We start from the raw sequence: 72,089 nt of genomic DNA, 5'->3' as shown, positions 1-72,089 counted from the left end.
CATCCAGATTGGCTAATCAGTATTCTTCATTTTTTGTCGGTAAGATAAGAAAGATGATATATGAAATAGATACTTGTAATGTACCTGTTGATACCCAGTTTAGTGACAATCTAAATGAAAACATTCCTCTTTTTGAAAATTTTCAGTTGCTTACACAATCAGATTTGTCCAGAATCATCATGTCATCGGCTACTAAATCCTGTCGACTTGATCCCATCTCAACATGGCTACTGAAAGAGAACTCTGATCATTTATTACCATTGCTTACAAACATAGTCAATAAATCCCTTTCCACAGGTACTTTCCCCAACGGAGCACACTCAGCAATAATTAGACCACTTTTGAAGAAACCAGGCTTGAACCAAAATGACCTTAGAAATTATAGACCAGTGTCAAACTTAACGTATTTAAGTAAACTCATCGAGAAAGCAGCATGTACACAATTAGTTCATCACATTGAATCTAATTATGTTTCTGATTCTTTTCAATCTGCTTATAGGTCATGTCACAGTACCGAGTCAGCTCTAATTAAAGTAAAAAACGACATAATGTTTGCTCTTGATTCAAACCAGGTAGTTCTAATGGCACTGTTAGATCTATCAGCCGCATTCGATACGGCGATCATCAAATATTTATATCCCGTTTATTCAAAAGAACAGGTGTTAGGTCAACAGTTTGTCCTGGTTTCAGTCATACCTCTCTGGATGGTCTTCCCAATTTGACATAGCCGGCAAATTGTCAAACCTCACAACCATAGAATTTGGACTCTCCCAGGGATCAATAGTAGGACCCATAGGATACTCAATTTATACTCTTCCTATTGGAGATATCGTCCGACATCATAGCATTAATTGTCATCTTTATGCTGATGACATACAGTTATATTTTTCCTTTAATCATAAGACTCCAGGAGCTCTTGATAGCGCACTTATCAAACTTCAAATTTGTATTTCAGATATTAGACAATGGATGGAAATAAATAAGTTAAAATTAAATGATTCAAAGACTGATTTTTTTTTTTGCTACTTCAGCTCACAATCTGCGCAGTCTTCCAGGTGTTCAGTTGGATGTTGGTGGCACACTCATTAGCCCTCCAATAAGAAACCTTGGCGTTGTATTTAATTCTTGCATGTCTATGTCTCACCATATTTCTCACATCTGTAGTATGGCTACGTTTTATTTAAGGAATATTGCTAGAATCAGTCTGCCTGTCATAATGCTGTGCGTTCTTTAGTTCTATTTCGTATTGATTATTGTAATGGACTTCTCTCTACCATTCCCTCGACTAAATTGATTCGTGTGCAACGGCTACAAAATTGGGCAGCCCGATTGATATTTCAGATTTCTAGGGACCATCCATCTCAGCCACTCATTACACTGGCTTCCTTTGAAACAAAGAATAATTTTTGAATTACTCTTGTTTGTCTACAAAATACTCAGTAATCAAGCTCCACAATATTTCCATACCTGTTTGAATTTATATACACCTGCCAGGGCATTGAGGTCAGCCAGTGATCCTCTCCGTCTCACATATTCAGTTACCCGCACATAAGCCGGTGATAGAACATTTACTGTATCTGCTTCAAAATGTTGGAATGATCTACCACTTACAATCAGGCAGTCTCCATAAGTTATTACCTTCAGAAAGGCCTTAAAAACTCTTTTTAGGTGATACGTACGAAGTCTACGTATCACCTATTGATTTCGTCAAGATTTTTATTTATTAGGTGATACGTATGAAATATACGTATAACCTTTTGATTTCGTCAAGATTTGTATTATTTATTTATTAGGTGATACGTACGAAGTCTACGTATCACCTATTGATTTCGTCAAGATTTTATTTTTTATTTTTTTAGGTGATACGTACGTAGACGTATCACTTTTTGATTTCGTCAAGATTTTTATTTATTATTCTGCCATGAATTTGTTCGCAAGAAATCTCAAGAATGGATAAACCCATTGTCATGAAACTTGCTATGTTGATGGATCCCAGTCTAACTTAGAACTGCGTGACTTTTCAGTGACTCAAGGTCATCATGACGTCATCAAGGTGCCATTTTGTGAAAATCAACTCATGACCATATCTTCATAACAGAAAGCCATTTCTCATTCAAAATTATCACGATCAAGGTCAATATTTGTCAATGGTCAATAAATGCGCGCAAAAATGCGCGTACGCTTACGTGCGCGCGTTAACGCGCGCGTAACATTTTAAATTGCTCAAAATCGTTTAAAAATTTGTTTGCATACGTTTCAGGCCATTATAAGCATTTCATTAAAAAAAATTACGCAAAACACGCATTTTTGCACGTTTTTGTTCGTTACGGCCGAACGAAAAATAATTCCTCCGCAAAAAACTTTTGACAAAATATTCCTCATATTTTTCCGAACAATTTGATACCATGTTTAGCTCTTTATCACTATTAATAACGGAATGAGCGTCCGTTCAAGATAACCGTCCGTACGCGCGATTTTTGCAATACATAGCATATATGGGCAAAAACATGCCTATAAAATGTCCAGTGGGATGAATGAGGACTGCCAATTTTTGTTTTATATAGTATAGAGATAGATTATTAGATAGAGTATGAGTCGGAGGTACGATTTCATATCTCATTTGGCCATTAGTACATCTTAACGTCATCATAATGGCCTTGGAAGTCAAAAAACAAAAATGCATATTATGACGTCATTATATTTATGGAAAAATGTGTGTATTTCTCTCAATATTCATCAATTTTCTTCTACAATTTAATATACTGTAGTTGAGGCATTTGTCTACAAGATCAATACACACTAAATTTCACTTTAATGACGTCATCATAGTACAAAATTCAATTAAAGGCCACATGTCAGAATTTTCTTAATTTGCGTGTTATGTCTACGGACGGTGAATTTCGTTCACATTATGAATCTACATGACATCCATCTTTCAGCACTATGTCACTCATTTGTGCTCTATTCTCTCCCAGATTCTGGTATGTCATAGATGAGACTATGGGCTATAAAAACGGTGTACTTTGTTTTTTAATCAGGTGTTGGGATCATGTCGAAATTTTCAATCGAATGAAACCCATTTACTTTGTAGATTTTACTGTCAGACACTCTTGAGTGACTGACTGACTTCTTCTTTTCTCTGGTAATAATATACATAAAATTAGCTGTATAAGGAGGATGAGCATTTGTCTACATTAATAACCCATTTTTTTGTAATGGCCCAAAATAAACTAATTGAATTTCTACGCAGCAACTTATAGTATTAGTAGAACATGACGGGTAAAGCATTTCAAGGAATAAGATGAAATTGTGAAAATGCATTCTTCATTAAGTCATTTAGATACTAAGGTGTAGCTGCTCATTGTACGTGGTTAATGGTCATATTATCTCAATATATCTTCTATAGATCCATAATTGTCAATATGCTACACAGTTCAGGCTTTGTATTTTGGTGTTATTGTATTTATTAACGTTTATTTCTTTCTCGACATTACAATATGATTCACAATGTATACAGTGCTTCCCCCCAATACGAAACCGAGAATTATCGATGTTTTATCATAACTTAATCACAATTATAATTGATAAATGATACATATTATTTTGTAAAGCTTAGATCCTCCTCTTTCATTTGACGCAACTCATATAATGCATATTTCACGCATGAGTGATTCAAATGAATTTGAAGAGAGGAAACCAAAAAGACATTTGGCGGACGGTATCTGAATTTCAAAGAGAAAATCACATTTCTCAAAAGTTGAGTTCCTGCTCTTTCATATGACACCTTAATCCAGGCGCGGATCCAGGATTTCTTAGGGGGGGGGGCAAATTTGAAATTGTGCGAGCCAAATATTGGTACGTAATGGTGACCAACAGTGACGTAATGCGGGGGGGGGGGAGTTTCCCCCTCCCAAGCTTTAACGTTTCATTATATTATTAGAGAAAGAAGACGATTCGTTGTACCGTTCTCGGAAATAATTCTCGTCTGAATTTAGTTTCCCCCCCCCCCCCCCCCCCCCGCGCGAAGCGCCGAAAATTTTACGATTTATTAAATTATTAGAGGAAGAAGACGAGTCGTTGTAGAGTTCTCAACTCTTAATCCTCGTCTGAATACAGGTTCCCCCCCCCCCCCTCCCGCGCGAAGCGCGGAAGCTTTTACGATTCATTAAATTATTAGATAAAGAAGACGATTCGTTGTACTGTTCTCGACTCTTAATCCTTGTCTAAATTCAGTCTCCCCCCCCCTCCCCTCCCCCACCTCCAGCGCGAAGCGCGGAAGCTTTTACGTTTCATTAAATCATTAGAGAAAGAAAACGATTCGTTGTACAGTTCTCGACTCTTAATCCTTGTCTAAATTCAGCCCCCCCCCCCCCCTCCTGCGCGAAGCGCGGAAGCTTTTACGTTTCATTTAATCATTAGAGGAAGAAAACGATTCGTTGTACAGTTCTCGACTCTTAATCCTCGTCTGAATTCAGGTTCCCCCCCCCCCCCTCCCGCGCGAAGCGCGGAAGCTTTTACGTTTCATTTAATCATTAGAGGAAGAAAACGATTCGTTGTACAGTTCTCGACTCTTAATCCTCGTCTGAATTCAGGTTCCCCCTCCCGCGCGAAGCGCGGAAGCTTTTACGTTTCATTAAATCATTAGAGAAAGAAAACGATTCGTTGTACAGTTCTCGACTCTTAATCCTTGTCTAAATTCAGCCCCCCCCCCTCCTGCGCAAAGCGCGGAAGCTTTTACGTTTCATTTAATCATTAGAGGAAGAAAACGATTCGTTGTACAGTTCTCGACTCTTAATCCTCGTCTGAATTCAGGTTCCCCCCCCCCCCCTCCCGCGCGAAGCGCGGAAGCTTTTACGTTTCATTTAATCATTAGAGGAAGAAAACGATTCGTTGTACAGTTCTCGACTCTTAATCCTCGTCTGAATTCAGGTTTCCCCCCCCCCCCTCCCGCGCGAAGCGCGGAAGCTTTTACGTTTCATTAAATCATTAGAGAAAGAAAACGATTCGTTGTACAGTTCTCGACTCTTAATCCTTGTCTAAATTCAGCCCCCCCCCCTCCTGCGCAAAGCGCGGAAGCTTTTACGTTTCATTTAATCATTAGAGGAAGAAAACGATTCGTTGTACAGTTCTCGACTCTTAATCCTCGTCTGAATTCAGGTTCCCCCTCCCCCCCCCCCCCCCCCCCTCCCGCGCGAAGCGCGGAAGCTTTTACGTTTCATTTAATCATTAGGGGAAGAAAACGATTCGTTGTACAGTTCTCGACTCTTAATCCTCGTCTGAATTCAGGTTCCCCCCCCCCTCCCGCGCGAAGCGCGGAAGCTTTTACGTTTCATTTAATCATTAGAGGAAGAAAACGATTCGTTGTACAGTTCTCGACTCTTAATCCTTGTCTAAATTCAGTTCCTCCCCCTCCCCCTCCTGCGCGAAGCGCGGAAGCTTTTACGTTTCATTAAATCATTAGAGAAAGAAAACGATGCGTTTCACAGTTCTCGACTCTTAATCCTCGTCTGAATTCAGATAAACACATCTCGATACCTTGTCCGACCCCGCGAGCTCACGGGGTTAAGGCAATAAATTACGGTCAGATAAGCATTCAGGGGCCCGCCTTAGGGCCCCTGGTGGGGTCGAGGCGGCGAAGCCGGCCCCGGAAGCTCAGGGGTTTTAGGCGTTTAATTAAGGTCAGATGAGCATATTTTTTTGTATACCTTATTATTTTGCGACACTGGCAGGTCACTATTTGGCGTGGGGTCCAGGTCCAAAAATCAGGGGTTTTAGGCATTAAATTACCGTCAGATGGTCATCTAAGGGCCCGCCGTAGGGCCCTAGATGGAATCCAGGGGGCAAGGGGGAAGCTTAAGGGTTTTAGGCATTTAATCACGGTCAGATGAGCATATTTTGATGCCTCATTATTTTGTTAACACTGGCAGTTAACTATTCTCACTTTCTTGCTCTCATTCTATTTTATTTCTCTTTAATATACTTTTTCAAGAAAAGTGGGGGGGGGGGGGGCTCGAGGCTCTCGATCCCCGCCGTACCTCGGGCCCTGACATGTTGGAATCTCAAGAATCATATTTTTGGCCTGGCTGTAAATTTAGAAATTTGTCATTTTCCAACAAACACATTAGCGCTCAAAATACACGGGGCGGTGGGCGATTCGCCCCCGTGAGCTACAAAATCGCCCCCGTCAGGTTGCTCACGGGGGCGATTGCAGAATTAAAAATCGCCCCGGTGGAATTATAAAACAAAGATAATCTTTTCTGTTATAACTTAACACAATATTGAGTTTCAATTTTCAAACCTTAAACCAATGAAATGGAACTAAGATTAGCGTGCAAGATTTCTCGTTTTATGAGTAGGCCTATTATTACCGATTCAGCTCGCAGTGCAGTGCCGCCGTCAGCAGTGGTTATAGGCCTACTGCGCCGTTAGTAGCGGTGCGTGTGCACGCTGCCGCGCCATGTCTGCTGGAGCTGGAGGCGATCGGGCAAGGGCAGAAACATGGTCATGGCCTGGAGAAGTTTTTCGTTGTCAGCAAATAATGAACCTCGACCAGTAAATCAATATTAGGGACTTTTAGATTTGCACGATGAGAACGTGGACTGCAACGTGTGACCTCCTTTTAAGGCACTGCCAGTGCTTAAAAGGACGTCACATGTGATTGCCAGTGCCTTAAAAGGACGTAACACGTCCACGTCCACGCAAATCTAAAAGTCCCTTTTGAGGAGAAGAGGAAGACCAAAATGTCGTGGAATGATATGGTAACATGGGCAGATCTACGGCAGGGGGGGGGGGGTAGGGGGTTTAACCCCCTCCTCCCACCCCCCGGCCCCCTTGGGCTGCCAAGTGAAAATGTGATATTAAAGCGGGGGGGGGGGAGGTGGATTCTGGAGAGGAGGACTACTAATCTATTTTATTTTTTTCAGGGGCGGTGGGAAGTGAAGCGCCGTTTTAGCATGACTTTCTTTTTAACTCTTACTTTCACCTTTCTCAGATAACCCTAAGTTTTTGGTTGCTGCTTTATATGTAGTTGATAATGCATAATTAAGATAAAGAAAGAGAGAGAGAGAGAGAGAACCACCATCATTTTGCAATGGTTCAGGGTTCGTGTAATGTACATTTGAAACCATTTCTTAGCGCCTCGACCCTAAAAAAATAGCAAAACTATTTTTGAGGAAAAGCATTATACTGAATTAAATAAAGAATAATAGCCTTATATTGGATCATACTAATACTGATACGGACTAAAGACAATGTGGTATTTGTATAGAGGTATTCCAAAATGACATTCTGATAATCAACATTTGTTCTGGTATCATAATATACGCATAATACAACTGATCTTTATGATTTCTTAACGTGACATAGCTTCTTCTCCCTCTGCAAACAAAACAGAAAACAAGGTTATTTAATAAAAGGACCATGCGACAAATAATCATTGTGATTCAAATTGATGCAAGGATTTTTTTTTGAATAAGCAATGCTTTTCACCATAATCTTCTTTGTAAAAACGACTTTTACAAATCTCAGCCATGCAATTCTGCCACTGTGCTGTAAGATCACTTTGAGATTAGGAGAAGTGTATTATGTAATGGTTATTTTAAATTGAATGGAACGTCAACTCAGTAAGCATGGCTGAGATTTGTAAAAGTTGTTTTTACAAAGAAGTTTCGGGTGAATAGCAGTGCTTATTCAAACGAATATTCGCATCAATTAGAATCACAATCATTATTTGTCGCTTAATCCCTTTTAATGACCATGTTTTTTTTTTCGTTTGCAAGGGGAGAAGAAGATATGTCACGTTAAAGACATCATGAAGATCAGTGTTGTATGCGTTTATTATATACACAGGCCAGTAACAGCTATGTAGCTTGTAAATTTGTAAGAGGGAAAATGCTGATTGAAATGATAATGATGAAATAGCAAATAATTGAAGAGTATCATAGGTACCAATTAAATGGATATTTGTATAAAAAAGAGCCCCCGTGAAAAGGCTCACGGTGGCTCTTTTTTCGGGGGAAGAGCCCCCGTGGACAAAAAATTAATTTGAGCCCTGAAACACATACAAACGTATAATTTACTAAAAAGTGAGGAAAAATTTCGGAAATTATGTCATTTCAGCATTATTTGTAATCCACCGTTGTGGAATTAGAAATAAATCACGTTTGAATTTGAATTCTCCCAAGCCCCCCCCCCCCCCCTATCAGTACGCCAGTATCTCCTCTTTTCCTTTTTTTTTTCTTTCCCTTTCCTTCTTTCTCTCTTATTTGTTTTGATTGGGGGGGGGGGTGTTAACAGCCTGGGAGGCAAGGCCCTTTCGGGCCCCCGATCTCCTTCTTCCCCCTTTTCTTTTCTTCTTCCTCTTCTTTCTTTCCCTTTTTCTCTTTTTCCCTTTCCCTTCTTTTCCTTTCTTCTCTTTTTTTTTTTGGCGGGGGGGGGGGGGGCCAAGGCACGCTCGGCCCCCCCCCCCCTGGATCCGCGCCTGCCTTAATCAGGAAAAATGAGCTAGGAATAACAAAGTTATGTTTGTTTTAAGTAGTGCTTGCATTTCATTATTTTACTAAACGATTTCGTTTTCACTGGCTGCCTGCCGTAGCAACAAGCAGAATTTACAAAATACTTAACTCCGTTTCGTTGACAATCAGCCATGCAGGAACTCTTTCATCTTCGGAAGCAGGCGAAAGCATAGCTTGAGTTGGGAATGCCCATAATAATTTAACACAGTTACTGAGAGAACATTATACATATTAATATGAAAATAACATATTATATGACTCAACGTTGATAGAAAATAACATCTAGTAAATGGAAGGCAAAAAATGAGAAGAGAATTAAGTATAGAAAAGAAAGTTAACTCAATAGGGCTGTACATGTGTCTGCGATTACATCATAAAAATGACTAAGTACTTCAATTCTTAAAAAAAGACAGCGGTTACATATCATTAAAAACGAGCAAAGTCAACAGACAAAAAGCAGCTTCATCCGACAACATTGTCCTGGGGAATATACATTAGATTTATTAAGTTCAAATTTGTCATGGAAATACTGGAATATTGCTTTGCGAATTTTGTGAGTAGGTTACGACAATTTTTGTAATCATGAGCATTTTGGTCTGATGGGTTACGTAAATACATTTTGTATAATGTATTCTTATGTCGGATCGACTGTAACAGTCCATTCGTCATCCAACATTTTAATTTTTTAAATTTTGTTTAAATAAAATTGGAAAATGCTAATCATACAATGCACGAAACTTATTTTGAAAAATATAATAGCTATCATTTGGATCTTCTGCAGCATAGACATCCCTCCAGTCGACTTCGTGCAAATTACTAATTAAGGCCTCAATATTTCTCTGATTTATAATTCTGTGACCGATGTTTACTTTCGATGATTTTACATTGGCAACATTTAGCTTTGAAATGGTAAAGACATGCAAGTGATCGGATACATCACCATACAATAGACCAGTATCATGAAAAGATAGTAGCTTATTTGAAAGTATATTATCTATTAAAGTGGTAGATTACTTCGTAATTAGTTTAGGTTTGTCGATTAAGGGGTATCATGAGTTACTGAATTTTATATCGATCACGTTTTTTTTACCGACTCGTGGACATTTTTTTTTTTTTTTTTTTATGGTCAGTTTTTATTCTTTTCTCTCTTGAAACAAATTATAATCATAGTACAAATTACAATCATCATATGTAACGCTCACTGCAAATGTGATGACATTATAAATCAGTATAAATTTTTGTCTTACAAACGGCTTCAAAAGAAACTTACATAGTTAGTTCCTATACATCATATTTGAAACAAAAATTCATATTTTCAAAGAAAACATATGAAGAGCTTGATTCCAAAAGGAGCTAAATCCACATTTTATCAAAACTGAGTTTTTTGTCTTAAAATAATGGTTTCCTACATGGGAACAAAATGCACTATATCACATTCTAAAATTTCACCTGGAAGTATGAAATTTTTTAGTTACAATATCATGTTTCATTCCAAAAGGAGCTAAATCCAAATTGGTTTCATTCCAAAAGGCGCTAAATCCACTTTGGGTAAATCAACTTTTTGTTTCTCCACTTTCCATTCAGCCATGTACCTTCATGTTGTTTTTTTATGTTAAAGGTGTCGCCCTGGACCAATACTATATGATAAGAAAAAAATCTACCAGTTATTTCTGATTTTTACTAAATTATTAAAATTCATGGATTTAGCTTCTTTTGGAATGAAACATGGATTTAGCTCCTTTTGGAATGAAACGGATTTAGCTCCTTTTGGAATGAAACTGTGATATGTTGTTTACTTTCTTTTCAAAAGTTATTTTTAGATGTGATTTCACTGTTATTATCTAAAAGGAAAGGTTTGCTAGTAAATTTAAATAAATTTCAGTGACTTTATTGAGAAAATATGCTAAAATTTCACAATTTTTAGGTACAATATCATGTTTCATTCCAAAAGGAGCTAAATCCACGAAAAATAAAAATCTAAAAATTAATACAAAATCAGAAATAACTTCTAGATTTTTTTAAATCATATATTATTGGTCCAGGTTGACACCTTTAACATATATAACAGCATGAAGGTACATGGCAGAAGGGAAAGTGGAGAAATAAAAAAGGCGATTTACACAGAAGTACCCAAAGTGGATTTAGCTCCTTTTGGAATGAAACTCTTCATATGCAGTTGTATAATCCAAACATTTTGTTTTAACAATGTAGCAACTTATACTTCTTTTATACTGTTGTCCTGAGAGAAAAGTTTTCTTTTTTTTGTTAACCCTACCCTACCCGACCTCTCCCTTATCCCCCTCCCCTCCCCCCCCCCCCCCCCCTCTTAACCGGTGGACGACTGGCTCTGGGTTCCAATTGTTTGTCTAATACTCAGGTTTTCCCATTTAGAAAAATGAATAGTGAGAGTTCCCCTCATTGCTGCCAATTTCCTTTCTTCTACTTTATCCCCTATTATACTATTCTTTATTTCGTTAAAAGAGGGCGGCCGGCTACTAAGAAGCCGGCCGCCCACCCACCGGCTGCCGAGATGGTTGCTACAGCAATCACCGAGTTGAAGGACCACAATGGCTTCTCGCTGGACATGTAATAAATCGATATTATAATCACCCATTACATAACACATTTTGTTGTCGCTAGATATTTTGTTGAACACAATCTCCAGTGCTTCAGAAAAAATTTCAGTCTGAATATTTAGGGGTTTGTATACCACACCAACTATAATATTCTTTCTCTTTTCTTAAACTATTTCTATAAATATGGAGTCACATATTTCTGAATCAAGCGTAAGGTCATCTCTTTGGAAATAATTATGTTAATCCGCTACATGCATTTCGACACCCCTCCACGACCATGGTTTCTGTTCTCACAGATAAAAGTATATTCATCAGTATTTGTTGAAAGACTATCGTCTGTTAACCAAGTCACACTCCCTGCCTGTCAGTCTTTCTCTTTCCTACATTATTTCCTGTTAATCCAACTCTGGTCTAATCCACATTCCTAAAACAGTGACAGTATATATCCATCCGATATTTAAAGATTTTATTATCAAGTAACTAGCAAATCTCACGTCCACAACTAAAAATGATCGCTAATGTATTCCCACATTTATTTTGACTTTTCATTTACGACGGGACATCGTGACGTCAAACACTATTCACTTGTTAATATTCAGGCATAAGCTCTAATAATCAATTACCTTTTCATTTCTTTGAATAAGATAAAATCGTCAAAATGCGTTCTTCATGATGTAAATTAGAGTCAAAGGTGTAATTGGTTACTGCACAGGGTCAATGGTCATATATCGTCTCAATCTATCTTTCCTAGATCCATGATGATCAAGGAGACACAATTTAATCTTGACATATGGATATACCATAATGGGAAAAGCATTTTATAAAATATTATATCGTGTAATGCATTATTCGTTATGCAAACCATTATCATACGTATCACCTAATTCGTCTAAGTGACGAATTAAAGTCTAGTTAGGTGATACGTAACGAAGTCGACGTATCACCTATTGATTTCGTCAAGATTTTTCTTTTTATTCTTCCTCGAATTTGTTCGCAGGATATCTCAAGACTGAATAAAGCCATTATCTTTAAACTTGCCATGATGATAGATATTACTCTAACTTAGAACTGTGTGACTTTTCAGAGAGTCAAGGTCATCGTGACGTCATCTAGGCGCCATTTTGTGAAAATCAACTTATGATCATATCTTCATAACGGAAAAAAAATTTTCATTCATATTTACCATGATTAAAATCATTATCCGTCCGGTCAATTTCAGGTCAACAAACGTGCGCAAATTTGCGCTTGCGCGTTCGTCCGCGCGTTTACGCGCGCGCAAAAATTTAAAATGCTCCAAATCATCCCAAATTTATTTTGCATACGATTCAGGCCATATGGAGCATTTGACAAAAAAATCATGCACACGCGCATGAGCGCGCGTTTTTTGCGCGTACTATCATTTTGCAACATAGAATCGCCGAATTTTCTCCGTCATCGTATTTGGCATATTTTTTCAAGCATTTTGATAATTTGTTCACCTTTTAATAACGCAATGAGCGTCTGTCAAAGTTGACAGCACGCGCGGATCTGCGTTATCTTTATCCACAATACATGGGCAAAAACATGCCTATACAAAATTCATTGTAATTCTTAAGAATAGATAGGAACTCACAATATTTTTTCATATGTGGATAGATTATGAAATGGAAATATGATTTCATGTCTCATTTGACCCTCAATTAACTCATGATGTCCGTAAAGTGCCCTACCCCCCTCCCCCCCCCCCCCCCGCCCTCCCCCACAAAAAAAAATGTCAGGATGTATGCATACACAAGAAGTGGTTACCCCTTCATAATTATTATTATCTTCATACGTGAGCAGTACAAACAAGTGGATCTGGATGTTGGTGCATTACCCCCCTCCCCAACAACAATACAAATATTTTTTTTTTAAATACGTAGAAAGGCTGAACTTACTGAGGAACTCACTCCAACTAAATCTTTCTTAAATATCTTGATTTTTTTTTCGAGATTGAAGATTCCGTTTTCTTCCACATCGATAATCGAACGATCCTTTTAAAACGCTAATTGAAGTGTATCATATGGGATATATTTCATAACTGTTTGCAGTCTGGGTCACCATTCCTTGGATAACGATGATAGTATTACAACTGTGTTATTATATATATAGAATCACGTTCAACGATAAGAATATTGTCTACAATTAACATGATAATGTTGATATTTATAATCTTATATATATCCATTAAAGATACCTCGTGGCTGTAAAGTTTTATCACTATGATTCGGTTTGATTATTATGTTTTGAAATGGAATACTCATCTGTAACTCAACATTATGTTAACATTTACATATGTCTCCCTAAATATAGAATCAAGTACAACAATAAGAATATTGTCTACAATTAACATGATAATGGTGATATGTCTTTATTGTATATGTAAGCTTACTACGTGAACTTATATATGCTTTCAAAGAGAGGTTTATTTCCAAGCGGTTGAAACGCCTTTATTTTTGTTATCTTACTGTTCGAAATTACTTTGATTTATAAACTAAAAGGTTACAATGTTTAGATAATTAGTTCTACTCTCCTCGTATATGTTTATTGGAGAATGTCGGTGTGATGTTTCAATTTGTGTATGTTTTTTTGTTTGTTTTATTGTTTAATCCAGTTGTTGTTATATTTTGTCTTTGATTCTTGTTTGTTAGTTTGCACTTTGCTTTTGTTGTTATGCTTTTGTGTGTTTTTTTTTTGCAATCTAAGAATGTTGTAAATATTATATGCATTATTGGTGTTTGATGTTGATTCATCATTTTTTCAATGAATTTACGAGTTTATGTTGATGTACCCTTTCTTGACCTAGCCTACATCTACAAACTATTTGGGGAGCGAAACAGCCCTCATAATCCGGGGCATCGTAAAGCTACGAAGTTACTATATTTGATTGTGACTAAATATCATTGATGAACATATTTCTTGGGGGCCTTCCCGAAAGAGTCACCACATCCTGCTCAATAGATGTAACAGCTTTAAGTTACTTAGACCATCTAAGATATTCACAAAAAGGTTGTTAGCTTAATCGTAGCTCATTGGTTGGGCCGTCAAGTTGCTCCCCCCCCCCTCCCCCGGAAGAAAAATAGTAATGACCAAAACTTGGTGGAAAGGAATCACAAAGACGCTATCTCGTCCAAACCCGACGGTGGTTATGTTGAGACTGAAAACCTTTTCATGTGATGGTCTAAGTTGGTCTCACATGTCAATCTTATAGGCTAAATGCGGTTACTATTTCGGAACAGGTTCTTAGACCAAAAACTGATTCTTGGCCCATTCCCATCATTCCTCAGTAGTCGTCCTGGTGACGTCATTCTATGACGTCAGTATGTAAGCGGCGTCTTATACACCCGTGTGTTAGCACAAGTGAGCATTGTGGGTAAACAATTTGGGAGATACTTGAAACAGCAAATATTTATCCTGTTTTTCATTATCAAAGATAACTGCGTCACACGACCAAAAGTAAATATCAAATCAGAATATATCTATAGAAACTGGGTTATGATATATATGCTAACAAAGATAAATGGTCACATAATTATGATTCATATATCTGCGAGTCAACGGGATGAATAATAGTTTTGTCGCGCTACTATTGACAGAGCTTAGGAAGTCTGATTTCCTGGTTCGGTCATGGCTCTCCATCTTTAAAAACTTGTAAATTCGTATTTTTTTTATGTTTCATGGAGACTTTTCAAAACTGCATCATTACAAATCTCCTATCCTAGATCCTTCGGCTATCGGTTAAATCTACCTCCACATAACAAGATTATTATTTTAGAGATATTTAAGATCCAGAATAAATCCACATACAAAAACAAGAATAAGTGTCAATGTAAAAGAACAGAAACGTACGCCCTATATTCAGATAATTAATCAAAGCATTTTGGGGTTTATTGAAGCAAAATACATAACAACCAAAATGAATAATCAGCAATACCGCATTTTTGGACGGTATGAAGTAACGAGGGCAATTTATCTTCTACTAAATATTATATACTGCACCTCGCATGTGTTTCTAAGTTAATTTCATTAGTTTATGGTAATTTGTATAGGGTAAACCATCATCCACAATCCTGCGTAGCGCAAAAGAATCTTATTGTGAGTGATAAATGACAGGTTATTGTTGCATGTTTCAAGTCTTGAAAAGCGAGCCCATAGGTGTTTAAACGGATTTAGGAGAAAAGCCAACACTTTAAGATGGAATATTTGCTCTTCTTTCCCACACACTGTTGTAAATAAAAAGTAGTTTGCTACAGGGAAAAAGATTAGTCGAAGTGTCGTAGATGATCGACACCCAAATCGTACGCCATTTCGTATAGAGTATTCCAATTTCATTAGGGGAGACACATTCACACGAAGGAGACTCATGACGACTTGTAACTACTAAAAAGGGGGCAATGATTACGACTTTATATCATGGATAGACATGTAGGCAAATAAGTGTATTGACGGTAGAAAATGATGAAAGTATAGTAGCGATCGATGAAATGTAAAGCGTCTGTTTCTTCTTATTCCTTCTTCTTCTTCTATCTTTCTATCTTTCTTTCTTTTTTGGTTATGTTGGATGAAGAAGAGGAAGAAACAAAGCGGGAAAAGGAGAATGGTAGAAGAAGAAAAAGAAAAAGAAGAGAAAGGAGAAGAAGAAAAAGTAGTAGTAGAAGTAGTAGTAGTAGTAGTTGTAGTAGTAGTAGTAGTAGATGTGTTCGTGGTGGTTGTTGTTGTTGTTGTAATAATAGTACATACAGTAGTCATAGCCGTCATCACACGTGCACAGATCGCATTTTTTATTCATGGTCTTTGAAACAAGTCGTATGACCAATCAAACACTAAACACGTACCATTTTACCATTTATGCAACAAAATCTGAATTGGAAAGTGACGTAAACAGACTTATTTCTGCATTCACCATCTGATTGTGAATAGAAATGAAATCTTTGATGGGGCTGAGTGCTCAAGGGTTTTATTTCTATTCTCTCGATGTTGCACGGAGAGTGTGTCTAAGGCCAAAGTACAATTGCGTCGTCACTTCAGTGAGATTATATAAGTCGCGTTCATAATTTCTACTGACAGACGACATAACGTGAGCATAAATATGACTGTGTGTATGAATTTATGTGGATAACTGATGAAAGTGAATACTCGATTGTTTCCTTCATCTATTTTAATTGATTTGTGTTCATTGAAGGATGACTGAAGGGAGAAGAACGACGGGCTATTAAACAGTATTTCTGTGGCTTCCTACAAACATTCAACCTCGGCAAAGGATAATTTATTATTTATTTATTATTATAAATTATTTACTGATGCAGCGGGCTGAGATTCGGGGCTGGTGAGTTCTTTTATGTTTCCACGATTTACCTGCCGACTCTTTTGTCCTAGGAAGACTAGCAAGTGTTTGATAAACCTACTTCGCTGGTGGCTGAAGATTGTTTAGTGTTTACCAAGCCCTCCAGTCTCCATGTCAACGCATACCTAACGGGAATGAAGAACTTACTGTTTTCATAGATTTAAGAATCCTTAGAAATGTATCCCAAACTGTGGAGTATATTGATATTCATGGAGATTCTTGAGGATTGTTAATCTTGGATGATTCTTTTGAAATCTGAAGTTCTGTTTGGTGGAATGGAGAGGGGTGTTAGCCCGGGGAGCTGGGCTCATCGAGTCTTTGTGCAGCCACCTCAAAAGGGCAGACGACAGGGAAATAAGTGGATGGAGCGGGAAAGAAGACAGCTTAGTAATTCTAATGCTTCTCCACCATCCGTCGCTACAACAAATACACATGACCGAACGACAGACCAAATCAGTTTTACTCCTGGACGGCACCAGAACAGTTGTATTAGAAATGACGGAAAATCACCACGTCTTCAACCAAAGCCACCACCATCGCCATCCTCATCATTGTCGTGTTCGACATCGATAACTCCTCGACCCACTGCTACACGCGACATCAGTTATGATAAAGGGTCAGACGACATAAGCCAACATAAATCATCACGTGACCCTTTAACTAGACTGAAGAGCCCTCACTCGACTGTCATCATAACGGCCTCCGAACTCAAAATTTAAATTTGCATATTATGACGTTTGCATATTTTTAGAAAATTGATTGGTTCTCTGTAAATATTGATTGTTTTTCTTTCAAATTTTGATATGTTCTAGCTGAGATAATTTTTTACAAATGCAGTGTACAATTTTCCAGTTTGACAAAGGTATCATGTCGTATTTTTGAAATTAAAGGAGGCATGTCCGTTGTTTTAGCTTTGTTTTTGCTGAGCTTCGAGTATGTTGTAGCTGAGACAATGAGCTATCTCCAATGTGCACTTTATTTTTCGATCATATGCCGGGATCATGCTCATATTTTACTTGCAAAGTGGGATTTTAGAATTCCATTTTCCGTTTACGTGTAATCGCTATGGGAAATGTTTTGGTATATCGGTAACGCAATTGACTTCCGACCTTGAGATCCCGGGTTCGAGTCCGGGTATTTCCCCCCCCAAAAAATTCTTAACTTTTTTTTTTCTTGTTGACCTTTCACTGTACCATCTCCTTTGATTATTCAAACACGTAGAATGGCAAATAATGTAATAAACAACCCTATTTACTTTATTGTTACCCTATTTACACTTAATCCATTACTTTTTGGGTGTAATCCCTATGGGAGATGATTTTTTTCTCAAATCTGGATTGTACATTTCTGTCTTTTTGAGCGATATCGCCGTTAAATGTTTTGGTATATCGGTAACGCACTTGACTTCCGACCTTGAGATCCCTGGTTCGAGTCCGGGCGTCTCCAACGATTTTTTTTCTTTCCTTTTTTTTTTGTTTTTGACCTTTCAATGTACCATCTCCTTTAATTATTAAAACACGTAGAGTCGCAAATAATGTAATAAACAACCCTATTTACTTTATTATTACCCTATTTACACTTAATCTATTACTTTTTGGGTGTAATCCCTATGGGAGATGAATTTTTCTCAAATCTGGATTCTACATTTCTGTCTTTTTGAGCGATATCGCCGTTATTTCTCCTTGGATTTTGTTGATGTTTGAGTATGTTGTAGCTGAGACAAGTTTCCACAAGATCTATGTAGACTATTTAACATTATCACTACGTTATCATAGTAAAAAATTCAATCATAGGTGACATGTCAGTTATCATATATAACAATCCTAAATCGAATACCTGAAGGGGGCGCTATACCACTTTGAATCATGGCATCTTCATCATCATCAATATCGTCATTATCGTATGCATAAACATTATCATTATATCATCATCGGCAGTTTCGGCACACTGTCATGATCGTAATTTAAGAGCCTAGCTATTTATGCTAGAAATATTGAAGGCATTTTTCTAAATTGCATCTCTCCCCTCTCTCTCTCTTTTCTCTCTTGCTCTGTCTCCCTTCACCTAGTCTTGTTCTGCCCCTCTCCTTCTCTTGGTCTCTCTCATCTGCATCTCTCTTGTCCTCTCCTTCTCTCTTACACTTTCACCCTCTCCCTCTCACTGTTTCCCTTCCCCTCTTCTTCTCTTGATCTGTCTCCTTCTGTCACTGCCTCTCTCTCTTTCTCTCCTCTCTCCCCTTTCACCCTGCATCATCTCAGCTTGTCTCATTTATATGTATAACAATTTAATCCAAGGAATTCGACGCAATTTCTATCGTTTGGCCATTCACTGCCATGCATACTAACAATCGTTTCTAGATTTAACATCATAGATGTTGGGTTATGGATGGATACAATATTAATATCTCATTCATATTTTATATCAAATCATGACTGAATAAATCACTATGTACATTTTGTAATAATTATTTTAAAAAGTGTTTTGAGCTTGTTTAGTTTAATAAACAGTTTAATCCTTTATCGAAAACCTGAAGGGGCGCTGTTCCACTTTCAATCATGGTCATCATTCTAATATCGTCATCATTGTATTCATGAACATAATCATGTTTTTTTTTAATATCGGCAACACTGTCATGATCAGTATTCACAAGAGCTTATTTATGCTAGAAATATGGAAGGCATTGTTCTCAATTGCATCTCTCTCTCTCTCTCTCCTCTCTCTTTTGCTGTTTTTTCCTTCTCCTCTCATGTTCTGCCCCTCTCCTTTTTTGGTCTATCTCTGCATCTATCTATCTCTTTCTCTCTACTCTTTCACCCTCTCCGTCTCTCTCGCTCTCTCTCTCTCTCTCTCTCTCTCTTGCCTTGCCTCCCTCTTATTATCTTGCTCTATCTCCCTCTGCCCTACACAGTTGAAACTTGACTCATGGATATACCATAATGGAAGTAGAAAACGAAAGATGAAATCATGAAAATACGTTCTTCATTATGTTACACATGAGCATACGTATCACCTAATTCGTTAACGTCTAGTTTGCAGTTTGTAGTTGTAAGAGTGTTTTGTCTAAATATATGTATTTATGTAATTTTTATTTTCATTCACTGTAAGCGCTTTGGGCCTTATGGGAAAAGCGCGGTATAAGTAATAATATGTTACCACCTAAACTACTTTTTACCATGTACAATACTTTTTATCCTACCTCATATTATGTATTGCAATGTAATATAGGCTTCATACTTCAAAAAAAGAGCACTTCGAATTTGTGCCAATGCTCATTATCTAGCCCCTTCTTTACCTTTATTCCGCCGTTTTTCAACGTTAGGGACTTTTAGATTTTTGCACGTCGACATAGTGGACTGCTACGTGTGACGTCCTTTTAAGGCACTGACAGTGCCCCCCCCCCCCCTCTACACCCACCACTGAAGTACAAGTTATTTCTTCTTATGTTTTACAGCATTCTTGACACGCCCTCTCCTGAAAAAGACGACGTGTAGAGTACTAACGATGATCGGTGGATGTGTGTCTGGTTTCGGCTTCTGTATCTGCTCGATCAGTGGCAATGCTGCTCTATTCACCAGTGGGATAGCGGTGGCAGGTATGTTGTAGTTCATAGGAAGGAAGGTCACCTGACTCTTCGATCGTTTTCCTCCAGGCGCCAATTTGTCCGTTTCTGGTCCGTTTTAAGGCCTTTCTCTCTTCCTTCGTATCTCAACTATCCTAGATCCTACAGACTTCGAACAAATTCCTTTAGATAGTCCAATTAGAAATGTTCTTTTATCTGCGACGCATAATAATAATGATCATGATATTTCTGGTTTACCGAGAGTATAGCCTCATCAGTATTAATACCGTTTAATTCTCTCTGAGGGCCCTTAAATCACATCATTACCCCCCCCCCCCCCCCCCCCCCCCCCGGCGACCTTAGCCGAGCTACCATAAAAATTCGCTCAAGCATTCAAACAATTTCTTCCTGCCGGGTACCCATTTACCTGATTGCAGTCAGGCAAATCTAGATAGATATCTTGCAAAAAAAGACATTATTATTATTATCAAAGATAAACTTGAGTACTGGTAATGCGATTGCATTGTGAAAGAAAAGGTGTGGAATGGATCAGAAAAGTTAATCATATAGCACGTAAGTAATGGTGAGTAATGGTGTGTAATGCAAGGTTCTGGAGTCATCAAAATCATCATAAATTTGACAGAGTCTTGGTAAAGTAACAATCACTTACACAGATAGATGTATATGGGACACAGGGATGGGACAACACACATGGTGTCGGGGCTAGTACTACCCTGATTTCCTTATCTTTCTATGCTCATTACTCAGCCAGTATACATTTTCTTCCAAAATTGTTCGGCACATGACATTTATTTGTAATCTTGAACATTCAGTGTAAGTTTCGTAATATTCTGTGAGAATTCATTTTCTTTTTTTACCAGAACTCAAGTTTATCTTTAACTTTAGAATAAATTCTGATTGCGCGTAATTATTTATTCTCGTGTACCCGTTTTTGTATCCAGTGCTCTTGCATGATTTGTGATAGACAGCAATATTCAATAATTTGTATGATTTGTAATATTATCACCCGCTCTTAAACAATTTCATTCACTGTCAATAGAATTGCTTTAGCCGTACTCAATAGTATCTTCAAGATTTGATTATAAATGAATCTTTCTCGTGTGCATTAAATATGTTCGTCACAAAATAACAAAATGCCAAAACTCATTCGTTCAATTCCTTTATGTCAGAATTTTTTTTTTAAGGAGCAAGTGACATAGATCTGTGACACAAAATTTAACAAAGTTCTTTAGTTCGTATTTTCGTTATATGTTTAATTTCATTCGTCCGTCCTCTTTTTTCTTCTTTATCTCTTTCACATTTTTTCATACTATCTTTGTGTTTCTGCATAACTCTCTCTTTCTCTCTCTCTCTCTCTCTAAACCTCTTTCTCTCTCGCCCTTCTTCCATCCCACTACATCACAGGATTCGGTTACAGTTTTATGATCATCTCAAACGTCGTCATCGTCAAGACCTACTTTCCAGACTCTTTCCCAATCGCCATAAGCTTCAGTTTATCCACCGGTGCCGTCGGGATGATGCTGATACCTGTCATAACGGAGAAACTTGCAAACATCTACGGATGGCGAGGCTCGCTTCTGCTCATTGCAGCCATGAACTTCCATAACGTCCTGGCAGGAGCCCTCTTTAGACCACTTACATCAACTCGGCACAAACATTCCTACTCTACAAAACACGATGGTACTGCTGATAGTGCCAGAGAAAGAAGGACAGTAGAGAATTCAAACAGCTTCAGGAGTGATGAGAAGACTACATGCAGAGGCCAATATTCTCCTGTAAATGCACCCGAACAGGGATGTTCAGAAAACAAAGAAACACAGTCGGGAGCGAACTTCGGTCTCGATTCCAAGAAAAGGATGACCGTAAGACAGAATTGCGAACAGAGCTTGGGTTTAAGTGAGTGTGATGATGAAATATCTGAAAAGAATCGGCTGATTCCTAAGGGGCAGTCGAGGGCACCTGGCAATTTTACGAGCGGGTCTGTCGAAGAGGAGTCCGAAGCGACAACGGAGGACAGTGGTTGCATGAGGAGATTGATCGAACTGTTTGATTTGAGACTGCTATATGATTTTCCTGCCTTAAACCCAATAATGATTGCTGGACTGTTGTCTGGGGCGACCACCACAGGCTGGGTGGCTTTTTTGTTGCCGAACGCTCAGGAGAAGGGATACAATATGGATAAAGCCGTATTGCTTGCTTCAGTAGGAGGTAAAGCTTCCACTTTTGTATTCTTTCCTTTTTTATGGACGCAACTTGGGATGGGATCTAATGCATGCATGTTGGACTATTCTGCCCTTGTTCCCAAATATTAGTATATTCTTAGTTTGTGTTTATTGTCTAAATTTCTCGAAAGGGATTGCATCCCCCTGCCTCGCCTCGTATGTTTATTTTAGGAAATACATTAGACATAAGCATGCTCGAGTAGCACACTTACATCTCCAGTTTTGTTTCTATATCCATTACGATGTAACTTGAAATTTAAATTTCGATAAAGGTCTTGGGAACTTCATTGGTCGATTTTGCATCGGCTACATGCTCGGTAAGTGGACCACTGCGAGGACCATGTTCATCGTCTGCAATCTCATCTGCGGTGCAGCCTTCTGTCTGGACTACGTCACGACCACGTTCTGGGGTCTGTCCATCCTGTCGGCGTTAAACGGATCAACCATCGGGGCTATGACTGTTCTTATTTCCCTGATGATTGAGGAGATCGTTGACGAGTCGAGATTCACCTCAGGGGTTGCTCTGGCTTATTTCTTTCTAGGACTTGGTGAAATCGTCGGAGGTTTATTCGCAGGTGAGTCCTGCTGGTGAAGAATCAGCCTTGTGCTAAAATTACACAATATAACGGCACACTGCCTAACATTTTACAAACTGAAATATGGCCCTTTTGGAAATATAATCATGATCGGGTCCAATGCTATCAAGAGCCCCGTCTCTAGATAAATCTTTTTATAATTGCGTTTTCATTATATTCAGGTATTTTAAATAAACTGTTTCCCTGAGGTCAAACAGTGAATGCATCTACTTTAATATGCTGGAAAAAATAATAGGTCTGTTTTGAAATATTCAAGTAACATAATCAATTTTTTTAACGTGAATACTTTTTAGTTAGCAGACACATGCAAGCCCAATCACTGTGCTTATCAAACAGTGTCTGTACTGTGAGACTAGGATGACAGCATACTGAAAAGGCTCTGTAGTTGCTCCTGACACAGTGGGACAGAGCTAGGCTCTACTCAAAGCCTTAGGAATAGTGGTAAAGTTCAAAATACATGTAGAGTCTGTTCAGATTATATATTTTGTCGACAGCTGCATGTGTAAACTGTGCAGGATGAGAGGTTTCGTATTCCACGCTGATGGCGTAAATCTGACTGTGCAAATCTACCAAATTGAGGCCGGAGTTTATTGAAACATGTTGTAATTCAAAGTGTCTTGTGAAAAACTTACTGCCCCGTATGTTTCGAAATGTATTTTCTTTATGTTAAAGGTAATACAAAGTCTTGGTATGGGGTCATGAATTTGATTCAAATGAACATAATGGAAGCAAATGCGATTCTACAATATTAAGTGATCGTTGTTGCGGTTGAAAACGAGTCTAAAGTTTGAAATTGTAAATAATAAACTTTTTATGTTGTATAGCTCCCTCTCAAGGTCAAGATATTAATTAAGTTATGAAACAATGTTTCTTGACTAAAATCGACCGATTAGCTCTTCCCGTTTGGAAATTATATATCACAACTACGTATTCTGAGATTTTCATGGTCGCAGCTAACATTGTACGGCCGTATAGGCGCTATTTGCAATTTATCAAAATTTACCGGGAGCACCGGTAAATTTTTATATTCAATTTTTCTTGAAAGCAGAAGTGTTTTAGGGGCTTATTTTTCTAGTGCTTATAATACATCCACAGGGGCATCCAAATATATCAAAATGGTAAAGAATCACTCTCCACCTAATTTCAAAATTTCCCAAAACTTTGTATTACCTTTAAGGAACTCTCCCTTTGTTCATTTTTACTCATAGGATGGCTGTACGACATCAGCCACACTTACGTCATCGCCTTTATCGCCTTGGGAGTGTTAAATGTCCTGGGAGCTCTTCTGACGGCGATTGTGACCTTCCTTCCGTGCTCTCTATTCCGAAATCGACATCTGGATGATGAAGAATAAAGTGTCGCAGGTTTGCAGGTTTGCGCCAGCGGTAATTGGCGCGGTCTGTGACGCATTGCGGGGGGTTTGCATCATTACAAAAGTAGATGCAAATGAACAGTGCAATCGTCGGCTTTGAATTACTAGTCCACACTGTGGGTTACATACTGTGAGACTTTATGTGAAAACGCTCTTACATACTGTGTAACTTGGGTGAAACTCCATGTGTGAACACCGTCCCATACTGTGTAACACAGCGTGGAACAACACAGTGTGGAACTCTTTATGAAGAAAAAATATGTGCCCTACTGTGTAACAATTACAGTATAAAACTTTATGTAAAAACACTCATACTCTATGTGAACACACTATCCCACACTGTGTAATATATTCTGAGAGTCTTTGTTAAAAAGCTATACCACACTATATAACACAGTGTGGGAATATTTGAAAACACTTTTCTATACTGTGTAACTTGTGTGAGATTACATGTGAAAACACCGTCCCACACTGTGTACCAGTGTGGGACTCTATATGGAGAACAAACTATTCCATACTGTGTGACAATCACAGTCACAGTATGGAACTTTATGTGAAAACACTATTTCTATGTGAACACACTATCCCACACTGTGTTATGTATGGTGAGAGTCTTTGGGGGAAATACCACTCTATGTAACACAGTGTGGGACTATTCAAAAACACTCTTCCATACTGCATAACTTGGGTGAGACTCCATGTGTGAACACCATCCCACACTGTGTCACACAGTGTGGAACTATGTATGAAGAAAAATATATGCCATGCTGTGTAATTATTGTAGGAGTCAATGTGAGAACACTATAGCACTCTATGTAACCCAGTATTACAGTATACAGTATTCTGTACTATGTAATACAGAATGGGACGACTGTGATATTCCCCACTATGGAACAGTTTGTGAGACTCTATGTAAAAACGATATTCCACACTTTGGAACTTTGTATCAAAATATATTTCAATCATGGATGTAAAAATGGTAAACACAGAATGTAATGGCGTTTTCATACAGAGTCTCAAACCTTTTTTTCTTTTTTTTCCACAATATGGAATAGTGTCTTCACATAGTCTCACACTGTGTAACAGAGTGAGGAATTGAAATTTTCACATAGAGACTCATGACGTGGGTATGTAAGTCAAGCCTATCTATAATCATTTGTATCAGCTTTATCAGTGGACAATGGGTTTAACATGGACAGTTTGAGTGCAACTAAATGAAATTTAGTTTAAATGCTTCAATACATAATTATCTTTTATCTTATTTTATAATATATCACAATTTACTTTTATAATGTATCACAATTTACTTTTATAATCTCGGGGAAAGTTCGGTCTTTTACTAAATATGTATTCTCCATTTTTATTCAGTTTTAATTATGTCTTTGTTTGATTGTAATGGTATAGTAGCTATTTCTACAAAAGCCTATCTTTTAGCGAATGCAGCTAAGACCAGCTGATATTGATTTTGATTATTATTTAATATACTTATGCTGCTTTTAAAAGGACAAATATAATATCATCTCCGTTCCGTTAATGTTATTGATACGTGTGCTGAAAAACTGAAAAACTGAAACTGAACTGCAGCTGATATACACGTATAGATCGACATCTGTTCTCAAGTTATGTCCTGGGATTGTGATTGTGCACCTGATTTATGTTTGGTCTTACCGACAATTTGTTTAGATATTTATTTACAATTAATTTAAACGCAGCTGGAGTTTTGATAAGCGATTATACAAGTAAATTGTGATATATTTTAAAATAAGATAAAAGATAACTGAACTGCAACTGATATACACGTATAGATCGACATCTGTTCTCAAGTTATGTCCTGGGATTGTGATTGTGCACCTGATTTATGTTTGGTCTTACCGACAATTTGTTTAGATATTTATTTACAATTAATTTAAACGCAGCTGGAGTTTTGATAAGCGATTATAAAAGTAAATTGTGATATATTTTAAAATAAGATAAAAGATAACTGAACTGCAACTGATATACACGTATAGATCGACATCTGTTCTCAAGTTATGTCCTGGGATTGTGATTGTGCACCTGATTTATGTTTGGTCTTACCTACAATTTGTTTAGATATTTATTTACAATTAATTTAAACGCAGCTGGAGTTTTGATAAGCGAACTGTACAAACATCAAAATTACTATTTTCCGGTGTCAGTGTTGTAGTTGTACACAGTTAAAATTTTTGTGAACCAGTTGTTTAAAAGTTTAAACAACCTCGGATTTACGGGTGACCTGATCTGAGAGTTGTTTAAAATGTTAAGCATCTCGAGTTGTTTAAAGTTTAAACACTTAGTTGATCAACATTTTGAACAACTTGTTTAAAATCACAATTTAAACAACCGGTATTGTTTAAAGACGGTTGTTTAAAAAGGAGCTGTTGTTCAGTGGGGGATGTTTACACCAACTGGGTTGTTTAAAGAAAGTTGTTTAAAAAGGAGCTGTTGTTCAGTGGGGGTTGTTTACACCAACTGAGTTGTTTAAAGAAAGTTGCTTAAAAAGGAGCTGTTGTTCAGTGGGGGTTGTTTACAACAAAAGGGTTGTATAATGGGGTATAATTTGGGTTTGATACTCTGAATAAGTGCACCACTATTTCTGGGTTTCTATATGAAGGTATATGAAGACTAACAATATGGTAGGGTAATTCTGCAATTCATGAATTAGCGCCAAAACAGTGCCCATTTTGCATTCTGAGCGCGCATGCACGCACGTATATAGGGATGCATGCGATCTCTATGGCAAGGAACAGAGTGCGCAACCAGTGTCGCACTGCATGACGCGACGATTTTAAGTCTACCTATATTCTGACTTTTGCGTACAGATACTGAAAATTTTAACTGTGAACTTAATACGCTATAAGTTAAAAACTTTAAATTGGTTAATAGAAAAGTGATTTCAATTAAGCCATTGAATCCCAAGTCACTTAGAAGCGCGTCGGTAGCTTGGTCGGCCATGATATGAAATAAAGCTTTTAGCCAACGCCGTTTACTGGCACGTGACACATGACGTCATATGTAAACAACACTGTCTAAAAGCTCTCGTATAGTAAATATAGCAGTCATTAAATTTTAACCAGCGAATGTTTAACAAAATTACTTTCGTTTCGGGCAACATTGTTTACAATTTGTTCAACTGTTGTTTAAGATAGTGTACAACTGTAAGTGAACATCACTTTTTAAGCAGCGTTTTTACTGTGTACTCCGATACAATGTATCAAGAAATAGAAGTTAAATTCAATTCGTGAAATGATTTACCTACCCTACTTACTAATCAAATAGTCATCCATTTAGAAGCTTTACTGTGTCTGTGTGTATGCTTACCATAATGACCTTGTTTAGTTCATGCTTGCCATAATTTGAGATGCGTAGGTGTAAATAACATCCAGTTGACTTTAGATGTAAATAAGTATTTTTTTGTTTCTGTTATGCCATTTGAACTTTTGAACGTTTTCTACGTTGAGCTTTTTTTTACATATTATATACAATTAATTCAAACGCAGCTGGAGCTTTGACAAGCGAAGTGTGCAAACATCAGAATTACTTTTTTCCGGTGTCAGTGTTGTAATTGTACTCCGATACAATGTATCGAGAAATACAAGTTACATTCAATTCATAAAATGATTTACGTACTTTACTAACTGATCCAGGCACGTAAACAGGGGGGGGGGGGTTGGGGTTAAACACCCCCTTGAGTTTTGTTTATGTGTATGTTTGTGTACGTTTTTGGGGAAAACCACCCCCTTTTGATTTTTTTTTAAAAATTATGCCAATGGCTGACCTAAAATAGGTGACCTTACCCCCCCCCCAACAGAACAAAATGTCAAATTTTCAAATTTCGAGACAAAAAAAAGTGTCCGCTTACCCCCCCCCCCCCCCCCCCCTCGCTTATTCAGCGGCTGGCTGAGTCGTTGCGAAATTTTGGGCCCGATTTTAACCCCCCCCCCCCCCCTTGAAAAAATCCTGCGTACGCCACTGAACTGATCAAATAGTAACCCACTGTAGCTATAAGTATGATTTGCATTATGACCTTGTCTATTTCATGCTTGCCATAATTTGAGATGCGTAGGTGTAAATAATATCCAGTTGACTTTAGATGTAAATAAGCATTGTTTGTTTCTGTTATGCCATTTGAACTTTTGCATATTGCTCCGATTGTCTCATTTTCGCTCGCGTGAACATTGCCAGCACAAACCACTGACCTCTACCTCCTGTACGGATCATCGCCCATTCCCATTTATTATACGTTACGTACTAAAAGGCTGTATTGTCTGACCGTTCATGAATATTCATGTTTTTGCTTACCTCGGCTAAATGTTTGCTTTTACTAAATTGAAAAATTGCGGTGGGGGGTTGGATGAAATGGACATAATCAAATAGGCAGAAGGGATCTATGATAATTCATGCTTTTTATGTTTGGTGTGCTCGACCTATAATCTTCAATTCGCTTGGCAAACTGAGTCAAAAGTTAGACTTGTTTTACATGTGTATTATAGGCAATGACGAGCTTGCAACCTATTTTGAAAAATTACGGTGGGTGAACTTTCAAAAGTCAATGAGACATGAGGGCTCCAATGAAAGAGCTAGTGATAACGTACGTCGGGGTGGATGTGCTTTTCGTTTAAACAAAAAATGAATTTTTAACGATTTTTTTAAAAAACGTCCATAGGCTAACATGTTAGGCTGCTGACCCTGACCATGCTCTGACGATAGGGGGCGTTGTGAAATGAGACTAAACGGAGCTATATGAACGTTTTCTACGTTGAGCTTTTCCTTTTGTTCCTAATGTGTCTATCACTACCGCCCCCTCTCTCTGTCTGTCTGTCTCTCTCTCTCTCTCTCTGTCTACCTCTCCTTCCCTCCCTCCGTTGACCCCCCCCCCCCCCCCCCCCCCTCTCTCTCTCTCTCTCTCTCTCTTCCTTTCCTTTCCTTCGTTCGATTTGAGGCACATGCCTATCTTACATTATTTTAGTAGTGGCGATGTCAAAAAAACGGTCACTTTGGAGTTTGGTCGTCAGCGTGACCATCAACCCTACCACAACTTTGACTGAGATATTAGCTATGCCTTTGTAGCTACACTATCAACTGGAGGGGAACAAATAACTAAAGGACATTTAACCCCACCGCGTTCCCATTCATTTCATTTCGTTTATTTCCATTTCCAAAAAAATAAAATAAAATACATGCGATTGCATTGTGCATAGTAAAATTAAAAGTCCCCAGTGTACAACAGACATATGAAATAGGTTGGTCATGGAGGGGACCGGGGAGGGGACTGCTGAAAAGCTAGGCTTGTAGATTGCAGCCCCTATTACTTATAGTTGAAAAACTAGTATATCAATAATAAGGGAACGTTCATTTAAAATGTTCCTTTTCATTGTTTTTATTATTATCAGCCTACCTTTCGATTTTGTTTCAAGTGTTTAGTTTGGTTAACCAATGAATATTTTTTACATAATTGATCATTGCCAATTGTAGTTGTCTGCTTCATTTGCCCTTTACTATAAAGTTCACCTTTTTAAAGGATGGTACTAATATTTATGTTTCATCAAAAATAAAGTACCTAGTAACCTTTATGATGCCATAAAAATACATACACAAATTAATTTATCATCGTTTGAAAATGATGTACATGTTTATGTGAGGAATTGTGTCATAATTAATCATTGTAATGTAGACATGATTCCATGTGACGTGGCAGGAAAGTCTTTATCTTAATAAAACCCGTTATTTACCTAAACTTGAGCTTGTTAAATCTAACAATAATTTACAAAATGTATGCATGCTGTCTCAGAATACGAGGCTTAGGGTGTTTCACAAAGACTAAGATCGACTTTAAGTTGAACATAAATATGGCAGGCCTTCCATGCCACTATTATCTCTAACCATTCCTGGCACTGGTTTCTCAAGGAACGTACAAATCGTGGTCACGAATCTACAGCATTTACCTTTTTTGATAGTCCATTATTGAAGGCACAATTAATATCTAAAGATCATAATTGAGAGACCAATGGTGAGAGCAACCAGTGGCAAGCATGGCCTTCCATAGTTAAGATCCAACTTAAAGTCAATCTTAGTCTTTGTGAAACACCCCCCTAATATCTGAATTGGTTGAGTAGTAGTATAGAGGTCATTCACCTGACTCTTGAATTCGAATCTCTGCCCTTTGCAAAGACATTAGTCTATACATTTGCCAGGATCAACCAAATCTGCTTGGGGCGAGGAACAAATTAAAACGATTACAGATAATTTGAAACAATTTTTTATTATTTAAAAGGGAAACAGGTGAAAAATTTCCACTCCTGTCTAGGTTTAAAAAAGTCGCGATCCAGACACAACCTGAGGCTGAAAAGGCTAGGCTCTGCTCAATGCTTAACTTTAGCAATTGTGTAAAGTGTCAAATTAGGGTCTGTGTCTGCAGACTACCTAGGCCCCATCATGTCTAATACTTCATAAAAGATCTACACGTCAAATGAAAATTATTTGTAATAGTACAGCGGATAAGCTCCCAATATAATGAAAATTGTGCACTTTTTGAGAAAAGCATGGAATTTCTAGCATAGTTAGTTTAGACCATAAGATTCATTTTCAGATGTGGAGGGAAGTCAGATTTGACCTCTGATGACCCTGAGAGGTCAAATCCAAAATGGCCGCTATTCCTTATGGTCTAATGTACAAACACACTTAACTTTTGAACCAAATAGTCCAGAAAAACGTTTAAGGTGTCATTTCCAACTAACTTGGGGATGCCAATTCATTTGGTAATACTTTTGAGATCGCTTGAACTTAGGGTTTTGCATTTAGGTCGAGGTCATGGTCAAAATTGACTAAAAAAAAGCAAGTTTTGAATGGTTACAAAATGTTTTCCCATTTATTTGTCATTCATTCTTTCCTATGTTCTCAAATTTCTTTAGGAATTTACGCACCTTAATCCCTTTGAGTGAGTTTATTTCACATTTTGATTTGACCTCTGATGACCCTGAGAGGTCAAATAGGAAATGGCGCCAGTCCGCAGCATTATCGTACAAACACGCTTAACTCTTGAACCAAATAGCCCAGCAAAACGTTTAAGGTGTCATTTCCCACTAACTTTGGGATGCCAATTCAATTGGTAATACTTTTTAGTACGCCAGAACTCAGGGCTTTTGCATTAAGTCAAGGTCAAGGTCAAAATTGACTAAAAAATAGCAATTTTTTAATGTTTACAAAAAGTTTTCCATTTGTTTGTCCCCTTATGTTCTCAAATTTCTTTAGGAGTGGTTCCCCTGCATAGTCTCCATCGTAATCAGTTAGTTTATTTCACTAATTATAGCACCAAACCATTATTTGTCTTGTAACTGACCATTAACATATAGCATGGTCAGTGAGCAGCTAGCAGCGCTCAAAATACACGGGGGCGGTGGGCGATTCGCCCCCGTGAGCTACATAATCGCCCCCGTCAGGTTGCTCACGGGGGCGATTGCAAAATTAAAAATCGCCCCGGTGGAATTATAAAATAAAGATTATCTTTTCTGTTATAACTTTAACACAATATTGAGTTTCAATTTTTAAACCTTAAACCAATGAAATGGAACTAAGATTAGCGTGCAAGATTTCTCGTTTTATGAGTAGGCCTATTATCACCGATTCGGCTCGCAGTGCAGTGCCGCCGTCAGCAGTGGTTATAGGCCTACTGCGCCTTTAGTAGCGGTGCGTGTGCACGCTGCCGCGCCATGTCTGCTGGAGCTGGAGGCGATCGCGCAAGGGCAGAAACATGGTCATGGCCTGGAGAAGTTTTTCGTTGTCAGCAAATAATGAACCTCGACCAGTAAATCAATATTAGGGACTTTTAGAATTGCACGATGAGAACGTGGACTGCAACGTGTGACCTCCTTTTAAGGCACTGCCAGTGCTTTAAAGGACGTCACATGTGACTGCCAGTGCCTTAAAAGGACGTAACACGTCCACGTCCACGCAAATCTAAAAGTCCCTTTTGAGGAGAAGAGGATTCACCAGAATCTTCTTTGTAAAAACGACTTTTACAAATCTCAGCCATGCAATTCTGCCACTGTGCTGTAAGATCACTTTGAGATAAGGAGAAGTGTATTATGTAATGGGTATTTTAAATTGAATGGAACGTCTCAACTCAGTAAGCATGGCTGAGATTTGTAAAAGTTGTTTTTACAAAGAAGATTCGGGTGAATAGCAGTGCTTATTCAAACAAATATTCCCATCAATTTGAATCACAATCATTATTTGTCGCTTAATCCCTTTTAATGACCTTGTTTTCTTTTTTGTTTGCAAGGGGAGAAGAAGATATGTCACGTTAAAGACATCATAAAGATCAGTGTTGTATGCGTATATATTATATACACAGGCCAGTAACAGCTATGTAGCTTGTAAATTTGTAAGAGGGAAAATGCTGATTGAAATGATAATAATAATAATAATAATAATTGAGGAGTATCATAGGTACCAATTTAATGGATATTTGTATAAAAAAGAGCCCCCGTCAGTAATAAAAGAGCCCCCGTGAGAAGGCTCACGGGGGGGGGGGGAGCCCCCGTAGACAAACAATTAATTTGAGCCCTGGCAGCTAGGCAGTATACGGAAAAAATCTCAATTCAAGGCAGGAAAACTGCTCCTTTCCATTACTGCTCAGTAATACTGGTAAGATGTTCTTTAAGTTACTTTGTGTTTTATTTGGTTCTAAGTAATTTAAAGGATCACTACAGAGTTTGAGGAACAGGCCATAAAGCAAAATAACGGTTCTGCTAACACTAGACAACATCACCATGACCAGCAACATGGAGTGCAGTTAGCATTCTTGAGGATGGGAACTTCTGACCGTACTGAAAGAGATGGGGAATCCATTTCTAGAACAAAGTCAAGACCTACTAGTCATTGGCACAAGCGACATATCATGGACACCCAATTGGCTGAAACGGGGAGAAGGATTGAGACCCTAGGTGAGGAGCCAGGCGCGGATCCAGGATTTCTTAGGGGAGGGGGCCCAACTTTTTTTTTTTTTGCTCCCGAAAATTTGAAAATCGCGCCGGCCGAAAAGTCGCTCAGTGGGGGGGGGGGGGGGGGGGGGGGTACAGAGCATTTTTTTTTTTGATCCTCAAAAAAATTTCAATTTGCACCCCCCCCCCCCCCCCTTGAGCGCCAGGGGGGGCCCAACCCCCAAAAATCGTAAAAATCACGTGATTTTACATGATTTTTTTCTCAAGGGGGGGGGCCGGGCCCCCGGGCCCCCCCCCCCCCCTGGATCCGCCACTGTGAGGAGCAGTACACAAAGTTTGTGACAGAAAGGCTAGAGCAGTGTACGACACCTGTCACACAAACACTTCATTCGAACAAGTTGCCATTTTTCAGTCGGCAGCCGGCAAAGGTTATGTTAAAACAGAAGGCACAGCTTGCAGCACCTAATAGTGACTGTACGTGGTCTCTTTTTGAGGATGTACATCTCGTGTCAGACAAGGGATGGAGATATCTTCTCTCATGAAAACCAGGCAGCCCCGCCAACTTTGCATGTTAACTGGAGGAAAATGCGATTTGGAGTTCAAGCAGATCTACTTCGCTGCCTGGAATCAAATCTGCTCGAAAACAATAGTGCACCTGTGGCCCAAGCAATAATTATTGATGGTGAAGCTGTGGTTCAAATGCCCAATCCTGGAACATCAAGAACACTTTTTGTATTAGGTTCATGGTTTGTCCCATACATCTTTGCTCAACTCGAGAAAAGCATCCGCATCGACCTTGACTTGGGTGTATACTTACCTGCTAGCCTGAAAGCCTCAATAAAGCAGGAAAGGGGAAATGGCACCAGGAAAAGGGTGGCTCCTTCTACTTTGCTGCCAAAAAAGCTTGAAGGACTTCCTTCGAGTCAATGAGAACAAAACCGAATTGTTTGATTTCATGTCATGCGAAGTCGTTCATCTTCCTCTACGACAGGGCAAGGAACTGTATAATATGCAACAGATGGAAGTGGAGTACTCTGCTCTCCTGCTGAGTCACATTTGGCAGGCCTTGCCCCATGGGTGTAAAAGGGTAACCATAAGTACTGTTGATATTGATGCGGTTGAACTGGCCGTGGCTTCATTCAGCAAGACAGCTCCTGATGCTGGATCGCTTTTGGTGTCAGATCAAGCTTTTGGTACATAGCTTTTCACAAAATCATGATGGTCGCCACCATGAGTCCGACACGATGTATGCCTCTCCCAATCTTTCATGCGTTCACCGGGTGTCACACTGTTTCTGCATTCAGAGGAAAAACTTAGAAGTCTTTCCCAGAGGTGAATGATTCCTTCAGTGAACTCCTGTACATGCCTAGGGCGGTCAGTGAAGGATCAATGTTACTGCCAGAGCGATTTGTGGTGCTGATACGACCGAACCAGTGAGAGCATACCTAGTGAATGATGCCAGGAAACAGCTCTTCGCACAGAAGTCTAGAAACCTGGAGAACATTCCTCCAACCCAGGCAGCACTCAAGCAGCACTTCAAGCGCACTTGCTACCAGGCCATCTGTTGGAACCAGATATTGGCCAAGAATCCAGAGATGCCAGAGCCATCTGACTTAGGCTGGACAAACGAAACTGGGTGGCAGCCTCTTTGGACCACTCTCCCGGAAGCATCAAAATTGTGCCATGAATAATCCACTGTCGCTGCAAGAAAGGATGCACTGAATATTGTGCTCTTGTTCTGGAGACTGTTAGATTTTGATCGTTACCATTAGGATATTCATAAGTTGTAGACAGTGCTAAATACATGTGGATATCTATAGCTGTGGTAATGAACAGGTTTTAGGTCGTATTTGGAATAGCTTTTTTGCAAATTTTCGTGCTATAACTGTAGCAGACAAATTTGGTTAGCAAGAAAACAAGGCGTCCACCTTGTGCGTTCACAATGAATGTGCATTGTTACAAAATTCATTTTCGTCCAGTAAGCAGCGTAAGGTTAATCCACTTTCGTGTGCTTACGGTTAGCAGTGCTATGAAGTAGAAACTCATACGTAAGAACAGAACCAGCCGATGAGCAGCTATATACAATTGTCCCTGGATAGTCAAAGTGGTGGTACACGGGTCTTTTTATTAATTTATAAAATAATGACCCCTTAAAGGTAAAGACCAGTATTGGAAACGCCCCAATTTCAAAAAATGAAATGGAAGCTCTCATTACCAATCATGTGAAAGAATATGTTTTAACTAATACATGATAATAAAAAATTTGCTGGGAAACCGCCTACTAATTCATATATTTGGTAAATTTGTTTCTCTCATGGTCTGTGAGAGATATAGGGTAGTCCCATATACATCTGTCTGTGTATAGTGCTTGTAACTTTACGAAGAATGGGCCAAATTTCTTAACATTTTGATGATTCCAGAACCTTGCAGATGCTAGATGCTAGATGATCAACCTTTTCTGATCGATTCCACAACGTTTCTTTCACAATGCAATCGTATGACCATAACTGGTCTTTACCTTTAAGTGTCAAAATAGAGGCAAAGTTTATTTTTAAAAAAAGAAAACATCACTTTTTTGACCTAATATGACCTTGAACTTGACCTTATTGAATATCCCTGAGTTATGGCGATCTCTTAGTATTACGTAATGAATTGGCATCCCCAAGTTAGTTAGAAATAACACCTTAAACGTTTTTCTAGACTATTTGGTTCAAGTTCACGTTTGTACATTAGACCATGCGGACTGGCTGCCATTTTGGATTTGACCTCTCAGGGTCATCAGAGGTCCCATCAAACTGTGAAATAAACTAACTGAAAAGGATTAAGGTGGAGGACTCGGCAGGGGAACCATTCCTTAATAAATTTAAGAACATAGGGGAGAACAAATGACATATAATGGGGATTTAACCTTTTGCAACCATTCAAAACTTGCTATTTTTAGTCAATTTTGACCTTGACCTTGACCTAAATGCAACACCCTGAGTTCTGGCGATCTCGAAAGTATTACCACATGAATTGGCATCCCCAATTTAGTTGGAAATGACACCTTAAACGTTTTTCTGGACTATTTGGTTCAAAAGTTACCGCGTTTGTACATTAGCCCATGCGGACTGGCGTTTCATCCTGGCTGGAAGTTTCATGCTTTTCTCAAAAAGTGCACAATTTTCTTGCTAAGCCGCTGCACTATAATTCATATGTAGCGGAAATCGTTGGGTGAGCGCGCGCGCTTACGCACTCAAGGTAAAATAGTCAAAGCGACCAGAATCTGGGGTATTTCATGGCGTGCGTGTCTTTCTCCCCAGAGGTGCTTCTCGAACACCGCATCCAACATGAAAGTATTTCGCCCAGGAGAATCGCAAGGACGATGGAAGTATATGATCGTCGTAGGTGCCGCCATCGTTAACTTCTTCAACACCGGTACGGCCAAGTCGTTCGGCGTTCTCATTTCCGACCTCACAGAGGACTTTGGCACCGGTGTGTCCATCCTTGGATTTGGGATTGGAATGTGTCACGGCGCAGCAGTCGGATTAGGTAAGATGTTTCCTTGTTTTTTCTCTCTACTTGTGAAGGTTGTTTTATAGGTTATATATTTAATGACTGATGAATTTTTCATTTCTCCTCTTTACTTGGAATAGTATGTTTTCACCATTCTTTTTTTTTTTTAATAGAGTGTATGTATAATTTATCGAATTGGCGTAACATATATTGAAATAAGAAATAACGATCAACGTTTTGTTTTGAAAATATGATTCTTGGCTCCTATAGGGATGTAAAGAATTCTAATCGCATCGCGGTACTTTTACATACCAAGGCGAACAGTTAGATGATTTTTTGAAAAGGGACTCTCACATTGTAGTAGTAAAATATCGAAAAGTATTGGGATAATGATTAATGTGAAATGTATGTTACCACCTAAACTGCTATTTACCATGTACAATACTTTTTATCCTACCTCATATTATGTATTGCAATGTAATATGGGCTTCATACTTCAAAAAAGAGCACTTCGAATTTTTGCCAATGCTCATTATCTAGCCCCTTCTTTACCTTTATTCCACCGTTTTTCAACGTTAGGGACTTTTAGATTTGCACGTCGACATAGTGGACTGCTACGTGTGACGTCCTTTTAAGGCACTGTGATTTCACTGTGACGTCACACGTAGTAGGCCACTATGTCGAAGTGCAAATCTAAAAGTCCCTAATGAATGTGTATGATTCTAACAAATTATCGAATGCTTCTTTGATGCACAAGCTTTTTGCTAAACGTCTCTCTCCTTATCTTATTCAAATGTTTTGTTTAAATGAAAATGTCCATGCTCACCTGTACTCGACAGTCAGCCGAATTCCAACTCTGGAAAACATACTTTCAAAATCAGTTCGTTACCTTCAATTGGCCCCATTATCCGGAATTCCATTATCTGGAATTCAATTATCTGGAGTGCGACAAAAGAGTTATCCATGGATGAATTACAATACCAAACAGATTCGGGCCTTCGAATAACAGTTATTATATCCTGCATCAAAAAGGCTTTTGATTTGTTAAGAGCTCGTCACATGACCACAAATATTTGAGCTATTTTTAGATAGTACTATATGAGAGTACTATTTGGGTTTACTATTTGGGAGTTTTAAAAAAAAAGTTTTTTTTTTCGGGGGGGGGGGAATTGAATTTTTTGTTTTAATCTTAATTTAATGAAAACAAAATATTTAAAATCTTTTTAGATAAAAATTGACATTTTGGGGTTCTAAATTTTTTTATTTTTTTATTTTTTAATAAAATTTGTTTTGATGCAGGATATAAAACAAATATACCGTGCCTCTATTCGAGGAACTGGTTAAAACTTTAGGCCTCGGTGACTCCAGAAGTTCCATTTGCTTCGGGGCTGCGTCCGTCACCTCTTGCGCATAGTTTTAACCAGAATTCAAGACAGTGTATATTTGTATACAATACGCGCTCACATGGTGTGACTGGAAAGAATATAAAAGGTTACGTGAACTTGTATAGGTTCAAATTGAATAAATCTGAAATCTAGTAAATCTCGATGAACTTCTAACTAGAGTTTTATAAGGATTCGTTACTTTGACAACAAAGCCTTTATATCACAGGAGAATGGGAAAAGACAAAGAAAAGCTAGGAGACCCTACAAATGACACATTAATTGAATTCAGTGACACCGCCGCTCCAGGCATGAAGAGAATATCAAGAAATTTGGGAAAATTTTGGTTGTTGAATGGGCCACAGTTTGGCAGAGACAGTCTGGTAACGTAGGATTGTTGAAATTAGGATCAATTCAATTCAATTCAATTCAATTCAAAAAGAGTTTATTCGTCAAATGATTAGCAGCCAAAGGCTGAATTACACATTTGTTACATTTAAAGATATACAAAATAAATTATTGAAAATAGATACATACAAACAAAATTGCAAAATGCACGTTACAAACCAATAGTAAATGTTAAAAGTTTAAAAAGTGATGAGTGGCAGTGGGCATTCTCGTGGCGATGGGCACACATGTCCAGGAGGTGGGCCCCTTCCCCTTCAAAAAAAAAAAATCATTAAACGACCCCCCGATCCCCCCTATAACTATAACTAGATCCGATTGCTGAAAGCTATACAAAAAGGGGATTATGCAAACTTCGCAAAACACTAACAAACAAAAAACACACACTCAAGGACCCACTAACACACCCCCAAAGACGAAGACACAAACCGCACACGCAGCACTCAAGCACTACAAATCAGATAACAAGCGCACAAAACAATATAAAGCGAGGAGCAGAGCTGGTAGAACCCGGTTAAAGCCAAGGTGACATAGTCAATATAGTGGAGGCTGTTAGGGCTAAATAAGGGTTGTTTGGTGCAGATTCTTCTAAAAGCACCAAATTTGGCCCAGAGGTAGATTATACCATACTCATACGATTTCTTCCGGACGCCAAGAAGGGCACCCTCTGGGTATGCCATATTGGGCAAATCCAAAATGGCCGCCATCTGAGTTAAAGGTCAAGCGTAGTTCCAAAAGGAAAAGCGGTTGTATGATAATGATATTATATTGACTGGGCTTGAGGGGTATATCAGATATATTGACCAAGCTAAGATCATATTGCCCGAGTCAAAGACGAGGGCAATATGGTCTTAGCGCGGTCAATATTTCTGATGTACCCCGAAAGAAGCCCTGTCAATATAATTATTATTACCTAAACAAGGCATTTTAAAGCTAATTAATGATAGGGGCCTATACAACTTTGGTATCAATCTTGATTTTTACCCCCGTCCGTTTGCCGGTCCATCTAATTTCAGGTTATTCAGGCAGGTATGTTATTGTGATGTAACAATGATTGTTATTGTGTGTAATTGTGACTATACAACTTTGGTATCAATCTTGATTTTTACCCCCGTCCGTTTGCCGGTCCATCTAATTTCAGGTTATTCAGGCAGGTATGTTATTGTGATGTAACAATGATTGTTATTGTGTGTAATTGTGACGTAACAATGATTGTTACCGCGCGTACACTTTAACGCCTACACAATACTGCACGTAAAGCGCACTGACAAGACAGAGTGGAATATGGCTCAATATTGCCCTCTGATTTAGTACAGTGGTCTACGGGGCAAACCCGGAAGAGGGCAATATGGCAAATATTCACCGCTCCGGTTTCATATTCGGAGCAGCGTGCAAAATACGACTTTATATTTAGCAGCTAAAATGCCTTGTATAGGTAATAATTATATAATATTGACTGGCCTTGAGGGGTATATCAGAAATATTGACCAAGCTTAGATCATATTGCCCCGAGTCGAAAGACGAGGGCAATATGGTCTTAGCGTGGTCAATATTTCTGATATCCCCCAAAAGTAAAGCCAGTCAATATTTTTATTGTTATCCAAATCAGACATCTAGAGCAAATACAGAAATCCACCATGACAATCTCAAGAACTGAACAAACTTTGTCAAACCAACACTGTGCATCCAGTGCTTGACAAAATTTTCGATACACTGCAAACAGTGTGTATTTGGTGTGATTATTACGTCACAATAGAGTGTGCGCAAAGTGCGCAGGTTCTCGTTCGCATAATATATGCGGAATGAAAATGCGACGCGGTCAATACAAGATGCCCGGATGCGAGACCGTGGAAAATACCTTAGGTATATTTTCACTCGTCTCTCTACACGCAAAGTCAATACGCGCAGGGAGACCAAGGAAAATACAAAGAATATACCCCTCCGTTCCCACTGCTAGTGAAAACTAGGGCAATACGGTTTTGTAAATGACCAGCTCAGATGTCTGATACGGGTAATAATAGGTTATATATCTATGGAGTTTTGGGGGTCAGAGAATCTGATTATGATATTCTTTCATCAATTTGAGATCTCCTTGGGGCTGCCATACTGGTCATATCCGGGGGTCATATTGGTCAAATCCAAAATGGCCGCCATATGATATTTACTGATCAATAGTAGTTCCAAAAGGAAAAAAGCTAAAATGATTTAAAAAAAATATATATATAGTAAGGGGGTTTTCTGGGTCAGAGAATCTGATTATGATGTTGCTTGTATCAATTGCAGGTCTCCATATTGGCCAAATTAAAAATGGCCGCCATCCGAGTTAAAGGTCAAGCGTAGTTTCAAAAGGAAAAGGACCAGTATGATAAAAGTTGATGAATTCATGGGGTTTCCGGGGTCGGATAATCTGATTATGATGTTCTTTTATCAATTTTATTTCACCATCCTGTCCTAAGGCTACAATGAAGTCCATTTCCTGGTTGAAGAAGATGAAGGAAGATGCGCCAAATTCACACTTGAGTGGGTTTAAATCTTGGCCTGCGCCCATATGTTTCATCAATATGCAAACTTTCCTCTGTGAAATGCATATTAAATTCGTTTTCGATGATTGGCAAGGAAAATAGATAAACAGTAGAAACAAACCATGAATAAAGAAATAAACAGGTTGTTCGATTTGTTTTGACGCATTATCTTTAAAAACCCGGACAGCTTTATCTTTATTATCCTTAAAAAATAACTTCTATAATCCCTCTGAGATGGAATAAAATACCAAAACGAATTGCATTATGCAACGTCTAGACATAAAGGTTGAATCTCAACTTTATTTTTCTTATTCTTCTTTTAAATTTCGAAGCGTTGCATGGGATCTTAATCCTTTTTTTCTACATACATCAATGCCCCCATTTAAGCATACTTTGAATCTGGTCACGCTTCGAAAGGTTCGTGGCCTAGCATTTTGCTTCTGTTTATGATCAAATAGAGAAAGCACTCTTTATAGATCAGGGAGAGTGTGAACAAAGCACGAAGTAGGAGCAGTGCAATTTAAATATCAAAGGATGGATTAGAGTTTATTTCTAAAATGAAATGAAAGGGCCATTTTATTTTCATGAGACCTTTCACTTCATTGAAGAAATAACTTCTCTTTATATCTTAGAGACACTTTCTCTTGAAAGTCAAATAAACTCGAGAGCATCCTGGGGCTCCGCCCTGGAACCCCCGGTAGGGGCTCGGCCAGGCCCCTAAAGCTGTGCCATATTGTACGGATCCATTAGAAAGCAAAATAAGCCCAATAAATAATTTGTACATATATTTGTATATATATGTATACATACATATATATAGATATATTTATATATATATAGTTCTCCTATGCAAACTTCCTCTGTGAAATGCATACTAAGTTCGTTTTCGAGGGTTGGCAATGAAAATAGATAAACAGTAGAAACAGACCATGAATAAAGAAATAAACAGGTTGTTCGATTTGTTTTGACGCATTATCTTTAAAAACCCAGACAGCTTTATCTTTATTATCCTTAAAAAATAACTTCTATAATCACTCTGAGATGGAATAAAATACCAAAACGAATTGCATTATGCAACGTCTAGACATAAAGGTTGAATCTCAACTTTATTTTTCTTATTCTTCTTTTAAATTTCGAAGCGTTGCATGGGATCTTAATCCTGTTTTTTCTACATACAATAATGCCCCCATTTAAGCATACTTTGAATCTGGTCACGCTTCGAAAAGTTCGTGGCCTAGCATTTTGCTTCTGTTTATGATCAAATAGAGAAAGCACTCTTTATAGATCAGGGAGAGTGTGAAAAAAGCACGAAGTAGGAGCAGTGCAATTTAAATATCAAAGGATGGATTAGAGTTTATTTCTAAAATGAAATGAAAGGGCTATTTTATTTTCATGAGACCTTTCACTTCATTGAAGAAATAACTTCTCTTTATATCTTAGAGACACTTTCTCTTGAAAGTCAAATAAACTCGAGAGCATCCTGGGGCTCCGCCCTGGAACCCCCGGTAGGGGCTCGTCCAGGCCCCTAAAGCTGTGCCATATTGTACGGATCCATTAGAAAGCAAAATAAGCCCAATAAATAATTTGTATATATATATATATATATGTATCAAACACACATATATATATATATATATATATATATATATATATATATATGTATACATACATATATATAGATATATATATATATATATATATATATATATATATATATATATATATGTATATATAGTTCTCCTATGCAAACTTCCTCTATGAAATGCATACTAAGTTCGTTTTCGAGGGTTGGCAATGAAAATAGATAAACAGTAGAAACAGACCATGAATAAAGAAATAAACAGGTTGTTCGATTTGTTTTGACGCAAGCCATTATCTTTAAAAACCCGGACAGCTTTATCTTTATTATCCTTAAAAAATAACTTCTATAATCACTCTGAGATGGAATAAAATACCAAAACGAATTGCATTATGCAACTTCTAGACATAAAGGTTGAATCTCAACTTTATTTTTCTTATTCTTCTTTTAAATTTCGAAGCGTTGCATGGGATCTTAATCCTGTTTTTTCTACATACATTAATGCCCCCATTTAAGCATACTTTGAATCTGGTCACGCTTCGAAAAGTTCGTGGCCTAGCATTTTGCTTCTGTTGATGATCAAATAAAGAAAGCACCCTTTATAGATCAAGGAGAGTGTGAAAAAAGCGTACAGTAGGAGCAGTGCAGTTTAAATATCAAAGGTTGGATTAGAGTTTATTTCTAAAATGAAATGAAACCGAAAGGGTCATTTTTTTTTTTCAAGAGTCCTTTCACTTCATTTAAGAAATAACCTCTCCTCATATCTTAGAGACACTTTCTCTTGAAAGTCAAATAAACTCGAGAGCATCCTGGGGCTCCGCCCTGGAACCCCCGGTAGGGGCTCTTCCAGGCCCCTAAAGCTGTGCCATATTGTACGGATCCATTAGAAAGCAAAATAAGCCCCAGAAATAATTTGTATATATATATATATATATATATATATGTGTATACATACATATATAGTTCTCCTATGCAAACTTAGTCTGTGAAATGCATAATAAATTCGTTTTCGAGGGTTGGCAAGGAAAATAGATAAACAGTAGAAACAAACCATGAATAAAGAAATAAACAGCTTGTTCGATTTGTTTTGAAGCATTATCTTTAAAAACCCAGACAGCTTTTTCTTTATTATCCTTAAAAAATAACGTCTATAATCACTCTGAGATGGAATAAAATACCAATACGAATTGCATTATGCAACGTCTAGACATGAAGGTCGAATCCCTGGGGACTTGGATCACGATAATGCCGATAATACTTTACCGATGACCAGATTTCAAGTAAAGTTTACTATAAAGAACCAATTACGACATTCAGAAATGATTTTCGGTGACTGATGTGTCAGATGTGATCATTCACAAAGGAAAGGCCAGCACACAAAAAAAATTACAGTTCCTCTCTCAGCTCTCTTTATGTTCATGTGACCTTTGTGAAAGTTCGTTCCCGATTTTGGCGCATGCGGAGTGTGCAATTACGAACTCGCTTATGGATAAAAGAACATCATAATCAGATTATCCGACCCCGGAAATCCAATGAATTCATCAACTTTTATCATACTAGCCCATTTCCTTTCATAACTATACTTGACCTGTAACTCAGATGGCGGTCATTTTGCATTTGACCAATATGACCAGTAAGGCAGCCCCAAGCAGACCTCAAATCAATGAAAGAACATCAAAATCAGATTCTCTGACCCCCAAAACCCTATAAATGATAAAACTATAATCATACAAGCGCTTTTCCTTTGGGAACTACGCTTGACCTTTAACTCAGATGGCGGCCATTTTGGATTTGCCCAATATGGCAGTCCCTTCTTGGCGCCCTTCTTGGCGTCCGGCAGAAATCGTAATAGTATGGTATAATCTACCTCTGGGGCAAATTTGGTGCCTTTAGAAGAATCTGCACCAAAATATCCCTAACAGCCCCCACTAATACAAGTATAATTATACTTAATGAAGGAAACGACTGGATGACCCATATTCAGCTTTGTCAGCTAGCTAGGGACCACACTACAGGTCTTCCCGGTGCGGGTCCATGGGGGAGGGTGGGGGGGGGGGGGGGCGGGGCGAGAGGGTCTTGACCCCAAACCGCCAACAAAAATGAAGAGAGAGAGAGAGAGATAGAGAGAGAGTCAGAGAGAAGAGAGAGAGAGAGAGAGAGAGAGAAGGTAAAGCGGAGAGTAATGGAAAGGAAGAAGAGGAAGAAGAAAAGAAAAGGGGGAAAAGAAGGAGATCGGGGGCGAAAGGCCTTCGCCACCCCCTCCCCCCTCCCCTCAGCAAAAGAGATAGAGAGAAAGAGAGAGAAAGAAGGAAGGAAAAATAAGGGAAAGGGAAAGGAAGAAGAAAAGAAAAGGGGAAAGAAGGAGATTGGGGGCCGCCGAAAGGGCTTTGCCTCCCAGGCTGTTGCACCCCCCCCCCCCCCCCAAGCAAAAAAAAAAAAAGAAGGAAGAGAGGGAAAGAAAAATGGGAAAAGAGGAGATAAAGGGAAAGAAAGAAAAGAAGGGGGTATCAGTTGCAGTTTTCCCGCCAACAAGTTGGGGATCGGGGGGGGCCCAATGGCCCTTGTCCCCCCCCCCCCCCTTCTACAGCAAACTTAAAAGAGAGAGAAAGGAAGAGAAGGGAAAGGGAAAGAAAAGAAAGGTACGGGAGATCAATTGTGATTTTTCCCACCAACGCGGTGTGGATCGGGGCGAAAGGCCTTCGCCTGCCCTTCCCTGGTAAACAAAAGGAGAGAGAGAGAGAAGGAAGGAAAAGAAGGGAAAGGGAAAGAAGAGAGAAGAGGAAAGGAAGAAGAAAAGAAAAAGGGGAAAAGAAGGAGATCGGGGGGCGGAAGGGCCTTGCCGCCCATGCTGTTGCCCCACCACCTCCCCGCCAAAAAAAGAGAGAAAGAAGGGGAAGGGAAAGAGGAGAGCTATTAAAAATGGAACACAAAAGAGGAAGAAGAAAAGAAAAGGATGAAAAGAAGCAGAGATCAGCTGCGATTAATCCCACCAAAATCGCGTGGATCGGGGGGGAGGGGGCGAAGGGCCCCTGCCACCCTCAGCAAACTTAAATGAGAGAGAGAGAGAGAAGTAAGGGAAGTGAAAGGGAAAGAGGAGAGAAAGGGACAGAAAACAAAGAGGAAGAAAGGAAAAGGAATTAGGGAAGATCAGTTGCGATTTTCATTGGTTCTTTTATCATCATTTTACAATTATCATTGTACACAATCATGTATTTATATATTCATTTATTTATTCCTGTTTGATCACAAAAATATGAATATAAACTCATAAACTCATAACAGCAACAAAATTAAATGTAGGAGGAAACTATCTTGCTGGGAGCAAGAAGCGCAAAAATGATCATGCATTTGCATGTACATGTCATGTAAGTGTATCATTAATATAATTCATATTGTTTAATTACATCTTGTGAAATAGTATGTATTCAAGCTTTGGGGATTTTTTGTTGGTGTATTTGTATGAAAGAAAGCGTTTGGAGCTTATAATGCAAATGTTGCAATTTCAGGTGCAACTTAGTGTTCAAATATTGAACACGCACGGCCAGGCACTAGTGTAGGAAATCTTCAAATGTTAATCAGGTATATGACTAAATTACTTGTCTGTTGCCTTACAAAACAAAAAAGTTTATATTTGGTCAGGCCTGAATTGAGTCGCAAAACAATTATTATGTTAAAAGGAAAAAAAAAACATATTTGATGACATTCGAAATTCCCCAATAACCAATACGATTGGAGAGCGAGTACTCGTTTTTGTTTTTCTTTAAAACTTACTCAACTATAAATAGCTGGCCCGGATAAAAGAGCCTCTCACAAAACGCAAGTATAGGCCTGATGTGTCGTCAGTGGCGTCGCTAGTCCTTTTTCAGTGGGGGGGGGGGGGGAGGGGTATAGAGGCCAACGATTCCCGACAAAACAAGCCACCAATTAATTACCGACAAAATTAAATGTTCCAATATCTACAAATTTAATAATAATAATAATAATAATAATAATAATAGCCTAATAGTCATTTTCGTCGACGACATAAATATACAAATTATTTTCGTCAACTTAGTAAGCATCATAGCTATATATTTTAATGCAGGCGCGTAGCTAGGATCTTATTTTAGGGAGGGGCGGTATTGAGCAAGCGAATCACTTAAAGAGCGCGCAAAGCGCTCCCTAGGTGGGGAAGGGGATGGGTGAAAGGCATCCCGCGCGAAGCGCAGTAGCTTAGACGTTCCATTAAATTATTATGAAAAGAAGACGATTTGTTGTACCGTTCTCGACTCTTAATCCTTGTCTGAATTCAATTTCCCCATCCCACACGAAGCGCGGAGGCTTAGACGTTTCATTAAATTATTATAGAAAGAAGACGATTTGTTGTATACCGTTCTCTACTCTTAACCCTAATTGTCTGAATTCAGTTTCTTCCCCTTCGACGTTTCATTAAGTTATTAGAAAAAGAAGACGATTCATTGAACCGACTCTAAATAATTGTCTGAATTTTCAAAAATGTTTCTTTGTCCGATAAAAAGTTACAGTTCTAAGGGGAAAAAATTGCTGGCCGACCGACATAAAAAAAAAAACACCGACTTCAACCCCACCCCCCCCCCCCCCTTTAGCGACGCCCCTGAATGTAGAGTGGCCTGAGCGGGTAGGCACAGGGCGTGGTTTTAAACTTACAGAGACACTTCGATGAAGACACCCTTATTTCATGATTGCGTGTGTTGAACTGCCATGGGCTTTACAACTTTAAACCTCTAGGGTTTATTTTGCATATATAGGGATTTACATGATCATTTATATAATAAAAGGAAATAATGAATATTCAAATATCATAGGTAGCAAATAAAGGATGACTAACAGACGAATGAAAACAAACAGATAGGAGAGGATGATCAAGCATAATGATGTGCACCAATCTATAATGTGAATTACTAAGTAGCCTTGTCACACTACAGCTCTACAATAACAAAGCATTTGTAGCCTTACTTTTAAACAGTTGAAGAAATTAATAAAAGTAGGCCTACTTGAAGAAATCGTTGAATTATAAGATATTCAGTTTATTTTATTAAGTATGACAAAACACACATTTAACACCTTTGGAAAAAATAATACCTCAGGAACGTGAACAACAAAACTTTTATTGTCACACATGCCTATAATCGGACATATTTAAAAACTGGAATGTGGCACCACCCAAAAATATAATTCTGAGATCCTTCTTTGTCTTTAATTTGCACCTGAAAATAAATTCTTTGTTCCTCGTCTATGTCATCGCGGCGAAAAAAATCAGACTTTTCTTCTTTTCATGCATCCTCAGACAAATGTGCCAAAGAAGTTTTGTCTTCTTGTGTTCCTGGAAACGAAGTTTGGACAATAGTTTTCAAGTTCAGTTTATCTTTACGAGATTTATATATGTGTAATATTAAGCTTTGGTTGAGCTTTCTTTGGGTCATTGTACTTATCAGAGAAGTTTTGATCTGTTTCAAGACAGAGAATGTTCTCTCGCAAATTGCCGTTGTAACCGGGATTGTAAGGTAAATGAGAAGAAGGATGTGCACCTCTGAGACTGATCTCTTATAGATTGGACTGTTGTTGAAAATCTCACAGATTGTTTTAATGTATATTTGATAGGTTTACTCTCATCGTCACAGACGTCTTGGAGGCTTGTTAGCTGCCGAGTTAATGCTATAAAGTCAATATCTCTGGCATACACTTCCCTCAACTCATCAGCACGAACAAAATATTGGGGAGGGGGCTCATGATAACCGAGCCCGGCCTAAATATTTTTTTTTTGGGGGGTGGCTCAATGATTTCCGGGCCCCTTAAAAATATCGGGGGGCTCCGTGATGTTATCCGAGCCACACCAAAAACACTTGAGGGGGGGGGGGCCTATGATATCAGAGTCCCTCCAAAATATTTGGGGGTTTAAATGATATCCGAGATCCACCAAATATTTTTTTTGGGTCAGTGATATGCGAGATCCGATGTCTGAGCCCCCTCCCTCCTCCCTAAATAAATATTATAAAATGTTTATATTTGAATGGTACGTCTGTAGATTATAGGTATACATGAGTTTCATGCCTAGAATATAATCATTGGGGAGGAGGGCGGCTCAATGATATCTGAGCTCCACTTAACATATTGGGGGCTCAATGGTATCTTCGCCCCTAAGGACTCAATGATATCTAAGCCCCACCAAAAGATTGAGGGGCTCAATTAATGATATCTATAAGCCCCGCCAAAAATATTGGGGGGGGGGGCTCAATGATCTCTGAGCCCCCCCCCCCCCCCAATATTTTTTTTATGGGGGGGCTGTGCCTCCCAATCCCCCTCCCCCGGTTCCTAAGCCTAATTACAATTCAATGAAGTCTACTTTTTGAAACTTAAAGGGATTGGGTAACTTTGTCTTAGGTTCTGAAACAAAAAAATCTTGGAATGATAGTAAAGGGCTAGTTCTGATCGGAAAACGACCCAAATATCGGAGTATGGCTAGCTGCCCCAGGGCCTTGTCCTATATACGGATCAGAGAAAAAATACTTTAAACATTTCGGGGGTTACTTTTATGACTTTCGGGGGCTCCTTTTGGAATTTCGGGGGCTAATTCACCCCGAGCCCTCGTGTATTTTTCCTCCTGATACGGATAAGTGAGTGCCCTGATGGGTCTTCTTCTAACTCATGTTTTTAGCCCTTCTTTCTTTACTTTTTCTTTTCCTTTCTTTTTTCTTTCCTTTCCTTTCTTATTTTTTCAAAGAGGGGGGGGGGCGGGTCTATCGCCCCCCGTATATCCACGCCTGAGTGACACCCACACAAACTAACCTTAATTATTACCGAACAAAAAATGAAGAAAGAGCCCCTCGACACCATAGGTGTAAGTATTCAGGCAGTTCCTACCCCCCCCCCCCCCCCCCCCCCACCAATATAAACTTTAAAACTTTTTTTTCCTTCTAATTTGATACCAGTGATATACAGATCTTGCTGAAATGGCCTAATTTTCCGGGATTTTTCCTAGCTTTTTAGTAAATTATACTTTTTATGCGTTTGTTGGAGAATGACATATATCACAATTTACAGTCAGGCAAGAAATGTGCTTATTTACTTTTTAGAGGCCGACATGTCAGGTCCGGCAGGCTTGGGGGCTCAAGCCCCCCCCCCCCCCCCCCCCCCCCCCACCCCCTCCCACCCCCACACTTTTGAAAAAATATATTAAAGAGAATTAAATAGAAAGAAATAGAAAAGAAAGTATGCTCATGTAACCGTAATTAAATGCCCATACCCCTGAGCTAATTCCGGGGGCTCTGCCCCTGGACCCTATCTTGGGCCCTAAGGCTGGCCCCTGGATGCTAATCTGAACTTAATTGTAATGCCTAAAACCCCTGCGCTTCCGGGGGCTCCGCCCCTTGGAGCATACGCCAATTAGTGACCTGCCAGTGTCATGAATATGGTATTAAAATATGCTCATCTGACCGTAAGTACGAAGCCACGTACAATCGATTACAACAGTAACTGTGGGGCCGATATCACGAGTATGCCTTCATAGAAAAAAGGTTTTAAAGAAAATATTCACTTCTACTTTCAAAAGGACTGGCCCATTTGCTTTAAAAATTGTAGGGAGTTATTATTATGTAATTTCTAGAAAAAATGCCAACCACATGATTTACAATGAGTCTAACTACATTGATTTGCCGAGTTTCTTCCTTTTATCAAATATACACGTAAAACAATTGGGGGACAGACTGCGCGGATAGCAATCCGCACGGACAATCCGTGCGAGCAGAAAACCCGCATATTATGTCCGACGGACAAACGAAACTGGTAGGACAAACGGCGCGGTTACACCGGCCCGTACTTGGGGTGAATAGTGGTGATAACTTGACAACTTCTAGCCCTCAATCAATAAATGCGTAAACATATAACTCAATTTCATTTAGTTCTTTAGGAAGATTGACCTTTGGACTAACTTCCTAGCTATGTACAAATTTCGGAAATTTTCGGAAAATGTCAATAATTAGATGAGAAAATCATGATGATGAAAACCTTTTATTCGCTCTAACTCACGATTTCCTTGATCTATTTCGCTGGTTGAAATGGCTCTGTCTTCAGTAGAGCTATCCGAGAACGGAAAAAGCATTTGATAACTAATAGAAAGTTGCATTGGTCATATATGTTGTGAATTCTGTATTTTATATGTTATAGCTAAATACATCTTCACTGAACATGACCTAATTTTTCGGTGCCACGCATGGCTTCAAAGCTCGATGCTTGCATATTTTTGCAAAAGAGTGAATAGAGAACTTAGGGAAGCAGATGGCGTTGCGTAACATTTCGTAATATTTGGAATGTCAGAGGGGGACTGTGCATTGATATGGACAGCTGTTGATGGAAATGATGGCTGGAGAGGGTTACATTTCTTTTTGTTAAGCCAAGTTAATCTTGAATATTTTTCCCTCAGAAAATTCTTTCGAGACGGTATCTCCATTCATAATAGCTTCCTGCATATACAACCAGCAAATACACAATTGTGCATAGGAGAAGAAAATAATCATAAAAAAATTAACTATATATTGTTTAAAATGCGAACAAGGTAAGGAAGAGCACTATTTTGAAATCTTAGCGTTTTACATTTAAAAGTGTCATATTTGTTTGAGTTTCTCAAATTGTATCTATTTTCTCTTTTAACCGGTCACCAATCATTAAGAACAGGGTGTTTTTCTAAAGATATAACAAAATGTTCACAGAGTTGTTTTCTTCTTGCTTCAAGTGTGGTCAAGTTACACAATGAAAGAGCATTGACATATGTTATATAGTCACCTCCCAATATTATTCTAAGGACTCTCTTATGTATTCGTTCTAAATTTAATATTTGCACTTGAGTAATATTTCCATTAAAAACAGGGACGCAATAATCAAGTACTGGTCTTATGTATCCCATGTATATAGTTAAAAGGTCATTGCGAGGAAAATTAAATGATTTCAATCTACGGAGCATATACAATTTCCTATTACACCTTAAAGTGCGGGTTCTTAGAAAATCACAAATATGGCAAATAGCGTATTAATAGAAACTGGTAAGCTAACAGATGGCCATCATGCAAATTTTAGGTTAACTACATATCGGGTGATTTATAAAAATACAAATAAAACAACCTCCATAGCATATGGGATATGCGAGAGATTCGCCGGAAAAATAACGATGTTTTAATGCCGTCACAATATGAACCAAACCTGCCCAAGCAGACGACATCCCGCAAAGAATGAACATGATTGCAATGCTTTGATTTCTCAAATTATAATGAGTTTAGTGTATATAAATGTGATGGAATTTTACACCATTCAAAGAGGGATATGACCCCCATTCTGATAACTAAAATCTTTAGTTTGTAAATACACAGGATAGGGGTTAATGAACTATCAAAGAAACCACACTTTCAAATTAAAAAACCTCCGGAATGATAGCAGGAACGTCATTTGTTCCCTCTTGAAACGCCGAACATGCCGCGGTGTGTGCAGCTGAAAATACAATGGCGTCTTATTTTGTTTACAAGCGACGGATTCCTTTTTCTTTTTTATCCTTGCATTTTTCATCAAAATAATACCATGCAAGGTGTTTAGAGTGAGGCAACAGATTAAACATTTCGCCTGAGGGTATTGAAGTAAGAGAAATAACTGCAGAAAAGATGACAAAACAGGCACTGAAATTGTGTGAGATGTCATGGGACATCGTCTGCTTGTGCACGTCATGTTCAACATTTGACGTCATATATCTCAGCAGCTACTGGAGAGCTTTTCAGGTGCTATGTCGGGGCTGTATCTAAGCGTTTTGTAATTGTTAAAAATCATTACTTCAAATGTTTCTAAGCATTGGCTTTTGATAAACTTGGCCAATCAAAGTGTCTCCTTTGCAATAATGACATTAAAATTAGTTTTTTTAATCAATGAACCTTCTGTTTAACATTGTATCTTTGATATCTAAGTCCCATTTGAGATTACTTTGTACAAAGACCCCAAGAATTTTAGCAAATTTCACTGTATCTAATTCAACATTCCCAATAAGTAAATTTTCAATCATTGGTGGTCGTTTCATAAAAGTAATAACCATGGCATGACATTTGGCTACATTTAATTTCATATTATTTACACTAGTCCATTGTTGAAAGTTATTAAGAGATTCTTGCATTCTTGAAATTTGAGTACATTTTCTACTTTCAACAAGTGTAAGATCATCAACATACTTATAATATGATATAATTTCATCTTTACAAGCATCATTTATCATTATCAAAAATAGTACAGGGCCTAGTTTAGTTCCTTGGGGCACACCAGTATGAATCAATTGTGAATCAGAAGTTGTGCCTCTATATTTCATACATTGGGTCCTATTTTATAAAAAATTAACAACTAATGAAATTACACAGGTCCTGACTCCCAAGTCAATTAATTTTCTAATTAAAATGTTGTGGTCTATTCGATCGAAAGCCTTAGATAGATCAGTTAAAACTAATGTAAATATAGACTTGGGTGAATCAGCATTTTCATACAATTGGTGTAGCAATTTAATCAGATAATGACAAGTTGATACCATTGGTCGATTTCCATATTGATGTATATCAATTTTTCCATTAATATCTTCCAGTACCCACTTGACAATAAAGGATTCACAAATTTTAGCAAAGTGACTTGTTAAAGCTATCGGTCTAAGATCAGTAATTGTGAGTGTGTTTTTCTTAGGTATAGGAACAATTTGTGCATGTTTCCAAGAGTTAGGAATAATACAAATTTCAAAAGACACATTAAGAATATCGGCTAATGGTACACATAATTCATAAGAAAATTCACGAAGAATTCTTACTGGTAAATCTCCCGTTATACTAGATTTTTGTAAATTTATTTTATTAAGCAAATTATATACTTGTTGACATTCAATGAAAGGACATCTTACAGGTGATGGCAAGTATGCAGGTAAAAATGAGCTATCAAGATGAGGCAAATCTTCAGCAATAGATATAAAATGTTCCTTAATTCCGTTAACAGTTTCAGTATAGCAGTTTGGATTACTAGAGTCAATTCCAGGAATGTCTACAGCAGTCTGTTCTTTTCTGCCTTGAGTGAGAATTTTTATTTTGTTATGCCAACCAGCAGGATCATCTCTCTTTAAATTGCTTATCCTGGTATTATGGTAATTACTTTTAGCTAATGGTATTGCTTTAGGAACTTTGTTCTTAAAGTGACGCCACAGTGGTTTATTGTCTTGGCACCAAGCTCTTTGTCGGTTTTGTATTGTTGACTTAATATCTGGTGTCATCCAAGGTTTATCGTCCTCATGGAAACGAATCTCACGTACTGGGAGGCTGTCATCAAGATGTTCCTGAACTGTACTTAGTAAAATTGTCAACTTATCATTGACGCCGGTTGCTTGGAGAACTTCTTCCCAGGAATGTTGGGTTATCCAAGATCCAAAAACTCTTCGACCACTATCCGTCAAAGGTCGAACAATTTTTTGCGTATTTTATTTGAACGGTTAGCTTGAGGAAAACGTGGTTGCTACAAAACACAGTTGTGGTCACTATTAGCTATTGGACATAAAATCTCAGGTGAGTGATATGATAATGAATAATTTGTAATAATCATATCTAAAATATTTTCTCCTCTTGTTGGTTGCTGTACAACTTGCTTAAATCGTTGATCTTGTAGAACGGGCTCAATATCGAGATCATTAAAATCACCAATTATGGATATTCCGGCTCCAGGATATCGAATTAGTAGTTCATCAATGGTAGAAGTAATGTGATCGATATAATCCGGTGAGAGCGGGTCCCTGGGTGGGAAGTAGATCACGCAGATTATAATAGAGGATACTTGGCGTGGTAATCTTGGTGGTCTCATCTGGATCCACAGGACCTCTAGGCCGTCAGGAACTTGTACTGGAAGTTGTTTGCAGTTGAGTCGTTGTTTACCGTAAAGCGCGACGCCGCCACCAACACGATCCTTTCGGGATTTGAAAAATAGATTGTAATTTGACAATGAAAAAAGCTGCAGAGGGGTATTTTCGTTGAACCAAGTCTCTGTAATTGCAATTAAGTCAGCATTATTTATATCAGCAACAACTGACATATCATCAAACTTGTTTTGTAATGATCTAGCATTCAATAAAAGGGCAGAGGGTAGATCATACTTCTGTTTCCTATTCTGATGTGTAGAAGTTTTCTCAATATGTATTGTAATAAGGCATTTGTTTCTATCTTGTTGGATATGCCTATTACTAGTTCGTTTAGTAATTCGTTGTCGAACAAGGACAGATATTTGTTTCCGATTCCGTGAATGATTGCCTCCTCTCTTACCTCGGTGGGGAGCAGGTTTGCTATTGATGCCCAGGTGTTTGATGATGTCCCACGTAGCAGGGGGTAGTTTGGTGCGTGTACATGTTGTCCTTATATCATGTAAAGATGAGATGGGATATCTACGGATTTGAGATATTTGTCCATTTTCATTGATGTTGCCGTTGAGTCGAGGTCCAGGGATGCTCTCAACGTCTCCACATCGTTCACTACGAAAAGTTGATATCGAGTTGTTATAATATTGAATCCGTCTTCCGACGAATTTATGGTGGACAAGTTTGGTTCCAATGCCATGAACATAACCATCATTGAAGTCGTGAATAGGCGAGTTTATTTCAAATAGTGGTAGGGTTACGTTTATCAAAAACAGAGTGTTCCGAAACTTGTTGTACCGGTAATTATATGGGTGGTACACATTACAGAGCAGCAAGCACAAAATCATTAAGTCTTTTAACTTCATCTTCCATGGTTCCAAGTAAACAAACTGATATAAAACTTTGCGTGACTACGATTTTAGTGAATCAGTCATCAATACGGATTGCGCGCCAACCCGGTACACTTAAAGTCAATAAAATTGCCGTATTCATGAGGCTATGTTACTCCGGTCTCATCGTTCGTGCAGTTTGACCACAGGTGAATGGGCTATTTGGACGACCCCCCCCCCCCTCCCTCTATACATCCACCATTGAACTGGTGACAAGTACAAGTTATTTCTTCTTATATTTTACAGCTTTCTTTTTACGCCCCCTCCTGAAAAAGACGACGTGTAGAGTACTGACGATGATCGGTGGATGTCTGTCTGGTTTCGGCTTCTGTATCTGCTCGATCAGTGGCAATGCTGCTCTATTCACCAGTGGGATAGCGGTGGCAGGTATGGTATAGTTCATAGGAAGGAAGTTCAATCTAGGTCACCTGACTCTTCGATCGTTTTTCCTCCAGGCGCCAATTGTCTGTTTTGGGTCCGTTATGTCAACTAATGTATGACTAGAAACTGGTAAGCTAACAGATGGCCATCGTACAAGTTTTAGGTCAACTACATATCGGGTGATTTATAAAAATACAAATACAACCACCTGCATAGCAGATGGGATATACGAGAGATTCACCGGAAAAAAACCGATGTTTTAATGACGTCAGTATATGTACCAATACTGCCCAAGCAGACGACATCCCATAAAGAATGAACATAATTGCAAAGCTTTTATTTGTCAAATTATAATGAGTTTAGTGTATATAAATGTGATGGCATGTCAAACCATTGAAAAGGGGATATGACCCAATTCCGATAACTAAAATCTTTTGCTTGTAAATACACAGGATAGGGGTTAATTAACAATCAAAGAACCCCCCCCCCCCCTTGGCATTTTTTATGTGTGTATTTTTAAGAAAACCCCCCTAAAACCCCCCTTTGTTTTGTTTAACCCCCCCCCCCCCCCCTGAAAAAATCCTGCGTACGCCCCTGGTGCAGCTGAATATTCAATGGCGTCTTATTTTGTTTACAAGCGAAAGATTCCTTTATTTTTGTATCGCTGCATTTGTCATCAAATAAAACCATGTGCGGGGTTTAGAGTGAGGCAATGGATTATACACTTAGCCTGACGGTATTGAAGTAAGAGAAAGAACTCAAGAGAAGATGAAAACACAGGCACTGAAAATGTGTGAGATGTCATGGGATATCATCTGCTTGTGCATATCGTGTCCATACTGTGATCTCACACACCTCAGTAGCGTTCGGAGAGCTCTTCAGGTGCTTTGCCGGGGCTGTATTTAAGCGTTTTATAATTTATAATAATCACTACTTCGAATTTTTCCAAGCATTGACTTTTGATAACCTTGTCGAATCAAAGTTTCAACTTTGTAATAATGAAATTAAGTTAGTATTTAAAATCAATGAATATCTACTTCATGGTCTTTCTCTCTTCCTTCGTATCTCCACTATCCTAGATCCTACATACTTCGAATAAATTCCTTTAGATTAAAGATGTTCTTTCATGTGCGACGTATAATAATTATAATTAACTTAATTATAATGATCATGATATTTCTGGTTTACCGAGAGTATAGGCTTATCAGTATTAATACCGTTTAATTCTCTCTGAGGGCCGTTAAATCACAGCATTACCCCCCCCCCCCCCCCCCCGGCGACCTTAGCCGAGCTACCATAAAAATTCACTCAAGCATTCAAGCAATTTCTTCCTGCCGGGTACCCATTTACCTGATTGTAGTCAGGCAAATCTAGATAAATATCTTACAAAAAAAGACGTTATTATTTCAACTTTAGAATAAATTCTGATTGCGCATAATTATTTATTCTCGTGTACCCGTTTTTGTATCCAGTGCTCTTGCATGATTTGTGAATGACAACAATATTCAATAATTTGTATGATTTGTAATATTATCAGTCTAGGGCTGCGAGGTGTAGTCGAATGCTCGAGTACCCGCACGGTTGACAACTACTCGGGTACAATTTCTGGTACCCGAATATTCAGCCGCAAAAAAAAATTAAAAAATAAATAAATAAAAATAAAAAATCTGTCCAGACCGACGCTTACCCGTGTCTGGGTGAGCGGCGGCCGCTGGCATGGTGCCGTCGGTAAAAATGTTTCCCAACTCAAGCACTGTCAAACTCACCACTCAGAAACTGGGACCAAATGTCTGGATTTCTATTTGGACTTGGAGGAAAATGGATTATTCTGCCATCTTTGGTTTTTAAAACAGCATTGTTTACTGTTATTATTATTATTATTAAATCGGCGCCTTCAACTGCAACTCGAAGTAAAATTGCATGCGTTTTCGGCGACAGAACTGGGATACTGCTCCAATGGTATGTATGGTGGTAAGCTTGTAAGCCTGGGAGTGTACTCGGGTACCTCATTACACTGTTGTAATTTTATTCACTGTCAATAGAATTGCTTTAGCCGTACTCAAACGTATCTTCAGGATTTGATTTTAAATGAATCTTTCTCGTGTGCAACAAATATGTTCGTCACAAAAATAACAAAATGCCAAAACTCATTCGTTCAATTCCTTTATGTCATGTTTTTAGCTCATGCGGCCCGAAGGGCCCGATGAGCCCGATGAGCTTATGCCATTGCCATTGCCATATGCCATTGCCGTCGTCCGTCCTTCCGTCCGTCCACAGTTTTCAAAATGCTTCTTCTTCCTTATTTTTCAACCGATTTTGATTCTGATTGTTTCATATGATAGGGCTAGGAGGGTGATTTAAAACTTCTACATAGAATTGTGAAATTCATTATCTATGCTAATTTATGCAAATTTATTCGAAAAAATAATTTAAAAATCACAAAAAATGCTTCCTCTCCTTCATTTTACGACCGATTTTGATTTGGTTTGCTTTATATCGCAGAGCTAACTTTGGTACACTAAACATCTACACAGAATTTTGAAATTGTTCTCCATTAATTAATTATGGTAATTTATGCAAATTTATTCCAAAAATAACAACAATTGCTTCTTCTCCCTCATTTCTTGACCGATTTTGATTTGGTTTGTCTTATCTGGTAGAGCTAAATTTGGAACACTAAACTTCTACACAGAATTTTGAGATTTTGCTTCATTGATTATTTATGGTAATTTATGTAAATTTGTTCCAAAAATAATTAAAAAATCACAAAAAATGCTTCTTCTCCTTCATATTTTTACCGATTTTGATTTGATTTGCTTTATATCAAAGAGCTAACTTTGTTATACTATACCTCTACGCAGAATTTTGAAATTTTGTCATTTCTTGACCGATTTGGATTTGGTTTGCTTTATCTGGTAGAGCTAAATTTGGTTTACTAAAATTCTACACTCCTGGGCATCAAATTTTTATTTTTTTACCAGTTCAAAAGTGTACCACATAACATTTACGATATTTGTTGTTGCGAGATGCGGATGAGCGCGACGTCATTGACGTTCTGTTTTTTTTAAGGAGCAAGTGACGTAGATCTGTGACACAAAATTTAACAAAGTTCTTTAGTTCGTGTTTTCGTTTTATGTTTAATTTCATTCGTCCGTCCTCTTTATTCTTCTTTATCTCTTTCGCAATTTTTCATACTATCTTTGTGTTTCTGCATAACTCTCTCTTTCTCTCTCTCTCTCTCTCTCTACACCTCTTTCTCTCTCGCCCTTCTTCCATCCTACTACATCACAGGATTCGGTTACAGTTTTATGATCATCTCAAACGTCGTCATCATCAAGACCTACTTTCCAGACTCTTTCCCAATCGCCATAAGCTTCAGTTTATCCGCCGGTGCCGTCGGGATGATGCTGATCCCTGTCATTACGGAGAAACTTGCAAACATCTACGGATGGCGAGGCTCTCTTCTGCTCATTGCAGCCATGAACTTCCATAACGTCCTGGCAGGAGCCCTCTTTAGACCACTTACATCAACTCGGCACAAACATTCCTACTCTACAAAACACGATGGTACTGCTGATAGTGCCAGAGAAAGAAGGACAGTAGAGAATTCAAACAGCTTCAGGAGTGATGAGAAGACTACATACAGAGGCCAATATTCTCCTGTAAATGCACCCGAACAGGGATGTTCAGAAAACAAAGAAACACAGTCGGGAGCGAACTCCTGTCTCGATTCCAAGAAAAGGATGACCGTCATACAGAATTGCGAACAGAGCTTGGGTGTAAGTGAGCGTAACGATGAAATATCTGAAGAGGATCGACTGATTCCTAAGGGGCAGTCGAGGAGGAAACCTGACGATTTTAAGAGCGGGTCAGTCGAAGAGGAGTCCAAAGCGACAACGGTAGACGGTGGTTGCATGAGGAGTTTGATCGAACTATTTGATTTGAGACTGCTATATGATTTTCCTGCCTTAAACCCGATAATGATTGCTGTACTGTTGTCTGGGGCGACCACCACAGGCTGGGTGGCTTTTTTGTTGCCCAACGCTCTGGAGAAGGGATACAATATGGATAAAGCCATACTGCTTGCTTCAGTAGGAGGTAAAGCTTTCACTTTTCTATTCTTTTTTTTATAGACACAACTTGGGATGGATCTAATGCATGCATGTTGGACTTTTCTGCCCTTGTTCCCAAATATAAGTATATTTAAGTTTTTGTTTATTGTCTAAATTCCTTGAGAGGGACTGCACCCCCCCCCCCCCTATCCCATGCTCGGATAGCACACTTACATCTCTAGTTTTGTTTCTATATCCATAACGATGTACCTCTGAAATTTAAATTTCGATATAGGTCTTTGGAACTTCATTGGTCGATTTTGCATCGGCTACATGCTCGGTAAGCGGACCACTGCGAGGACCATGTTCGTCATCTGCAATCTCATCTGCGGTGTAGCCTTCTGCCTGGACTACGTCACGACCACGTTCTGGGGTCTGTCCATCCTGTCGGCGTTAAACGGATCAACCATCGGGGCTTTGACGGTTCTTATCTCCCTGATGATTGAGGAGATCGTTGACGAGTCGAGATTCACCTCAGGGGTTGCTCTGGCATTTTTATTTCTAGGACTTGGTGAAATCGTCGGAGGTTTATTCGCAGGTGGGTCCTGCTGGTGAAGAATCAGCCTTGTGCTAAAACTACACAATATAACAGCACACTGCCTAACAATTTACAAACTGAAATGTGGCCATTTTAGAAATATAACCATGATCGGTTCCAATGCTTTCAAGTGCCCCAATTCTAGATAAATCATTTAATAATTTCGTTTTTATCATATTCGGGTATTCTAAATTAACTGTCTCCCTGTAGTCAAATGGTGAATGCATTTACTTTACAATGCTGGAAAAAATAATAGGTCTGTTTTGAAATATTCAAGTAACATAATTATCTTTTCTAATGTGAATACTTTTTAGTTATCAGGCACAAGCCCAATCGCCGTGCTTATCAAACAGTGTCTGTACTGTGAGACTATGATGACAGCATACTGAATAGGCTCTATACTTGAGCTGCTCCAGGCATAGTCTGATAGAGCTAGACTCTACTCAAAGCCTTAGGAATTGTGATAAAGTTCAAAATACATGTAGAGTCTGTGCAGACTAGATACAATGTACTTTGTGGACAGATGCATGAGTAAACTGTGCAGGGTGAGAGAGTTCCTGTTTCACGTTGATGGCGTAAATCTGACGGTGCAAATCCACCAAATTGGTGCCGGTGTTTAATGAAACAAAGTGTTAATGAAAGTGACTTGTGGAAAACTTAAGCCCCCGTATGTCTCGAAATGTATTTTCTTTATTTTACCAAACTCTCCCTTTGTTCATTTTTACTCGTAGGATGGCTGTATGACATAAGCCATACTTACGTCATCGCCTTTATCGCCTTGGGAGTGTTAAATGTCCTGGGAGCTCTTCTGACGGCAATTGTGACCTTCCTTCCGTGCTCTCTATTCCGAACTCGACATCTGGATGATAAAGAATAAAGTGTCTGTTGCACACGAGGCGCTTTCCACTGACGCAGGTTTGCGCCAGCGGTTGGCGTTGTCTGTGACGCATCGCGTGGGGGTTTGCATCATTTAAATAGTGGATGCGAATGAACAGTGCCATTATCGGTTTGAATTACTAGTCCACACTGTGGATTACATACTGTGAGACTTTATGTGAAAACGCTCTTCCATACTGTGTTACTTGGGGGAGACTCAATGTGTAAACGCCGTCCCATACTTTGTAACACAGCGTGGAACTTTTTATGAAGAAAACATATATGCCATACTGTGTAACAATCACAATATGAAACATTATATACCTCACTTAAGAAATCCAGCCATCTGATTGATCGAAATTGCCGTCATGGTTTTAACCATTCCCGTAAATTAACGAAAAATGCAACGCCCATGTAATAGTTCGAGGGTAAAATTCAAGTTACTGCGAATAGTTCAGTCTTGCTTAAAAACTAGTTTGAGCGATCGCGGATACCATACATTGTGTGTGTGCGAAGAATTGGTCGCTAGACAGCAAGAACACCAGGAGGGTAGGCCCTGCGTTTTATTAATAGCCGTAGATCTAGGTCTAGATAAAGATTGTGATTTTATTGCATGCGATAACGGTGATACAGGTATTGAAGATTGTATAATGAAAGTGTTTGAATTCATTTGGTGGATGAAAAGTTGAATTCTACGCCGTTTTGCGCGTCATAATTATTGCAGCGCTGAATTTGGTGTGTTTGTCGCTAATTTCTGACAAATTTAGATAGCTTTCCTGATGGTATTTCATGCAAAATTTCTGTTATATTGATAAGCACTGATTCTTGGCCTTACCTTTAACTTGTTTCTTGTCTGTTATAGTCATTTAATAGATGAATTACTTGAATTCTGAGCACATTTCAGTAACACAAAAAATCCAGCCCGTGCATAGTCCCACAAACGTATTTGTATGTACCTTGTGCCCTTACACTGTATGCTGTCTCGATTATCATGATTGGTAAGTCTCACATGTATTCTATGACCCTTTTTGGAATATAAATGTATTAATGACTGCTTTAATAAAAGCAGTCATTAATACTATACTATTTCATACTCTATGTATCAGTGTGGGACTCTATATGGAGAACAAACTATTCCATATTGTGTGACAATCACAGTCACAGTATGGAACTTTATGTGAAAACACTATTTCTATGTGAACACACTATCCCACACAGAGTAATATATTCTGAGAGTCTTTGTTAAAAAGATAAACCACACGATATAACACAGTGTGGGAATATTTCAAAACACTATTCTATACTGTGTAACTTGTGTGAGACTCCATGTGTGAACAGCGTCCCATACTGTGTAACACAGCGTGGAACTCGTTATGAAGAAAACATATATGCCATACTGTGTAACAATCACAGTATGAAACTTTATGTGAACGCACTATTTGTTAAAAAGATATAATACCACACTATGTAACACAGTGTGGGACTATTGGAAAACACTCTACCATGCTGTGTAACTTGGGTGAGACTCCATGTGTGAACACCGTCCCATACTGTGTCACACAGTGTGGAACTATTTATGAAGAAAAAATACTTTACTCTATGTAAACACGCTATCCCATATACTGTGTAATGTATTGTGGGATTCAATGTGAAAACAATATAGCACATTTTGTAACCTAGTATGGAACTATTTGAAAACAGTAATCCGTACTGTGAAATACAGAAAGGTACGACTGTGCTATTCTCCACTATATGTGAGACTCTATTTAAAAAACGATATTCCACACTTTGGAACTTTGTATCAAAATATATTTCACACTATATAATCATGCATGTAAAAACGGTAAAACACAGAATGAAATGGTGTTTTCAGACATTCTCAAACTTTTTTTGTTTTTACACAATATGGAATAGTATCTTCACATAGTCTCACACTGTGTAACAGAGTGAGGAATTGAATTTTCACATAGAGACTCATTACGTGAGTATGTTTAAGTCAAGCCTATCTATAATCATTTTTATCAGCTTTATCAGTGGACAATGGGTTTAACATGGACGGTTTGAGTGCAACTAAATGAAATTTAGTTTAAAGGTACTATGTCCCATTTGTAGGCAAAAAAAATGAAAAAGTTAAATTCCAACTGCATTTGAAAGATGATACTAATTTAGAACTTCCTTAAAAAAGGTGGGGCTTGAAAATGTCTTCAAGTGGGAAAATAACGACGATTAGTTGTCAAATCGACTTTAGTGCTATAGAGCCCAAAAGTAATAGTCTTGATTTTCAGACAATTATTGTACCGAAAGGACATACGTTTTATGCTGCGCAAAGATTCAATCAGTTTAATCTTGGCCATCAAAAGAAGTGGGTTATTGATGTAGACAAATGCTCATGTACCCTTTACAACTCTTTTCATGTATGTTATTACCAAAGAAGAAAAAAAGCCAGTCACTCAATAGTGTCTGACAGTGAAGTCTAGCAAGTAAACGGGTTTCCTTGCATAATTTGAATATGAGGACACTGCTAACATTTAAATTTCACAGATAGGACAAACATGACATATTCATAATTCCTGCAAAGTTCTACAGCATTTGAGGTTTGCTGCAAAAGGGACATAGTACCTTTAAACGCATCAATGCATAATTATCTTTTATCTATCACAATTTACTTTTATAATCTCGGGGAAAGTTCGGCTTTTTACTAAATATATCTTCTCTATTTTGATTCAGTTTTAAATATGTCTTTGTTTGATTGTAATTTGTAATGGTATACTAGCTATTTCTACAAAAGCCTATCTTTAAGTGGATGTAGCTACTGCTCATGTTATTGCCTACATGGGGGTTTTAACATTTATAAATCGGGCCGAAAATTTCGCAACGACTCAGCCAGCCGCTGAATAAGCGGGGGGAGGGGGGAGGGGGGCATATGGAAACGTTGTATCATCTGCTCAATCTGACTTGCGTGCATAGAACAAATAAGCATTTTTCCATGAAAAAGTGAAGTTTTCTAAAATGTGCGTTTCTTTCCAGCATTGGGGCGCCCGGAAGTCACTCGGGTAACATTTCATAAAGTATAATATAAAAAGACCACATGCAAATTTTCTGTACTTTCGTCGGAAAAAAATACATTTATCCAGCACAATGTCGTCTATTTTTGAGTTGAAGAATAACAAATAGCGAGTTTCAATCACACTTTGGCCGCTCTCGCAAGCTCTCACTCGTTTCAATGTGGTCTTCTGGTTTTAAACTTGTTTTGATTGATTGTATAATTATGTCGGAATAAAGGAAACAAAAAGGCCCGGCCAATAACTTATCAGCGTCTGAATTGACCTTTTGACCTTGAATTCCCTGATGCAAGCGCACCAATGAGGTCATCTTCGCTAAATCGGTGTCTTTTATCGTAAAATGCAACACTTTCACAATGTTTATACATCTTTTTTAATTATAAGTAAGATGTAATATATTTTTTCTGATATCACTGAAGTTTGGGGTTTTATTTAATGAGTAATTTTGAAATAAGAGCCATTTTACTGTTTTAATTTACTGGATCGTACTATTAAAGTCGCAGGGTAGAAAGATGCATTTCCAACCGCGCCAAATTTAATTTACGTTCCGACATTCTGTTAAATGGGTTCGTGTTGTTAAGAATCCACTGCTTTCTGCTCCAACAAACGTTCACATGCGGAGTCGTTTATCAACTAAATTATTCAAATTTATGGATGCTTCCTAGCTTCCCAGGTGTTTGTGTTGCTGTTGAAGCATTTTATTCACCTGCTATCATTCTTTGTACTCCAATTGCCAGAACGCAAATTTCATTTTGGTTTTATAGTTTCATCGGAGTCATTTATCAACTATATGTATTCAAATTTATGAATGCTTCCTCCCCAGGTGTTTGTGATGTTTAATGCATTTCATTCACATGTTATTATTCTTTGTACTCCAATTGTTAGAATACAAAATGCATTTTGGTTTTATAGTTTAATACAATAAGTAAGTCAATAAAAGAGTATGTTCTGCACAATAAAAACAATGTGTGTCCCTATTGTACAATGTGATGTGTCCCCTCATTTTGTAATAGTTAATTTACCCATTCACATAATGGAACTACCTGCCCGATGAAGCCAGTGGCATGTGACCCCTGAGCACTCAACACCGTGTGGGAGTCAGTTTGTGGTCAAATTCTTTTATGAGACAAATACCAGCAAACGTTTCCATATGGGGGGGGGGGGGGGGGTAAGAGGACACTTCTTTTTTTTTTTTGGTCTCGAAATTTGAAATTTGACATTTTGCTCCGTTAGGGGGGGGGTTAGGTCACCTCTTTTAGGTCAGCCATGGGGATAATTGCTTTTTTTTTTAATAATTAAAAAAAAATCGAAAGGGGGGGGGTTTAGGGGGGTTATGGGGGGTTTACACACATAAAAATACCAAAGGGGGGTTAACCCCCCCCCCCCCCCCCTCCCTGTGTACGCGCTTGGGACTGACAGTTCAGTCGCAAGCTGCCTTCAGTCTACACACACATACATACAGTACACACAGTGCTGTTGCGCTGTGTCAACCGTGCCGGGACTTTGGCTGAGTGAGGTAGAGTCGAAGAGTATGGGGGCCAAGCAGGCCAATATTCGTACAACTATACAATTACACATACGTCTATCCATCCATCGAAGTACCCGTCAACAAAACAGCGTGCGGGCCGAAGTGCCATATCTACAGTAAATTACAAGAAAACTTAAACAAGGTTATGAATTGTACATTTACATATTAATAGTTCAATATCAACCAGACAGAAGTATGTGACTTCATGCATTGCAAAACAGTTGCGTAATGAGTAAAATCCTTGTTTTTTTTTTTGGGGGGGGGGGGGGGAGTGCTGAAAAAATCTGCATCACCATGCACCATTCTTACATGTTACATGCAGACTTCAAGAAACGTTTTTCAAAGTGTGGGGGGATCAGTTAGATCGCAGCGAGTTGAGTGTTTATAGGCGTAGGGTCCATAGGTTTCAAGGGGCCATAAACCCCCGAAAGCTCACGGGTTTTAGGCATTTAATTAGGGTAAGATCGTAGCGAGTTGAGTGTTTATAGGCGTGGGTCCACAGGTTTCAAGGGGCCATAAACCCCCGAAAGCTCACGGGTTTTAGGCATTTAAGTAGGGTCAGATGAGTATATTTTTAATACTTTATTTGTGACACTGGCAGGTCACTAATTGGCGTGGGGTCCATACGTAAATTTGCGTAGTGTTGTGTACCAACTACGCTGGCCTACGTTACTACATGCTGATGGACGCAAACAATTCAACATGTTTAATTTTTTCCGCGTACTTTCGGCGATGAAACTTGACGCAGAAAGTACGCCTTTTCATGCAACACTACGCTACTGTACACCATGCCTACGCAACAGTACGCTACCCTACGTCAGATCGACAAAGCAGTAAAAGCTTTCCACACAGTAAGCAACCGTAAGCAACCATAAGCAAATCTGTACATTACCCTATGCATAACCTACGCAGGGACTACAGTGAAGCAACATTTTTCCATTAATACGCAGCCTAATTTCTGCGTAGTCGGTACGCCACACTACGCAACTTTACGCAGTTCCAGTGTGAAAGAGGCTCATAACTACCGGTAGAGTTGGATCGTTTTTTTTTTTTAATAAATGGCAAATAAAGTTCTTGGTGGTTTTAATTTAGAGAGTCTCTCTCATGGGCGTCAATCCTTACGTAATACCTATTGTTCAGGGGGATGAATGAATAGATCATCCCCCCTGAACAATAGGTATTACGTAAGGATTTACGCCCATGGTCTCTATATATCTATTTACACCCCCGCCCCCCTCTAGAATCCCGCGGATTTCCGCGGGTCCTGCTAGTTTCATATATAATATATGCTGCGTTCAAAAAGAAAAAAACACAATATCATCTCTGTTCTGCTAATGTTAAAAGTGCTGCAACTGCTATAGAAATTAACTTGTAATCATAAATCATGACAAAGTGCTGCAAAATACAAAAACGCTAACTATTCTGTTAGTGATACGTGTGCTGAAAAACTGAAATATGAAAAGTAAAATGAAACTATATATCGACATCTGTTCCAAGTTATGTCCTAGGATTGTGATAGTGCACCTGATTTATGTTTGGTCTTACCTACAATGTGTTTACATATTTATTTACAATTAATTTAAACGCAGCTGGAGCTTTGACAAGTGGACTGAACAAACATCAGAATTACTGTTTTCCGGTGTCAGTGTTGTATTTGTACTCCGATACAATGTATCGAGAAATACAAGTTACATTCAATTCATAAAATGATTTACCTAATTTACTAACTGATCAAATAGTCACCCACTGTGTCTATGTGTATGATTGGCATTATGACCTTGTTTATTTCATGCTTGCCATAATTTGAGATGCGTAGGTGTAAATAATATCCAGTTGACTTTAGATGTAAATAAGTATTGTTTTTTTCTGTTATGCCATTTGAACTTTTGAACGTTTTCTACGTTGAGCTTTTCCTTTTGTCCCCAATGTGTCTATCACTACCGCCCCCTCTCTCTGTATGTCTCTCTCTCTCTCTCTCTCTCTGTCTACCTTTCCTTCCCTCCCTCCGTCGACCTCTCTCTCTCTCTCTCTCTTCCCCCTCGCTCTCTCTCTCTCTCTCTCTCTCTCTCGTCCTTTCCTTTCCTTCGTTCGATTTGAGGCACATGCCTATCTTACATCATTTTAGTAGTGGCGATGTCAAAAAATCGGTCACTTTGGAGTCTGGTTGTCAGCGTGACCATCAACCCTACCACAACTTTGACTGAGATATTAGCTATGCCTTTGTAGCTACACCATCACCTGGAGGGGAACAAATAACTAAAGGACATTTAACCCCATCACGTTCCCATTCATTTAATTTCGTGTATTTCCATTTCCAACAAAATAAAATAAAATACATGGGATTGCATTGTGCATAGTATAAAACCAATTAAAATTCAAATTCAAATTCAAATTTATTCATGTTTCCAACAAAACATTACAATCAATTATAAGCATTTAAAACAAATTTAAGAAATACATGTTGGAAACAGAGGGGTCCGCTAAAAAGCAATGCTTGTACAAGTGTGAACACCTCAAATGAAACTTAGGAATAATGAGTAATTAAATTAACTAATATGTAACTACAAAAGGAACTATAAAATAGGGGAAAGAAAAGGGGAATGCCAACAGAGACGAGAAAGGGACAAGACAATACTTTACACGACAAAGATAGAAGAACACGGTCATAATACAAAGAGTAGACAATGACAAAAAGAAGTGAGAGATCGAGGGAACAGAAAATAATACTAAAAGATGAGCTGCATGTGGGGTTGAGAAGAAGATAAGGAAAGAGAAAGGAAAAAGAAATGCGCGTTAGAAAGGAAATAAGCATGAGAAGGAACAATATAATATATCAATGAGGTCTGAAACTTAACAGTATATTTGTAATTGGTCCACAGTGTAAAACAGGCATATAAAACAGGTTGGTCATGGAGGGGACTGCTGAAAAGATAGGCTTGTAGATTGGAGCCCCCTGTAACTTATAATTGCAAAAATCAATAAGGGAACGTTCATTTGAAATGTTCCTTTTCATTATATTTACTATTATCAGCATACCTTTCGCTTTTGTTTCATTTTGTTTAGTTTGGTTAACCAATGAATATTTTCTGACATAATTTGCCCTATATTATAAAGTTCATCTTTTTAAAATATCAAACTTATTTATACAGTGTATTTGATCAAACATGATGAACCCAGTTTACCTATACATTGCCATACAAATACATAATACAAATTCATTTATCATCGCTTGAACGTGATGTACATTTAAATTTAAGGAATTATGCAACAATGAATTATTTTAATGTTGACATAATTCCATGTGACTTATGTATTAGCCGATGGCAGGAAAGTCATTATCTTAAAGGCATCGTTTAACAATGTTAAATCTGAGATGCACGGCCCTACGTGTTATCAGTGTCGGTGATATGGTGTATTATTAAAGCCCTAAAAAATTGCGCTTCAAAATGATCAAGACGTGCCTCAAAGAATTAAAATCCCCAATAGACTGTAGTGTTATGAAAACCGTCAGGCGAACGGTTTTCAAAATTTGTAATTCCAATCATAAATATCTTGATAATCAGACAGGCGATCGGCTTTTAAAAGTCATGGGGTTCCTGACTGACCTAAAGGTTAATAATTATCATAGCAGCATGAGCTAAATCGAGGAATTGGTTTTTCAAAATCTGAGACAAAGTTACCGGATCCCTTAAATAAAACCCGTTATTTACCTAAGCTTGAGCTTGTTAAATATAACAATAATTTACCAAATATATGCATGCTATTTCGGTAGACGAGGCCTGGGCCTCATTTCACAAAACTTATCATCAGTGAAAAATGACAGTTTTTTGTTACAAGCTAGTGAAAACCTTACTTCTGATTGGTTATAAGCAGATTTATCACTGAATTGTGTAATTTTTCATTGAAAAAAGGCTTTGTGAAACGGGTTATTATTATCTCAATTTGTTGAGGTACCATGGTATAGTGGTAATTCACCTGACTCTCGAATTCGAATCTCAGCCCTTTGAAAAGACATTAGTCCATACATCTTCTAGGATAACCCAAATCTGCTAGGGGCGAGGAACAATTTAAAACGGTGACAGAGAATTTGAAACAATATTTCATTATTCAAAAGGGAATAGGTGAAAATTTGCCCCCCCCCCCCTCCCCGTGATTGTTTGCAGGCACGAACCCTTTGTCAGTCGTTGTGCGAAACAGTGCCTGCAATGTGAGACTATGCTGACAGCATAATGCATAGGCTACGTACTTAGCTGATCCGGACGTGTCTTTTTCAAATCTAGACAGACCATCCTATCAATTAATGAAATCGGCTTGGAAAGAGGTCACAACCAATTAGACTTAATTAATTTTGGTTTAACCCTAAACCTAATCATAGGCCTAATCCTGACCTTAAACCAAACTAAAACTCTAACTAAACCCTTCCCTAACCCCTAATAGGCAATTTTCGTAATGTAACCAAATGAAATGCATAAGTGTTTGTGAAGTGCCTCAATACAAATTATTTCGTTCACCTGTTAGGAATAACAGTATTTCAATAGTCAGAATGTAACTGCATATATTAAGTGTTCCTAGGTAGGTCAAGCTATAATGTTTGTTCAACCTGGCAACAACTTATGTATGCAGTTCGGATTCTGTCTGTTGAAATACTATTATTTTCATCAGGTGAATGAAATAATTTGTATTGAGGCACTTCACAAAGACTTATGCATTAAATTTGGGTACGTTACGAAAATGGCCTATTTAAAGTACGCTATGTCATGAATATTCATGAATATGTAGTCTGACTAAATAAAGCGTATTGTCATTATCACTTCAATTGGTATAACACAAGCACCTACGATGGCTTGTCTAGGTTTTAAAAAGACGCGATCTGGACAAAACCAGAGGCTGAAAAGGCTAGGCTCTGCTCAAGTCTTGACTTTAGCACTTGTGTAAATTGGCAAATTAGGATCTGTTCCTGCAGACTACCTAGGCGCCATCACGTCTAATACGTCATAAAAGAACTACACAATAAATCAAAGGAAAATTATTTTTAATTCATATCTAGCGGAAATCGTCAGAAATGTCATGTTATCCTTTTAGCTCTTTTAGCTCTCGGCAGTACCACCTATGTGCCCATTTTTGTTTTCTATGAAATCAACATTAGTATTTAAAAATTTGGTTTGTTACTACACAACTGTAACATAAGCACATTTCGCGAATGTTTTCAGTCGATATTTGAGCTACATGTATTTGGTCCTGTCTCGACTTTTGTCCTCTATAAATATTTGCTAAGCATGACTAACTGCTTTGGTAACTCCATGTTCTTCATTGGCGTGTCAATCAACAGCGCTCTCTAGCGGCGAAAACCCACGCATGAGTTCTCCGAAGTTTGTCGATAGACTGTAACATTAGATCCATCCTCAAAATTATGAAGCGTCTATCTTTTTCTTCTTTTTCTGTTTGTCTTTTCTTCTCCAAACTCTGCCCCACGGCTATGTTGATCGTCATCTCTTTTGGGAAAAGGAATGATTGAATTCCAGGACAAAGTTTTCTTACACAATTTCTAGTTGATTCGCTCGAATTCCGGTCGTGTACGAGTTCAACAAACCCGTATAACTAGCTGGAGCACGCACTTGATTCGTTAAGCCATTAATGAAAGTAAAAGTTCACTTGATCAATATGATAAATGCAGGGCAAAATAATTTAAATTCATCATCATCAACTTCAGGTGGCGCTGTAAAGCGCTGCTGTGGCCTTCACGAGAGCACGCCATGCAAATCTTTCACCTGTCATTTGTATTGCACCTTTCATTCCTTGTCCAGACACTTTCTTAATATCATCAGTCCAAGATATTAATTGACCCCTAATTCCTTGAAAACCAATCAAAAGATTTATACATGTGCCCTGTTGGACTTTACTAATTATTTTGATATAATTATTACTTCTTATGTTTCGTGTTACCCTAACTCTTCATGGTCGGGCCCGTAAAAGGGCACTTTTTCAAATCAACGTCAAACAAAAATAAGTCATTACACTCTTAGGTTGTAGGTACTCATTTATCTCTTTTGTTTAATGTCTTATATATTGATACGTAACAGTAAAGGGATTATTTTCAGGCACCTTTTGACATTGGTGGGTCTAAAGTTTGTGTCAGTGGTCTAGAAACACGGTTATCTGAGGGGGTCATTTCTGTTGTATATGTTCTCGAAGAATGCCATTTGGGTTTTAAAAGTGGAACACGG

The 72,089-nt window shown here is 38.4% G+C and overlaps 2 protein-coding genes across 2 annotated transcripts in view; both read left to right on the top strand.

Moving 5' to 3' along the window:
• LOC100891578 (monocarboxylate transporter 9) overlaps positions 1 to 26,477 on the top strand; it is a 28,407-nt gene extending 1,930 nt beyond the window's left edge. The window contains exons 2-5 of the mRNA XM_030979645.1: positions 19,903 to 20,043; positions 21,436 to 22,239; positions 22,526 to 22,828; positions 24,058 to 26,477. Of these exons, the coding sequence (XP_030835505.1) occupies positions 19,903 to 20,043; positions 21,436 to 22,239; positions 22,526 to 22,828; positions 24,058 to 24,203 (1,394 nt within the window). The 3' untranslated portion in view covers positions 24,204 to 26,477. The remainder of the gene's footprint in view (positions 1 to 19,902; positions 20,044 to 21,435; positions 22,240 to 22,525; positions 22,829 to 24,057) is intronic.
• Positions 26,478 to 35,966: 9,489 nt separating this feature from the next.
• LOC579204 (monocarboxylate transporter 14) lies at positions 35,967 to 61,364 on the top strand. Its single transcript, XM_779332.5, has 5 exons — positions 35,967 to 36,712; positions 55,615 to 55,755; positions 59,041 to 59,847; positions 60,097 to 60,399; positions 61,131 to 61,364. Exons 1-5 carry the CDS (start codon positions 36,511 to 36,513, stop codon positions 61,274 to 61,276), a joined length of 1,599 nt encoding a protein of 532 aa, XP_784425.2. The 5' UTR covers positions 35,967 to 36,510; the 3' UTR covers positions 61,277 to 61,364.
• Positions 61,365 to 72,089: the final 10,725 nt, after the last annotated feature.

The sequence above is a fragment of the Strongylocentrotus purpuratus genome, unplaced genomic scaffold (genome assembly GCF_000002235.5).
Source record: "Strongylocentrotus purpuratus isolate Spur 01 unplaced genomic scaffold, Spur_5.0 spur5_scaffold_10, whole genome shotgun sequence".
Classification (NCBI taxonomy): Eukaryota; Metazoa; Echinodermata; class Echinoidea; order Camarodonta; family Strongylocentrotidae; genus Strongylocentrotus; species Strongylocentrotus purpuratus.
Note: the sequence above shows the minus strand (reverse complement) of the source record. Positions and strands in the feature narration are given on the sequence as shown.

Bases quoted from the DNA above. Each gene is read 5' to 3' on its own strand.
- LOC579204 (XM_779332.5), top strand. From the start codon at position 36,511: ATGAAAGTATTTCGCCCAGGAGAATCGCAAGGACGATGGAAGTATATG. The intron at 36,713-55,614 runs GTAAGATGTTTC...TATATTTTACAG, and splicing joins CGGCGCAGCAGTCGGATTAG to CTTTCTTTTTACGCCCCCTC. The intron at 60,400-61,130 runs GTGGGTCCTGCT...TTTTACTCGTAG, and splicing joins CGTCGGAGGTTTATTCGCAG to GATGGCTGTATGACATAAGC.